Source organism: Cannabis sativa, chromosome X, assembly GCF_029168945.1.
Source record: "Cannabis sativa cultivar Pink pepper isolate KNU-18-1 chromosome X, ASM2916894v1, whole genome shotgun sequence".
In the NCBI taxonomy this organism is placed as follows: domain Eukaryota; kingdom Viridiplantae; phylum Streptophyta; class Magnoliopsida; order Rosales; family Cannabaceae; genus Cannabis; species Cannabis sativa.
This window is the reverse complement of record NC_083610.1, coordinates 66,912,580-66,984,668: the sequence shown is the minus strand read 5'-3', so window position 1 is coordinate 66,984,668 and position 72,089 is coordinate 66,912,580. Positions and strand designations below refer to the sequence as shown.

The 72,089-nt window shown below is 39.4% G+C and overlaps 3 protein-coding genes across 8 annotated transcripts; 1 reads left to right on the top strand and 2 right to left on the bottom strand.

Annotated features, from left to right (window-relative positions):
• Nucleotides 1–24,402: 24,402 nt before the first annotated feature.
• Nucleotides 24,403–25,395, bottom strand: LOC115723586 (uncharacterized). The gene is made up of 2 exons (XM_030653075.1): nt 24,907–25,395; nt 24,403–24,840 (listed from the first exon to the last, which is right to left on the bottom strand). The coding sequence occupies exons 1-2, from the start codon at nt 25,393–25,395 to the stop codon at nt 24,403–24,405; spliced, it is 927 nt and encodes a 308-aa protein (XP_030508935.1).
• Nucleotides 25,396–41,738: 16,343 nt separating this feature from the next.
• Nucleotides 41,739–43,750, top strand: LOC115713551 (uncharacterized). Its single transcript, XM_030642037.2, has 4 exons — nt 41,739–41,974; nt 42,796–42,901; nt 43,132–43,186; nt 43,587–43,750. Exons 1-3 carry the CDS (start codon nt 41,862–41,864, stop codon nt 43,150–43,152), a joined length of 240 nt encoding a protein of 79 aa, XP_030497897.1. The 5' UTR covers nt 41,739–41,861; the 3' UTR covers nt 43,153–43,186; nt 43,587–43,750.
• Nucleotides 43,751–52,542: 8,792 nt separating this feature from the next.
• Nucleotides 52,543–56,605, bottom strand: LOC115713556 (protein NPGR1). 6 transcript variants are annotated; one of them, XM_030642058.2, is made up of 6 exons: nt 56,351–56,605; nt 55,567–55,783; nt 55,182–55,440; nt 53,779–55,010; nt 53,282–53,429; nt 52,543–53,200 (listed from the first exon to the last, which is right to left on the bottom strand). In XM_030642058.2, exons 2-6 carry the CDS (start codon nt 55,756–55,758, stop codon nt 52,890–52,892), a joined length of 2,142 nt encoding a protein of 713 aa, XP_030497918.1. In that variant the 5' UTR covers nt 55,759–55,783; nt 56,351–56,605; the 3' UTR covers nt 52,543–52,889. The 6 variants fall into 6 exon arrangements, with proteins under 6 accessions (XP_030497918.1, XP_030497913.1, XP_060961189.1 ...); XM_030642053.2 differs by having other exon boundaries at nt 56,355–56,605; XM_061105206.1 differs by having other exon boundaries at nt 55,567–55,910; nt 56,351–56,604.
• Between the last annotated feature and the right edge of the window lie 15,484 nt (nt 56,606–72,089).

Sequence of the window (72,089 nt, the reverse complement as noted above, 5' to 3'; positions counted from 1 at the left end):
GGAGGACGTCGAAGAAGTATCAGTGTGCGACGTCAACTCCACCAAAGTACTCCGGCTAGGGAAGAACCTAGATCCGGAGGAAAAAGAAAAAATAATAAAAACACTGAAGGGCGCCATCGACATCTTTGCATGGCGCCAAGAAGACATGACTGGCATAAGCCCTCATGTCATCACCCACGTACTCAACGTCAATCCGGACATGCCTCCCATCCAAGAAAAGCGACGCCCGCTCGACTCGGTGAAAGCTGAAGCTCTAGAGAAAGAGGTGGACAAACTTTTGACTAACGGCATGATCCGCGACATATACTACCCGGAGTGGCTGGCCAATCCGATCCTGGTGCCCAAGCCGAACGGAACTTGGCGAGTTTGTATAGATTTCACTGATCTAAACAAAGCTTGTCCAAAGGACTGCTTCCCGCTGCCCAGGATCGACCAGATGGTAGATGCCACTTCTGGATTCAAACTGCTATCCTTCATGGACGCCTATGCTGGGTACAATCAAATAAAAATGCATACGGCAGACCAGGAGTGCACTAGCTTCAGGACCGATAAGGGGGTATACTGTTACCTAGTTATGCCCTTCGGACTGAAAAACGCCGGAGCAACCTATCAAAGAATGGTTAACTGGATGTTTAAAGGCCTCCTGGGGCGAAACATGGAGGTTTACGTGGACGACATGCTTGTCAAATCCAAAGCATGCAACAACCATGCAAGCGACTTAGAAGAATGCTTCGAAGTTGTCTGGAGATACGGCATGAAGCTCAACCTAAAGAAATGCACCTTTGGGGTCAAATCAGGAAAGTTCTTGGGCTTCATCGTCAGTCAAAGGGGGATTGAGGCAAATCCAGAAAAAATCCAGGCTCTCCTGAGCATGCCATCCCCCAAAAAACATAAAGATGTGCAGAGCCTGACCGGAAAGGTAGCTGCATTAAGCCGTTTCATCTCACGGTCCACGGACAAGTGCATACCCTTCTTCAACGTGCTAAAGAAGTGCCAAAAGTTCGAATGGTCGGACGAGTGCGAGGAGGCATTCAAAAAGCTAAAAGAACACATGGCCAAGCCTCATATCCTATCAAAACCCGTCCTCGGAGAAGACCTATTTCTTTATTTGGCCGTCTCCGAACACGCGGTCAGCGCTGCCTTGGTCCGGGAAGAAGAGAAAACTCAGCATCCTGTGTACTATGTCAGCAAGCGCATGATAGGGGCCGAAACAAGGTACCCGGTCATTGAAAAACTGGTGTTTTGCCTCCTGATGGCATCAAGGAAGTTGAGGCCATACTTCCAAGCCCATCCGATCAAAATTCTGACCAATCACCCACTCCGACAGGTCCTCCAAAAACCTGAAGCGTCTGGAAGGCTCCTCAAGTGGGCAATGGAGCTAAGTCAATTCGACTTGCACTACATACCTCGAATTTCTATAAAAGGCCAAGCCTTGGCGGACTTCATTACTGAATGTAACGAAGCCGAGGCAACCGCGAATACACCGGTACCGCCAATCCCCACATGGAGGGTATTTGTAGACGGAGCCTCCAATGAGAACGGTTCCGGAGCCGGAGTGGCTATGATATCACCAACCGGACTACGACTCCAGGCAGCCCTACGGTTTGACTTCGTAGCTTCAAACAACGAGGCCGAATATGAAGCCCTGATAGCAGGGCTGAAATTAGCAAAAGTTGTAGGAGCCAAAAGAGTGGAAGTCTATAGTGATTCCCAACTGGTCGTAAACCAGGTATCCGAAGAATGCCAAACCCGCGGCGAGCGAATGGCCGCGTACGTAACATTAGTCCGAGAGCTGCTCCATGAGTTCACGGACTACAAAATAGAAAGAATCCCCCGAGAAAAGAACGCTCACGCGGACTGTCTGGCTAAGTTAGCCTCGGATAACGAAATTGAAGAGCTGGGGGTAGTACCAGTGGAACGCTTGGCAGAGCCAAGCATCAAAATAAAAGAGACCACGCTAACGGTCGGGCAAGAACCCAGCTGGATGGTCCCCATCATAAAATACATAATAAAAGGTGAGTTGCCCCAAGAAAGGGCACTGTCTGGGAAGATTCAGTATCAGGCTCATCGTTACGTAATGATGGATCAAATTCTCTACCGAAGAGGACTCAGCATGCCTTATTTAAGGTGTGTATCGGACCCTGAAGCTAGATGCTAGAGGTCCACGAAGGGTTCTGTGGAGATCATACGGGAGGACCCAGTCTCTCAAAGAAAATATTGAGGCAAGGGTACTTCTGGCCAACAATGAAAAAAGATTGTATAGACTATGTCCAAAAGTGTGACTCGTGCCAAAGGTACGCGAACATACCGAGAGCTCCTCCAAATAAAATCACCCTGATGACTAGTCCCTGGCCCTTCGCGGTATGGGGAATAGATCTTATTGGGTCCCTGCCAACAGGAAAAGGAGGAGTAAAGTATGCAATAGTAGCAGTAGACTACTTCACCAAATGGACGGAGGCTGAGCCTATGAAGACAATAACTGCTAAGAAAGCACTGGACTTTATTATTAAAAACATAGTGAGTCGATATGGCTTGCCTCACAAAATAGTCTCTGACAATGGAAAGCAATTCGATTGTGAGGAATTTACTGACTTCTGCAACCAACACGGAGTAGTGAAAAGCTTCTCCGCGGTGGCCAGACCTCAAACAAACGGTCAGGCGGAAGCAGTCAATAAAATCCTAAAGGTCACCTTGAAGAAAAAACTGCTGGCCTGCAAAAACAACTGGCCTGAAGAGTTGCCAAGGGTGTTATGGGCCTACCGGACGACCCCCAGAACCACGACCGGTCACTCGCCTTTTTCAATGGCGTACGGGTGTGAAGCGATGGTCCCGGTAGAAATGTTATTCCCATCCCACAGGAGGACGACTTACGATCCAGCCACGAATCAAGCTTTGCTTCAAGAGGCTTTGGATCAAGTCGAAGAACTCCGGGATGAGTCTCAAATACGGATGGCAGCTTATCAGAAGAAGGTGACCAAGTATTTTAACTCTAAGGTTAAAAACAGAAAATTTGCTATTGGGGATATGGTCCTTAGAAGAGTTTTCCCAGCCACCTAGGAACCCGAAGTGGGGGTACTTGGGCCAAATTGGGAAGGACCATATGAAATCGAGGATGAAATCGGCTCCGGCACTTACAAGCTAAAAAGAATGGATGGAACCATTGTGCCAAGAGCCTGGAATGCCGATCACCTCAGAAAATATTACCAATAGCAAAAATATAACTTAGACTTTGTTCAAAGAGTTTGTACCGTCCAAATGTATACCTCCTCTACATGTTGAATAAAACTGAGTGCCTTAAAAATAAAGTTTCTATGCCACTCAGGGGGGTACTAGGGTATACCGCACGGACAGACAGAAAACAAACTAAGTAAAATATCCTGACCCAAAGGGCAGGTCAAAAAGTATGCACAAAAATAAAAAGCATAAGTATAAAAATCCTGATCCAAAGGACAGGTCAAAAAAGAGAAATATGTAGCAAAAGAGATCACATATAAATATCCTAGCCCACAGGGCAGGTCAAATATATACAAGTGGCCCGGGGACAGGCCTTAAAAAATTGTCTCCCCTTCAAATAAAAAACTGCTACCTAAATATATTGTCCCAAGGTAGCAGCAAATATATACAAAATAAAAAAAAAGATATAATAATAATAAAAGAAGTGGGTGGAATCCTGGTTGTACTGGGTTAATCTCGAAGCGGCTCAGTCAATACGCGGAGGAAGGCGAGGTCCGATACGTGCCTCTACCATGGCATCAAGCTTCTTCTTCTTCTCCCGAAATTTGGCAATCATTTCCTCAGGTTTGGGGTAGAAGGTAAGCTTTATATTTTGGTCGTTGGTAGACCAAGCCATGAAGACTCCATCGTCGAAGCGTTTTGGGCACTGGCCGCAGGAAACGGGAGAGAGAAACTCGGCTCTTTTTGCCTTCTTGGAGGCTTGTTCCTTGAAGTCCCTGAGCTCCTTCAGCTCCGCGGCTAGAGCGGCCCTGGACTCTAAGTTTGCTTGGTGAGTTTCCTCTAAGGATCTCACCTTGGCAACCATCTCGTCCAAGGCTTCCTTGGCCTCCCGGAGCTCCCGCTTGGCCTCTGCAGCGGCCTCACTTTCCGCCCTCAACTCTTCTTGATGCTGGGCCTCCAGCCTGTCCCTCCGCTGAGCCTCATCCCGGATCATGGCCTCCGCCTGGGCTTCCCTCCGCTTGGCCTCCTCCTCATTGGCCTTGGCAGCAGCCTCCCGGCGCTCAGCCGCCTCCTGGTAAAGCTGCCTCTCCGCAGTAAGATCCTGAAGGACCTTCCTGACGTCGTTCATGTCCCCAAAATCAGACAGAACGAAGCCATGGTTAATTATGTTCTTGGAGAGGCGGCCAGCCTCGCCGATAGCAGCCGAACAAAGAATACAAGTGTAAGAAAGAATCCCCAAAAAAGAAAAATAAAGGGAAAAGCAAAATTACAAAGCACTTACCACAGTGAGGGAGTGGCTGAGGTCCTGGACCTGGAAGATAGAGTTCAGGGAGGCGCAAGTTACGAACCGCTTAGGCGCGCACCGGGTAAGCTGAGAAGCAAACTCGCCAGTCATCTCCGCGGCGAAGGGAGCCAAGGTGGGCCCAAGGAAGCGACGGAACCAGTCCGACAGGGGGTCCAAGTTCAGGTCCCACGGATCCTGGTACTCCGGGTTGTTGATGGTTTCTTGCACCTCAACCCGCAGAACCCTCCTAAGGGCTTCCACCTCGGCAAACCCCCGGGAGTATTCGTCCATGGCATAGTTATGCTTGGCTATCCGGAGCTCTTGCCTCGCCTCGTCTGCAGGAACCGGAGTTAGCACAATGTTGGGAGGAGCAGGATGTTCTTCCATGGGAGAGACCCCACCATCAAGACCATGGGCCGGAGTGTCAGCTCTCCGAGGCCGCTTGGGCTCTTCCTGGGCAATCATTTTGCCCTTACGCTTGCGAATCAGAGCAATTTCTTGCTCTTCTTCACCTTCTTCAACTTCCTCAGGAAGAGCCCGGAGCCCTCCTGCACCTTCTTTAACTTCCTCAAAAAAGCCCCATTGCTTTTCTTGACCTTCTCCCGGCAGCACCTCCTCGTCATCCACTAAATCAATAGTGTCGGGGGGAGCGCTGGAAGAAATCTTTAGAGCAGGGGCCATTGGGGAAGAAGTAAAGGCAGGAGGAGCCTCAGGAGTGTGAACCCCAGCAAGCTGATCCAAGATGGCGTCCATGGAGATACCTGCTACAACAAAAATAAGCAAGTGTTAGAACATCCGTGGGAAACCACCAACACAAGATATGGCAAATAAGCTAGTCCTACCCGGACTTCCTAATTCGGCCCTAGCAAAGTTCCGAACTTTTATGCTGGCAGCATCATCTCCGAGATAGCTGTCCGAAGGCCGGAACCAGCTGGATGTAATGTAAGCTGAAGGACCTAAGGGAACAGGCTCCGGAGGACCAGAACCCATCCGGGACCGACCTAGGAAATCTCCTAAGTTTGAAAAATAAAATTCCTTCAAACGATCCCCCCACCGGGTCGAGGGCATCCTAAACCTATACAGACGCTCGTCGAACCCTACGGGCCTACGACTGGCATATTCGCCAACAGAAGGAACATAATGAATTATCAAAGGAGACTTACCGCCGGCGCCGGAAGTGCTGGCACCCGGAGCCCCAGTGTTTGGCTCTGGAACCGAAGGCTGTGGCCTGGGAGCCCTTCTCTCCGATGAATCCCCAATGTGAAGGGGCTTCCCGGCACGATGATCTCCAATCTCTTCTTGAAGAATCTTGTCAAAAAATTTAGCCTCGGACTTCCCGGCAATCGCCTGACTTCTTCTCTCCACCGGGCTCCCCACACGGAGCGCCCTCCCGGAGGCCGCCTGGGCCTTAGAGTACGCCTTCTCCTGGGCCTTCCGGTAGAGATACTCCTGGTATTTCTTCTCTGCCGTGGCGATGATCTCGTCCCGGAAGGTCTTCTCCGCGACCGGCGCCCTCACATTGGGACAGATGACCCGGGAGAGGTTAGAGTCCTCCACGGATTGATGCGGAAGGATAAGTTTGGCCTTCCTGCAGTTCTCCGTAGTGACCAAACCCCCGACGTCAAGATCGGCCCGGTCGTAAGAGGCAAAGGCCTGGGCTCTCCGAAGAAAGGCCTGGGTAGGGGCAGTCCGTTCATATGGAGGGATCCTCACCCACTCAGTGAGGAGCTCCGGGTGGTCCATTGCCCTAAATCCGGAGGAAAAGAAAAAGCGATGGCGATACTCCTTGACGTGAGTCTGCCTATTATACGGGACCACCCCTTCATTAGCAGGGTGGGCCCGAAACCCATAAAAACCGTCCTTAAGTTTATCCCCCTTCTTGGGGATGGAAACAAGTTCATAAAAGTACAAAATTTCCGCCGGGCGGGGAGATCCCCATCCTCGGGTGGCATAAAAAATAAATAAGCCTGAGAGTAGGCGGTAAGCTTGGGGAATGAGTTGATATGGCGCAAGGCCGACAAAAACAAGAAAATTGACAAAGTAATCCTGAAGAGGAAGCATGGCACCGGCCATCAGGTGCGTTTGGCTCCAGGCTCCGAAGCCGCCGTAATTGTGGTTGGGCGTCTCCGCGTCGCGAGGTGGCCGATGGTAGGTCCCTGAGGTGGAAGGCTTGATTCCAGCAACCTCCACAATGTTCTCCAATTGGTGGGGACAGGTCAAGGTGGAGTGAAGCTCAGCCGCTTCCCATCCGGTCGCCCGGGACTTATACCCCTCTTGGGCAACGGGTCCCAAGGAGACCTACTCAAGAGTAGCCATGCGCTTTCCACTTTTCTTTGAGGACTTTGAGCCAGAAGCAGACATTTTTCTATTCTGTGAAAAAAAGAAAGAGTAAAAGTCCAGCAGTTAGGCCCTGTACCAAACCCTAAATCAAGAAAAAGGGAATGGGGGTCCCCTAACCGCTGGAAAGAGGCCCCCTCCGGACACGTGTCACACAGGAAACCCTAGAAGGATTTCCTGGACAAGGGTCGGGTGCAGTAAATTCGCAGAAGAAGGCTTTGCGCGATAAAGAAAACAGAAAGAAAAGATTCTGTTCTATGCCCTAAGCAGCCACTAAACGAAGAACGTATGGCCTTCTACAAAGAAAATACACAATAACAACAGAGGCATGACAATGGCGATCCTACCGCTAGAGCAGTAAATTCAAACAGACTACATGAAGAACTTAAACACGTGCATGCCCAGAAATCTCGAATGCAAACCCAGAAAAGAACAAACAGAACAAGTAATAATACGCCATTCAATAACAGAGCAAAGGATGCAAAAAACTTACGATGAAGTGTTAAACTGGGGGTCCTGATGCAAGTCGAGTGAAGGCGAGAAAGACTGGTAGCAACGAGCAAAGAAGAACTGGGAAAATCACAAAGTGTTTGAAGGCTTCGTTCTAGGTCTGAGAATTTTCTCTCTAGGAAATTCGAGCAAAGTTGGCAAGAAATGGGAAGTAACCGAAATGAAGGAAAGATGGTGGCTTTTATAGGCAAAAATGCATGAGGACATGCGTCATCACCTACCAATCGAACGGTGAGGGAAGCGCACGATTCAAATGCCCAAAGATCAACGGACCAGATTGGTTTGCAATAAAGGCGGTGGAAACGCTTGAGTATCCGTCCGACACCATTAATGTGCCGTATCAATCAATAGGCGTGAAACGAATCGACCTCTGCAAAAAGTGAATCGCTGCATTAAATGCCATCATTAAATACACCCTCACGCGCTCTAAGCTCGTGCCAGGAAACCGAGGAGTCAACCGGAGGCACCTGAGCAAGCCTTGTTTCATTTTTCAAATAAACAAGGCTTGGGGGGTAAATGTTGCCCCTAATTTTGCCCAATATACGTGGACCAACCGGACAGGGACACGTGGATCAAGCAATTCACAATATTTGCTAAGTCTTTTATGCCATAAGGTAACGTCCCAGACGTAGGTCCCGGAGAAGGCACATGGAGCTCAAGGTGCTCCCAGAAGCTCACATAACGCTAAGGCATCTCCGCGAGGTGTCAGGTTTCTCCTGAGCAATAAAGTCGCATTAAATGCCGCATGGGAGGAAGCGTGTTGGGACTGCTACACGCAATAAAGTCTGACGGCACAACCTCCAACCAGCAGCGCCACAGTAATGATCATTTAAGTCTAGCGACGGCTACACTGTGAAGAGTCACGTCAATCAAAAGGCAATAAGGACATTCCACATAAAAACCCTACAGCACCTAGGGATTTGACCATGCATTACCCATGGTATATTCATTGGGAATACCCAACTTTCTGGATACTTATAGATACACTTGTAAGGACAATTCTAGGGATTACCCCACCAAAAACACTATAAATCCTCAAAGCTCATTAAATGGGGTCGAGAATCTTGGGCTGCATATGAGCAAGTAGAGTAAATACTCACCAAGAACATTCTCTGTATTTATAAGGGTGAAATTCTCCCAAGTATAATCTCTGTATTAAATACATCCATAAATAACAAAGACTCGTGGACTAAGGCTCATTAACGCCCCAACCACGTAAAAATCCTTCTCTCACTTTCTTACAGCTCAATAATTTTATAATATTTTATTAGTTGCCGAAAATCTCGGTCAACACTCATAATTGTGCAAAAATTACAAAGTTTAAAAGAAAAGAGAGATAGAAATAACAACCCATTTGGAGCTTGTCACAATACTCCAAGTTCCTCTTCCAAATTTCTCTTCTTCTTCCTTTGAATAATTGCCAATCTCCAAAATAAAAATGCTAGATTAAAACCCTAAATAAAACTCTCTCTTTTTTTTTTTTCTTTTTCTTCATTTCTTCACTGTGTGAGGAGCTCCACCAGCCGCCTCCTTCTTCAATTCCAGTCACTCTCTCCTTCTTTGTAATTCACGCCCACTCTCCTCCATCATATAAATATATATATATATATATAATTCTATTTAATGTTTTTTCTCATTCAAAATAAAGTCATGGGCTGCCCAAATTTTTTCTTTTGGGCCTTTTTTTTTTGTTTTGTTTTTTGTCCAACATCATGGCCCATAATACTAATGCCAATTTTATATTTAAATTCCTACAACACCACACATAATTGTATTTAATTAATTGTGAGACTAAATAAATAAATAAAAATTAAGAAAATTAATAAAAACTAATTTCAAAATACTAAAATTAATATTTATGCAAAACTAAAAAAAAAAAACAAATAAAAGTCACTAAAATAAACTAAAAATACTTGAGAACAAAGCTAATTTAATGCACAAAAAGAGTTAAATAACTCTATTTTCATAGAGTTATCAGTATACTTGCGTGTTAAAAATACCATAACAGTCACCTTAGTGGTGCGGGATAATCAATCCACGTTGTCTGCTCAAGGTAATTTTGCTTATACGCAAATTGCCCCAGACATAGAGGTGGAAGAGATGGGCAAGGACCTTGAATTACCATATCATGAAGTTGAAGATGAGGTCGATGGTGAGGGTAGCGAAATAGATTCAGTAGACAATGCTCAATTAGACGACCCATTTTCCTGAAGGACGTAGTCTCGCGAGTTAAAAAGTCTGATATGACTACATTTGAAAGGCTGGATCTAATTCATACTCCTACCTCAAAGCCCATGTCAATGCAGCAACCTCATCTTCCATTTACTAACCCCGCGATCATCTCAACTCAAAATGTTGTGGTTTCAATTCCCATTCTTCGTTGTAGGGTGATGCTTCCTTTCCACTCTTTTGTAAAGGCCATCCTAACACACTACGACATTTCTTCCTTCCAACTTACCCCCAACAATTATCGCATAATCCTTGGATTCTACACAATTGAAAATTTTAGCTATTTTTATGATTTAAAAAGCGTTAGTCATGATAATGGCTTCTACTATTTTAGTAAATAAGCCAATTTTGAGATAAATGGGGTAGAAGGCATGGTCTCCAATGTGAGAGATTAGAAGTCAAAATGATTTTATGTGTTTAAGATGTCTGGGGTCAGGATACTTCAACCGCTGACCTCGTATGTCGCATACTTTTACACTTAGCTTTTATTCTTGTTATTTTATAAACACTAATATCTATCCATGTTCGCAGGTAGACCGACTCAATTTGTATTAGACAAAAGTCGCGTGGAAATCGCTGAAGTACTGAGCAGCCTTCCAATTCAAGATCGCAATTGGTGTTTGTTGTGTACCTCTGCAAAGCTAGAGAACATAAGTTGATTCCAGCCGACGCTAAACTTCAGCGAGAACCAATATACAAAGAGCCTTTTGAGAAACAAGAGGAGAAGATAGACAAGCGTCTTTCCAAATAGACTTCGAGACAAATATTAGGTAATATGACTTGACAATTACTGATAATGTTACCTTAATTTCTCAAATTATTACTTCTGCGTATCTTTTTCTCATATATGACTTTCCTGAAGCAGGCTCCCTCTTTCAATCGCAAGCCGAAGGCCAAGATTGTGACTCCCTCTACTGCGACGCCTTAAAAGAGGAAGAGTGAAGTCACCACTACTCCTGGGGTTGATTTACCAAAGAAGCACCAGAAAGTGGCCCAGGACAAAGGGAAGAAAGTCGTGATGGATCCTACTACCAAAGCTCGTGACTTCATGGCTTTACAGGAGAAGTTCTTGAGCGACGACTTTGTTGCCAAAGTTGAAGGGGTTCCTATGAGGACCTCTAGTCTCGTTCAGCTGAACCTGCACCGCAGTTCATGATGGTGTACTCACGGGCCTTTGGTGCAAGTATCAAAGATCTTGACCTTTTGAAGAAACAAGACTCAACTCTTCAAGAAGGTCTGAAGAAAGAAAAGTTGGATATTGTTGCAAAAGAGAAGGAAGTCGAAGATCTTGGCAAGGCCAAAGATCAGGCGAAGGAGAGGGCCAAATAGTCAGAGGATAAGAATAAGAAGTTAGAGGAAGAGAATACTACCCTTACTCGCAATCTTGATACCGAGAAGGAAAACGCGAAGAAAGCTTATGATTAGGTTTTCTCTAACTACATTTATACCACACTGACCAAGCTGCCAGACTTTGACTTCGTAGTTTTCGAACCAGAGGCGGTTGAGATGGCCAATGCTTTTTGCACCATGTCGCCTACTGAGACTCAAGTGTCAGGTGGGAACCTTTTTCCTGAAGTTGTTGAAGATTCAAATGTTGTTGAACGCGGATGGCACTAGCAAAGTCGCAGAAGATCTCAATGCCCATGTTGCTTAATCCTTTCTTATTTTTCGAACTTCTTTTGAGCGGTACATGGGTACTTGCGTTTTTTACTTGGTATTTTTAAGACAATTATATTTATCTTTTTACCTTATTTTTTATGAACAATGTATCTTTCGGAGATACCCTTTTGCTTCTAAGTACCTTTGACATTTTTTGTAAAAAAATTTATGCGCATACAATTGCAACTCGATTCCTTTAAACGCTTAAACGCATATTGTGTTGGTCGCTGTTTTATTCATGTGACTATCCTTCACAGCTTGGTGTGATGAACATTTTGATGTTCATATTCAAAAGTAAAAATTTCGATCAATTTTCTAAGTATTTAAATGCAAGAAATATGAAAATTTTTAAAATTTCATAAGTTTTGAAATTGATAATTCATTGGATAATCAATAGTACAATAGTACAATGTACGGTTATATCCCCTATACTTAGGTTATTTAGAGTATAAATAAATTAACTAAGTATATACATGCGGGTACTATTAATAATAATACTTCAAGTGTTCTCCATTCCAAGCTCTATCGAAGATTGTGTCACTGAGATTAGATAACCGGTAAGTTATGTTTTTGATTTTTTTTTTCAGCAATTAGGTAAGGACCTTCCCAATTATTGTCGAATACCCCATGCGTAGAGTTACGTGCATTGGGCATGAATTTTTGCAATACCAAGTCTCCTACTCGCAAACTTCTTTCTTTAACCTTGGAGTTGAAACAACGGGTTGTGCGCTATTGATAGACTGCGTTTTTAATATGAGTCTGATTGTCCTTTTCTTCCAATAAATCAAGTTAAAGTAACTGATTTTCTTCATTGGTCTCGATGTTAAAAACATCTCTTCTCAATGATCTGGCTCCTACTTTGACTGGGACCATGGCTTCGCACCCATAAGAAAGTGAAAAAGGGGTTTCGCCAGTCGTGGAGCAAGGAGTTGTGTTGTATGACCACAAAAATTACAGTAATTCTTCTAGCCAAATGCCTTTTCGTTCCTTGAGCTTACCTTTTATGGTATGCTTGATGATTTTGTTGGCCGCTTTGGTTTGACCATTGCTTTGAGGATATACTACTGAAAAAGCTTTTTGAATCCCAAGATCATCACATAGTTTTCGCATTTCTTTACAGTCAAATTGTTTTCCATTATCAGAAATTAACTTGTAAGGAATGCCAAACTTACAAATGATCGCTCGATATACAAACTCGAGTAATTTTACCGCTACTATTATTGCTAAAGCTTCAGCCTCAACCCATTTGGTAAAGTAATCCACTACGACCACTGCGTATTTAAATCCTCCTTTTCCCTTAGGTAATTTGCCTATTAAATCTATGCCCCAGATCGCAAATGGCCACGGACTGGTGATAAAATTTAAATGGCTGGGTGGTCTATTCACATAGGTAGCAATTCACTGGCACTTGTCGCATTTTTTGGCGAAATTGATCGCATCTGCTCATAAAGTTGGCCAATAATAGCCTTGTCGCATAATCTTTAAGGTCAAGGAATTTCCACCTGTATAGTTATCGCATATGCCTCCATGTACCTCCCAGAGGATGTAGTCGCATTCATTGCCATCAATACACTTGAGGAGAGGTTGACTGAAACTCGTGCGAAATAGCTTATTGTCATATATCACATATCGAGCAGCTTGATAATGTAATCTATTGGCTTCGAGCTTATCACTTGGGAGTTTGCTAGTCTTCAAGTAGGCAATGATGGGAGTCATCCAAGTGGGTTGTTCAACAACATCAATTTGCATAATCTCTCCGCGATCAATTATTGGATGGGTGAACACATCTACAGGAATTACATCGAGTAATTTTATTTTCCTAGTTGAGGCCAATCGGGCCAAAGCATCTGCATGGGAATTGTAAGCACGAGGTATTCTACTGACAATAACTTTTTTAAATTCAAACAACAACTCACAGGTATAAGAGAGATATTCGGCCAAACGTCCTCCTTGAGCCAAATACTTGCCATTGACCTGACGCACCACGATTTGAGAATCACTAAAAGCTTCGAGATACTCGACTTTCATTTCCAGTATGAGTTTTTGTTGGGTTTTATGCCCTAAATAAAACTCTTTACAATCTGATTAGTTATCAATATAAGAAATTTGAAGTGATTGATGTTTGCAAGAATCTACATGCTAATGGTTTAATATGTTTAATATGTTTATTACATTTACACACAAAATCAGTTAAATCCAGATCATATGTTTATTCACAATTACAGTATCGTCAACACAGTGGAATGTGATTGTGATCATATGAATCAAAAGTTTTGGTCCCTGTTTCATCAGTGTTATTGGATTTACACTAATGTGATAATCAGCGATGATGTGTACTTACACTTGGAGTAAGTGTTATGTTCTTTCCAGGACATTAGTAAAGTATACTAGTTTCGAATGTATGGAGTATACATTGGACTGGACCGATATTGCAACTAAGTTAAGATATTACAAACTTACCGTTATACATATCTTCTCAAGTCAATATCAGTAGTTGATCTTAAGATTAAAAGAATCTAAATCCTGATATGCTTAGGCTCAACTCAGGAGTGCTATTCATGTTCTTTGATTTATTAGTTAAGCCTACTTTTGGGTCAGGGTGATACATATATTTTGGGAACATGATAGTATGATTGAGTGGGAGTGCTGAACATAAATATGGAATCTATAGCTTCTACTGGTGTATAGAAGTCAAGTGATGATTCCCTTCGAGCTTAGCAAATAGAAGTAAATGGATGAGCTCTTGTTTAACTGACTAATTATTAGATCACTAAACACCATTTACAGGTAGCTAAGTGTTTTAAGGGGCAAAATACATTGAGGGGTGAGAACGGTAAAGAAATCCCATCTCGATGTAGATCATCTATATAGAGGATCTTTAAATCACAATAAGATTATAACAATGGTTAAATGAGATAGTATATTGATATCGTGGAACATACAATATGCTCTATATAAGTCTGAGAGTGCAATTCTAAGTTCTAAGAGTGGATTCAACGAAGAATTAATAAGTAGGAATTTACTTGGTAAATTTGGTTCACTTATTAGAAGCTCAGCATATAGATCCATGGTCCCCATTCTAGTTGAGAACATTCTGCTTGTAAGACTCATTAATTGATTCGTGATTGATCAATTATAATTCTGAAGTTAGACTATGTCTAATTTTATGAATTTTCACTAAGCAGGGGTGAAATTGTAAAGAAAAGAGTTTCTAGGTTTATTTATTTATTAATGGACTTTATATGTCTAATTAATAATTAAATTAAATGACAATATTATTTAATAATCTATTTTAGTTATTAAATAATTAGTTTTGGCATTTAAAAGGTTAGAATTTGAAAATTGGTGTTTTTTAGAAAATAGAGATAAAATTTGATAAAACTGCAAAATCAAGTGAGGCCCAATACTACACCATGGCCGGCCACTTAATGTGGGATTTCAAATTAATATTTTCATTATTTTAATGCCAAATAATTCCTAACCTAAACCTAGTAGTTGCCTATAAATAGAAAGTGATGGCTCAGTCACAAAACATGCTTTCATATGCTTTCATTAGTAATCTGACAGAAATTTCTCTCTTCAAAAAAACTGAGCCTTCCCCACTTTCTATACTTGGCCGAAATCCCTTTCTCTTTTCTCCTTCATCAATTTCGTGACCCTAGTGAAAGAGTGAGTACCCACACACAGCAAGCAGTAACTCAATCATAGATTGGAAGACTGTGAAGGATCAAACTTGAAGAAGAAGGACATTCGGGCTCAGATCTTGATTATACTCTGCTACAGAAAGGATTCGAGGGTTAGAGATCTGAGTGGAAGGAGACATTAATTCCGCTGCATCAATGTAAGGTTTTCTTAACTTTATATGTGTTTATTTTATCGTTTTAGAAAGTTCATATTTAGGGTATTTAAACAACATACTTGTGAGTAGATCTAAGATCCTGGTAAAATATAATCCAACAACTGGCCTCAGAGCCATGGTAATTGATTTACTTACATGAAATTTGGACTTTAAAACGATTGTTTGTTTGTTTTTGGATGGTATCATGTTGTATTGAGTGTTATTTGATGATTGATTGATGTTTGTAAATATTCATGAAAAATAATTGCAATTCTGTTTCTGGAATTATTTTTATTGGATAGTATGGAAAAAATTAAGCAAGTTAGCCTTTTACAGAACTCAATTTCGATTTTATTTGAATTAGTTATGAATTTTTGAAGATTTGAAAAAATCGAGTACATCTTGAAATTTTCCTGCGATCGCGAAAACTGTCCGTACAGCTCACAATTTTTTCGTTTTTCTTCGATTTTTCATGCTTTTTCATGGAATTAACTTCTGATTTTTTGTATAGTTTTGTATATATACTATTACTATTCCTAATTCAATTCTAATTATCATTTTGAATTAATTTAATTTTTTTTAAATTTAATTCAAGATATTAGTGTAATTTGAATTTGAATAGAATTAGTATCTATCTTCTTGCTTAAAAATCTATCTTATTTTTAAATTTGATTATATCTTATCTTATTTTTAAATTTAAGGTCAGATTTTATGTATATTTTTTTTAAAATCAAATATTTTTTAGATATTTTGACCTTATTTAATTTTAAAATAAGATATTTATAATCATGTAATTTTAAATAGATGTAAGATATTTTGCTAACTTTTAAATTTTGTTATTTTATTTATTTAAATTAAATTTAAAATCTGAAAAGATATTTCATTTATCTTTTCTAATTTTTATTTAATTTTTATTTTTAAAATAACATTTAATTTTTAAAAGTAGTTAGCAAATTTTTTTTTGAAATGATATTTAGGTTGGTTGAAACCTAATTTTTCAAAAGAGTAGGTTTAATTTTAAATATTTTTTTTAAAATAATCTCGAAATTTAAATTTTTTATTTTCGAAATAAATATTTATTTTTATTTATTTTTCGAAAATTAAATTAAATTTTAATTTTTTTTAATTAATTAATTATAATTTTTGAAATTTATTTATTTAAAATTAAATAAATCCTACTTCCAACTATCCAGCTAACCTTGTTGCAGGAGTATGTGGTTTTAGCTTGTGTGTAAGTTTTTTTTAAAACCTATTATTACTTGATTGCAAATAGCCATGGTTACTTTTTGCCAGATCTAATGATCTGATGGCTCCCTTGGTCAAGTTAATAATTTGTAACAGGTAAATTTTACAATCTTCTTTCATCTGTGTATGACCTAGCAACATGATAGGATCCATCCAAAGTGTGCCTGTGTGAGTCTATGTGTTTATTTTATTATATAGATGCATATAGGTTGTTGCTAAATAAAATGTCACACCATGGTAGATTTTATTTAGGTCCATTTAGTTATTTTACCTATTCAATTAATAACAGTTATTTATTTTAAGGTTAAATTCCTCTCTTTTGGGCCTTGTGTGAGAGTTGGAAGCCATAGAAGTGGGTACGACATACTGAACCCAGCACCCCCTCACATGAACTACCCCAATTGTGAAGGCCCATTTGCTTGATTTAAATAACTGTACTAGGTTAATTATATTAGTTTGACCTAATAAAATTGAATTAGCAACATAATTAACTTTTAAAATATATGAAATTTATTTTCATTTTAATATTTTAAAGTTAATTTTAAGAAAAACACTTTTAGTTTAGATATTATTTCTAGACAAACTATTTGTATTTTTCTTGTATTTAATTAAATATAGAATTTTAACTAACTAAGATTCTTTCTGGAGCTTATTTAATTAAATATTCCTATTTAAGTTATAAATTAGTTGTATCAACTGATTTTTCTTATCTAACTTAAATTTGAATATTTGATTTAAATTTTTAAATCAAGTTGAGGAATCCTAGGCATTAGTTATTAAAGATTCTTAAGATATTTTTTAAGTTAATATTTTTTCAAATATTAACTTAAAATGGAATATTTTAGATATTTTTTAGGTTAATATCTTTTCAAATATTAACTTAAAAAGATATCTTCAAATTAAGTGGTTACAACTTAATTTTTGATATTTAATTAAATCTAAATTTGAAATTATTTAAGTTTTAGATTTTTTCTATCTAACTTAAATTAGATATTCTTCAAATTTTTGAAAAGATACTTAGTCAAATAAGATATTTTCTAGATAGTAATTTCTAAACTACTTATTATTTCTAATATTTAATAGGAAAATATTATACTTTGTGAAATTAATTATTTAAATAATTAATTTTGGTACAATTTTATTAAGTATATTTTTCCTAGTATTAAACTAGAAATAAATAATTAAGCCTTCTCTACACTTAATTATTATTTCTTGAATTTAATACATTTAATTAACTTGAAGAATCTAAATATCTAAGTTGATTTTCATCATGATACTTAAATATTTATTGATTTTTCATGACACTTAATTAAATAGAAAATTATTTTTAGGTTGAAATTTAATTTTTCAACTTAAATTTAAATAATTTTCAATATATATATATTTCTTTATTTTATTAATCAATTTCGAAATTTGCATTTTAATTATGCAATATTTTCGAATTTTTTATTTTTTGAAAAATAGATTGAGTTGTAAATTAATTATTTATTTTAATTAATTCTTGGGCCAACTTCAATCAATGATTTTTTCATTTAATTGATTAATTTAAAATAAATGAATTTAAAATATATATATAATATTAGAAATTGAATTAATTAGTCAAAAGAAAATCTAGATAGGTGATATTTTTGCTTGAAGTATTTCTTTTTTTATTTCGAAAATTGTATTTTTTATATACTTTAAATTTTCGAACTCAATAAATACATTCTCAAAGGAAATTTTTAAGTTGCTAATTATTTAATTTAATTCAACTTAAATTAATTTCCTTAATATTTATATTTAAGATTATTACTAAGATGGAAATAATTAATTTTATTTCAATCACCATCTAAGTATAATTTTATAAATATTATATTAAATTCTTATTTTTGAATTTTTCAATTCTAAATTTCGAATTTAATGAGAATTTATTTATTAGAATAATAAAGAAAATACATTTTAAAGAATGAGCTTTATTATTATTAAGATATTCGATCTCCATTGTGGGTTTTACACCACGTTTGTTTTAGTGAGTAATCCTCCCTAATGGAGGAACGTTCATTAGCAATTTCGCACCGTTTAATCTCGCATGATAAGTGGTTTGTAAGTGTTTTATATGGTATAGATCACCCTAATGGTGCCGACCATATTTGACTTGCAAATTGCGAAACAATGGTAGAAGCTCATGAGATAGAATAGCCTTGACTCTCGCCTAAACGGGACAACGCTGGATTCCAATCTTGATCGAATAAAAGGTTGCTAGAATGTTTAACATTTTAGATGAGCTGACAACTCTATTCAATGGATGGTAGCTTTGACTCTCGCCTAAACGGGACACTGATATCAGTTTGTTGAAAACCTTGGAAATTATTTAGGATTGAATTTTTTAAGTATTTTCTCATATCATTCCTACTTGCTATGTGCTTATAATTTCTGAATTGATTTTGTGTTAAACCATTATTTAATTTCTATTTATTGATTTCTATTATTTTGTAGTATCCTGTATTATCAAAATGAATCTCATGTTATCACTGTTGACTGAAGACAAGCTGAATGGATCTAACTTTAATAAGTGGAATGAGAACATTAATATTGCTCTCATAGGAGAAAGTGCCTTGTTTGTTTTAACTGAGCCGTCACCTGAAGTGCCTGGGGATAATGCATCCAAAGCTGTGAAAGAAAAGTATGAGCGTTGGCAGAAAGCAAATGACAAAGCTCTATACTTTATGCTTTCTAGCATGGTTGACACCCTCAAAACTCGATTTTCTAAAACTAAGAAGGCTGCTGAAGTAATGACGAAGTTAAATGAGCTATTCGGTAAGGCATCACTTCAGTCACGCTTTGACGCGACTAAGAAGTACATTAATGCACGGATGGAACCTCATCAAAACGTGCGTGACCATGTTCTCCTCATGTCCAGTTATTTCCAAGAAGCCCAGGATCATGGTGCTGAAATGGACAGTGCTACTCGAGTTAGTCTTATCTTGAATAGCCTGACACCAGCATTTCTACCATATACATCAAATTATGTCATGAATAAGAAGGAAATTGACTTTCATGAACTAGTCAATGACCTTCAAACTTATGAAAATTTGATTGGAGGACCCAAGAAGAAAGGGAGTAAACCTCACAATCCTGGAAATGGTAATGGGACGATAAAACCTGAAGCAAATGTTGCCTCTGCTTCAAAGCCCAAATCGAAGAGGAAGTGGCACAACACCAAGAAGCGAACAAAAGCCAATAAAAAGGCTGCTCCTTCTGATGATGCTACACTTAAAGGAAAGTGTTTCTATTGCAATGAAAAAGGTCATTGGAAACCCCAATGTCCTAAACTTCTTGCAAAGAAACAAGGTATTTCCATTAATAAACTTTAAGAGTTTAGTGAATTGTTATCCAATTGGATTTATGATTCTGGACTAAACTTTGTTTATTTGTTTTCTTCTTCTTATAGGCCAAGCTACTTGAACTCAATTGAGTTGGATCAGAAAGCTGGACCAAGGGTGAAATCGTCCAGATGAAGATGAAGCTCTTCGATTTTTTGAATTAATTGTTTTAGTTTAAAGACAATTTGGATTTCAAATTTTAGTCAGGGATATTTATCCCTGTTTCTCTCATATTGTTGCAATACATTTTTTTTAATAAAGTTTCTAATTTTCGAAATTTACTATTGCAATTTATGAGATTGAGCTTCATTTAATTTATCTTGATCAATTATTACCACATTATATTTGTATGTTTGTATGTGGAAGTGTTTTTATTATTGATGCAAATTCTATAATATTTATAACTCTTCATAGAGTTATATTATATAAACACTAGAAATTATTTCTATGTTTATCAATAATTGTTAATTCTCATACAATTATTAAGAATTTGTTTAATAAAAGGATCTTATGATCTGATAGGGGTGGAGAAAAGTTAAGAAAACTATGCAGTTCAACGATCTTTTATATCTAATGAACTCTGGATAGTATTCAACTCCACATAAACTCTATCACACTAAGAGAATCATGATCTTTACTACCTTTAGGGGTGGATCATAATCTCTATATACTTAGGGGTGGAGGTTATCCACAAGTACCCTATATGTATATTCTTAGGGGTGGAGTCCATTCCACAATTCCCTATGAAACACATATCTTGTTTAAACGTGGAAGTAATATAATGAGTCAGCTATTGTCAATATAAATTCTTGTTCTTGATTGTATGTTCCATTACGATTTTACTGTTGTAAGAAAAAGTTTGATACCTTTTAAAAGTTCTTTGTTAAAGTTTCACACTACCTTAATTGAGTGGGAGAATTTTAAAGTTCTATACCCATCTTCATTAGGTTGATACTTGTGATAGGTACTTAAGAACAATACTGAAAAGCAAATCTAACGATTCACATGGATAGGAATAGCTTATCAAAATTATGAGAATAAGATAAAGAACTCTAGTTCAGTCTATTCAAATGACTTGAACCAAGAATTCTTAATCCTCATAAAATTTGATGGTATCTTAATTTTGATTACTTTATCTCTGGCATGTATTTTTCACTTCAAATACTAGTCTGCTATGTTGATGACTTAGTCTTAACTTAAAGTTTCAGACTAATACAAAAGTCACAACTAGGTAACTCTCTAAACAATCAGAGGTTAAAAGTATTATTTAACCAGACATCTGCTATTGAGTGGGAGCTATCTGAGATGTAATCAAATAGGGAACATTAGAAGATATTCAAGAAAGATTTATGAAAGTGATCTATATGTCAGATATTAAGGAACTGTGTATCAGTTGTCTTTGTATCTCACCATCTAATTTTGAAATTCTGTAAGACGATGCTTACTTTGGGGGTGGAGGAATTATTGTATAATAATTCAAGCTCTACCAGAGAAGAACTATAACTTGGTCTATTCGAAAATACCAGAAAGTTATATCACTGAAGAAAAGTCTACACTGTATTATCTCAATTACATATTTTAAAATATGAGAGATATGTCTTCTGTTAATTCAGATGTACTTTTAAAACAGTAAAGATTTCAGTATCCCTTGATGAGTAAAGCATATAGTAAAGGATGTTTCATAAGTGTATTTATGAACTAGTTTCCAGAAGTTTGGGTGGATTCAAATATACTACACTTGATCTGAAGATCAAGACATCAGATTGACCTATTTGCACAGTTTGTTTTATATTAGTGCAAGTGGGAGTTTGTTGGGTTTTATGCCCTAAATAAAACTCTTTACAATCTGATTAGTTATCAATATAAGAAATTTGAAGTGATTGATGTTTGCATGAATTCTACATGCTAATGGTTTAATATGTTTAATATGTTTATTACATTTACACACAAAATCAGTTAAATCCAGATCATATGTTTATTCACAATTACAGTATCGTCAACACAGTGGAATGTGATTGTGATCATATGAATCAAAAGTTTTGGTCCCTGTTTCATCAGTGTTATTGGATTTACACTAATGTGATAATCAGCGATGATGTGTACTTACACTTGGAGTAAGTGTTATGTTCTTTCCAGGACATTAGTAAAGTATACTAGTTTCGAATGTATGGAGTATACATTGGACTGGACAGATATTGCAACTAAGTTAAGATATTACAAACTTACCGTTATACATATCTTTCCAAGTCAATATCAGTAGTTGATCTTAAGATTAAAAGAATCTAAATCCTGATATGCTTAGACTCAACTCAGGAGTGCTATTCATGTTCTTTGATTTATTAGTTAAGCCTACTTTTGGGTCAGGGTGATACATATATTTTGGGAACATGATAGTATGATTGAGTGGGAGTGCTGAACATAAATATGGAATCTATAGCTTCTACTGGTGTATAGAAGTCAAGTGATGATTCCCTTCGAGCTTAGCAAATAGAAGTAAATGGATGAGCTCTTGTTTAACTGACTAATTATTAGATCACTAAACACCATTTACAGGTAGCTAAGTGTTTTAAGGGGCAAAATACATTGAGGGGTGAGAACGGTAAAGAAATCCCATCTCGATGTAGATCATCTATATAGAGGATCTTTAAATCACAATAAGATTATAACAATGGTTAAATGAGATAGTATATTGATATCGTGGAACATACAATATGCTCTGTATAAGTCTGAGAGTGCAATTCTAAGTTCTAAGAGTGGATTCAACGAAGAATTAATAAGTAGGAATTTACTTGGTAAATTTGGTTCACTTATTGGAAGCTCAGCATATAGATCCATGGTCCCCATTCTAGTTGAGAACATTCTGCTTGTAAGACTCATTAATTGATTCGTGATTGATCAATTATAATTATGAAGTTAGACTATGTCTAATTTTATGAATTTTCACTAAGCAGGGGTGAAATTGTAAAGAAAAGAGTTTCTAGGTTTATTTATTTATTAATGGACTTTATATGTCTAATTAATAATTAAATTAAATGACAATATTATTTAATAATCTATTTTAGTTATTAAATAATTAGTTTTGGCATTTAAAAGGTTAGAATTGGAAAAATGGCATTTTTGAGAAAATAGAGATAAAATTTGATAAAACTGCAAAATCAAGTGAGGCCCAATACTACACCATGGCCGGCCACTTAATGTGGGATTTCAAATTAATATTTTCATTATTTTAATGCCAAATAATTCCTAACCTAAACCTAGTAGTTGCCTATAAATAGAAAGTGATGGCTCAGTCACAAAACATGCTTTCATATGCTTTCATTAGTAATCTGACAGAAATTTCTCTCTTCAAAAAAACTGAGCCTTCCCCACTTTCTATACTTGGCCGAAATCCCTTTCTCTTTTCTCCTTCATCAATTTCGTGACCCTAGTGAAAGAGTGAGTGCCCACACACAGCAAGCAGTAACTCAATCATAGATTGGAAGACTGTGAAGGATCAAACTTGAAGAAGAAGGACATTCGGGCTCAGATCTTGATTATACTCTGCTACAAAAAGGATTCGAGGGTTAGAGATCTGAGTGGAAGGAGACATTAATTCCGCTGCATCAATGTAAGGTTTTCTTAACTTTATATGTGTTTATTTTATCGTTTTAGAAAGTTCATATTTAGGGTGTTTAAACAACATACTTGTGAGTAGATCTAAGATCCTGGTAAAATATAATCCAACAGTTTTAATCCAATGATTAGAGCTTTGTATTCAGCTTCATTATTGGAGGTGGTGAATTCAAACCTTAAAGCTACATGGACTTTGAATTCGTTGGGACTTGTCAATATAATCCCACCACTTGAGCCCTCACTGTTTGATGCTCCATATACGTACAAGGTCCAACCTGCACCTGACAGTACCTCTGGATCAATTCGATCTTCTGTTATAACAGCCAGCTGTTCATCTAGAAACTCAAGAATAAAATTAGTAAGGGCTTGGCGTTTGATAACTGATCGTGGTTTGTATCTTATGTAAAATTGAATTAATTCAATTGACCATTTGAGTAGTCTCCCTGATGCATTGGGCTTGGCCAATACTTGTCGTAAAGGATAATTTGTCAGTACTTTAATGTTGTGTGCTTGAAAATATGGTCGCAACTTCCGAGAAGTGACCACTAGTGCAAATGCAAGTCGCTCCATTTGTGGATAGCGAGTCTCGACATGCAAGTAAGTGTTTGCTTACATAGTATACTGGATGTTGTCTACCTTGGTCTTCACAGATTAACACCGAGCTAATCGCGTATTCGGACACTGTTAGGTAGATTGACAGTACTTCTCTAGGCATCGGCTTGGAAAGTATCGGGAGTTGCCCAAGGTGCGTTTTCAATGCTTGTTAGGCTTTGAACTTCTTTGGGCTTGGTAAGAGATTGCATCTCCACCAAGGCTTTTATTTTTGCTGGGTTTGCCTCGATTCCTCGTTAGTTTACCATAAAACTAAGAAATTTTCCTAACCCCACTCTAAAAAAGCATTTTAACGGATTAAGTCGCATTTTATTATGGCGCAGGATTCTAAACATAGAATCTAAGTGAGCGACATAGTCTTTCGCATGTTGAGATTTTACGAGCATATCGCAACATACATTTCCATTGTCTTCCCTAGTAAATCTGTAATCATCATGTTAACCAATCTTTGGTACGTCGCACTTGCATTTATCAATCCAAAAGGCATTACTTTATAATAGTTCAAACTTTGATCAGTGATGAAGGAGTATGCTCCTGGTCTAGTTCGTACATCGGAATTTGATTGTATCTCGAGTACGCATCCATAAAACTAAGGAGTTCATGACCTGCGGTGGCATCAACAAGCTGGTCAATGCTAGGTAAAGGAAAGTTGTCCTTGGACAAGCTTTATTCAAATCTGTAAAGTCGATGCACGTGTGCCATGAGCCATTGGGCTTTAGTACAAGAACAGGATTAGCTAACCAGTTTGGATAAAATGACTCCTTTATGAAGTCGCATGCCAGTAAGCGATCTACTTCCTCCTTAAGCACTTGGTACCTCACGGGATCCATCTTACGGCGCTTCTGTCGTACTCTTCGCGCATCAAGGTTGATGTTCAAGCGATGACACATGACCTCAGGCGGTATTTTGACCATGTCTGAATGTTTCCCCGCAAAAACATCCAGATTTTGTTTGAGAAAAGTGACAAGCCTTTCTTGCTACTGAAAAGTCAATTTAGAACTAATTTTGAATACTTTTGAATTATAAGAAGAATCGATAGGTACATCGATTGTTTCTTCTGCGGCTTGCGCAATGTTGGTGTAGTCAAGGATCCTAGGATCTAGGTCTGGTTTCTCAGTATGCGGTATTTCTTCGATTCTAAAAAATTCATGTCGAAGGAGAGGAGCCTTGAGCAAATAAATAACATTTACTGACTTCTTCTTTTCTGCGATTTTTAACGCAGTATTATAACATTCTCTTGAATCCTCCTCGACTCCTCGCACTGATCCCACACCCGTGGGGGTGGGGAATTTCATGGTGAGATGGTAGATTGAAGTAACTATCTTCATCTCTTTCAGAATTGGATGACCTATCACTGCATTATAGGCCGAATGTTGATTGATTACTACAAAATCAGCCATGGATTTGGCAGTAACGGGTGTTGTTTCTAAAGTTATTGGTAACTTTATCATTCCCTTCAGTTCGATTGTATCTCTAGTGAGGCCATAGATGCTCGACATCACTAGTCGCAAGTCTTTTTCATTCAACCCCATCTATTTAAAAGCCCGTAAATTTAAGAGATTGACTTGACTCCCATTATCGACCAGAATGCGGTGTACATTATCCCCTCCAATGTTAGCGACTACCACTAAGGTATCGGCATGTGGGTGATGCACCCACCTTGCATCGCTCTCCATGAAGGTAATGTCATCGTATTCTTTTTAAAATAACTTTTCTAGTCGTTCACTCAGGTTAGTTACATTTAGGAGGGGTTTTTCTTTAGCTTCCTTTATGTAGCGCTCATGCACTTTCCTAAAGTCTCCACCAACATGTGGTCTTCCTATGATAGTTAAAATATTGTAAGGGGCTTGAGAACCAGTCGCATCATTTGTTTTGTTGTTATCATCCGCTCAGGGATGATTCTCTCCATTCTTCTTATATTGACCAAATTTTTCTTGTTTGATGAACTCCTCAATTTCGTCCTAAAGGAACCAACACTCTAGAGTTGTATGACCAATATCTTTGTGATACTTACAAAATTTCTTAGGGTCCCTCTTATGACGATTACCCCGGATCAAAGGCAATTTCCTAAAAATGCCATTTTATTCCTCAATGGCATAGATATGGTCGCGAGGAATAGAAAACTCGGTGTAATTGACAAAACGTGGGCCCCTTTTCCTTTTTGGGGATGTTTCTTTTTTAGTGGGGGATTTGGCGTGCTTTGGACTTCGTCGACTAGATGGACTGCGTCTTCTGGGGTTTCGACCGCTGGAATTCTTTCCTTTGGGGCTTCAGGAACGCAATCTTGGCACAGGAGACTCGCGCTTCTCCTTTCCTCTTTCCAACTCGGCCAAGAATTCTCAATTCTTTTATGTGGTTCTTCCATAGCGAAGAATTCCACCAACGACTCGGGTCTTCGCCCTTGCAATTCTTTCCAAAAGTTGGTTCTTGGTAGGACACCTGTAATCAACATACAGACCAACAAAGACTCGGGGGCCTTCTCGACCTTTGTTATCTCAGCATTAAAACGTTTAAAATAATCTTATAAAGACTCATCGACTTCCTGTTTAATATTGGCCAACATTGTGTATGACAGTTTGTATGTCAACATGGCTTGGAACTGCGTTAATAATAGGTCTACAAAGGTTTCCCAGGTTGATATCGATGCCTCAGGTAATTGGCTAAACCAATCATGAGCATTATCCTGTAGAGTCATAGCGAGTATTCAACATTTTGATAATTGTGGTACCTGGCCTATTTTGATAATCATGTTCAATTTATCTAAATAATCGATTGGGTTAGTAGTACCTTTGTATTTGAGGGATTTAGATAGTCTAAAGCCTTTTGGGAGCCTTGCTTATCGCACTTATTTTGTAAAGGGCGACGTCCCATGAAGTTTGTAAATGGGCTTTCTCTACTGCTCGATCATCCTTAGTGCCCACAAGAGGCTTTCTTGGTCAATACTTCCTAGTAACATGTGATTGGCTTGAGTCACTACTGGTATGGCAGCAACTACTGCTATATTGGTAGGGATCACTACTTCGGTGGTCGCAACTAGTGCGATCGACAGGTTGACTAGATTAGTCAGGTGGTTTATATTCTGCGTGCCTTGATTGACCATATGGGGATCACGGGGCTCCTTGTTATCATCGCAATTCCTTGGGTTTGAGATCTCGCTCTGAAAATCTCATTGAGATGATCGCGAAGATCACCCCTGGGCACATGGTACCTACCCCCTCATTGAGTCTCGACGGATCCTGACCTGGTATAGATACTAGGAGAGCGACTATTAGTAGAAGAAGAATGAGATTCGACTTTGTTTACCTCTACTCGCAGTTGGGCCCGACTTAGCGGGTTCCATCGTTTAGGATCCTCCTCTTGTGGTCTCTCTCTTCTTTCAGTGTGACGACTGGCGTTAGGGGCAACTAGCTTTCTATTTCACGCGAGTCGCGTGTAGGTTGATTCAGATCAAGGCTTCCCTGTCCAGTTACATGTTCCCTACTAGTACGAGCATTATTAGGACGTTCAGTACGACATCTAGCTGTAGTGGTTACCTAAGGATTGCCTAAACGTGGGTTAGAGACCCGGGGTGGACGTCGGGTCCTGACTTGGCCTCTCCCATCGACCTCGCCTTGCAGAGCCCGCTTCTGTTCCTGCACGGCAATGTACTATGGTGTTGTAAGTTGGACAATGCCTTCAGAGACTACTACCCGCGTGGTAGGTGGGAAGTGACCCACTGTCGCTGTTGGTGTCAATGTTTCCCCAATATGACCGGCAGTTTCTAGGAATAGGTTGAGGGGTGACATTAGTTCGTCCCACACCTCCCATGATTGTGTCAGTTAGATTTGTTCCATCCCCCGGGAGTGGAACATTCATGGTTCCAACATTAAAGGATCCCGTGGTGCTGTTTCCATTCGTCTAGTTGGTAGCTATGATGATTTTCCTCCAAAATCGCTAAGATGGTTCTCACAAACGGCACCAATATTGTTGGAGGAATTTGGACAATACCAAATAATATAAAAATGATAAATATTTAATAGAAAAAATAACGAGTACTCAACTTAGAACAGCGAGTATTCGAACGAGACTACCCACACAATAGAACAAAAATGGAAAAATATAATGAACACAAAGATGTATAGTGGTTAGTCAGATCACGGTCTGCTTAGTCCACTGTTACAAAGAATTTTCTGTTTAGTTTATCGATGTTGGATCACTCCTTTATATACAAAGCAAATGTCCTTTATGTTACACAGAGCTAATCGGTTATAGAACCGTTTTACAATTAATATCAACATTAAATGAGAATAAACGAAAAAGAATAAATGAAGAACAATTTAAATCTATTTTAATAAATATAGCAACGTAAGTGACCTCTAGGGTATCAGTTGCCTATTCATATTCTCACACAAACTCCCAGGCCTTGGGTGCGTTCTATCTTTCTAAGGAGGACTAATGAGCCTCATGTTAAGGCGTCTACGTTCTGACTGAGTCGCATATATGGACACCTCATATGCGTCGACAACATGGGACATGCGAGTCCCTATCGAGTCATCGAATACGCTTTGTCATTCGGACTAATTCATTATATAAAGAAGCGATCTTTACTTGGTCACAGGAGAAGGCTACTTAGTCATTGCATATATCTCAGTATATGCACGACTTGTATAAACCCTTCTTGATCCTGCTAATTTTATATTACACGAAGTGTAATGATGAGACTAGACTCTGTCTTGGTCACATCATCTCGCGAGTTTAGTTTAGGTAAGGTTAATTTTCGAGGAGTCCCTTCTTGAGAGCTCATCAATCCTCTAGGGATGTGATTCCACGTGTTAATTTTTATAGGAGCACGATCTCGAGTTTCTAGGCAAAAAATTCACACTATAACACTATATATAAATAGATTTCCTATTAAGCTCTTTTATATATTTAAGAAATGTTCCTCTTCTAGTGGTAGGAAAAATAATTAGAGCAACTAAAAACTTTTATTGACATATATATAGTTGTTGTTGTTTTTATTTTTTGCATGCACATCAACTATTTGATGAGAATGAATATTTGTTTGAAGTGTAGAGGTATTCAGTAGTAGAAACAGAATATTTTGTGTAAGCATTGTTCATAAAAAGATAAATTATTAGTTTACATGTATGTATAAGTTTATAATGTTCAAAATATATCTTGATTTGATTAAAAAAATATATATAAATAGAAAAAAATATTCTTTTTTCTTATTTTAGCATATTTAAAATAAAATATGTTTTGATTTTTTTTTCTTATTTTGGTATATTTTTGTTGCCCCTAATTTCACCCAATATACGTGGGCCAATCGAACAGGGACACGTAGATCAGATAACTTGTAAGAATATTTGCTAAGTCTTTGTATGCCACACGGAAGCATCCTGGGCATAGGTCCCGGAGGAGGCACCCGGAGTGCAAGGTGCTCCTGGAAGCTCGCATAACATAAAGCCTCTCCGCGAGGTGTCAGGCTTCTCCTGAGCAATCAAGTCGCATTTAATGCTGCATGGGAGGAAGCGTGTTGGGACTACAACAAGCAATAAAGTCTGACGGCACAACCTCCAAACAGCAGCGCTACAGTAATGATCATTTAAGTCTAGCGACGGCTACTCTGCGAAGAGTCACATCAATCACAAGGCAAAAAGGGCATTCCTCATAAAAACCCTACAGCACCTAGGGATTTGACCATGCATTGCTCATGGTATATTCATTGGGAATACCCAACTTTATGGATACTTACAGATACGTTTGTAAGAACAATTCTAGGGATTACCCCACCAAAACACTATAAATACCCCCTCAAATCTCATTAAATGGGATCGAGAATCTTGGGTTGCATATGAGCAAGAAGAGTAAATACTCACCAAGAACATTCTCTGTATTTATAAGGGTAACATTCCCTCAAGTGTGGGATCTGTATTAAATACATCCATTAATAACAAAGACTCGTGGACTAAGGCTCATTAACGCCCCAACCACGTAAAAATCCTTCTCTCGTTTTCTTACAGCTCAATATTATAATCATATTTTAGTAGTTGCCAAAAATCTCGGTCAACATTTTGGTGCTTTCATTGAGAGCTGAAGAAAGCTGCTACACAACAAGCATTTGACTTCACAAATATGGTGGAGACAAGAAGTACACGTCAGCCTCGCCCTCTAGAAGATGCTCAAGACCCAAACGAGGAAGATGTAGCCTCAAGAGCAGCAGAGGAGTCCGAGGAAGAAGAAATAGTCCCCGATGAGGACTACGAGGGAAACCTCGACGAGTATGCCTATGACGAAGGAAGTTACTCAGAGCTGGTGCTTCTCAGACAAAAAGCTATCGATCACGAAGCCGAGATCGAAGCTCAGAAAGCGCAAAACCAGAAAATGCAGGAAGTGATGCTAGCCATGCAGAAAGCCATGGAAGCAGCTGGCATTCACGTGCACCCCAAGGCAATGACCGCTGGACTCAACAGGGAGCCAGCGACATCTTCGCCTAATTCCCAGCAGCAGAAATCTAGGGAACCTAGCCCTATAAGATATCCTGCTGAGGGAAATCAGACAAAAAACCCTACTTCTACCCCTGGGCGAAAGAAAAAGGTGCAGGATCCGCGAAAGGTCCGCTCAGATTTCCCTAAAGGGAAAGGTCCGCAGAGGGGCAAGCCCCAAAAAGGGAGTCTTGGCCCTCAGGATCGAGGGGACCGAAAAAGCGTTTCTGTGCACCAGAAACCAGGGGGTAGAGGGAGAAGAGGACAGAGATGTCCTCCCATTGATCTGAGAAATCAAATCAATGGGAATCAAGGTGACCTCCGGGATCACCTTGACCAAAAAAGATACGGGCCCGCAGTTTTCTCGGGTACGATAAATGAGGGAATTATGGCGGAGCTCGCCATACTTCGAAAAGACATTGCTCGAGTCTCCCGGAGGCAGAAGGGAGACGACTCCGATTCAGACAGCGAGGATCGGGAGCCGTGTGCCAAGCACATCCTGGAGGCGGAGCTCCCTAAAAACTTCAAGATGCCCGAAATGGCGGCATATACCGGGAACTCCGATCCCAGTGACCACCTGTCGCGGTTCAACCGTGTCATGACGGTCATGCGGGTCAGCAATGATGCCAAATGTCTGTGCTTCCCACTCACTCTGAGTGGGTCCGCGGAGGAATGGTTCAAAAAGCTGGAACCAGGATCCGTGGGCTGTTGGAACAAGCTCCAGACCAACTTTCGGAGACAGTTTGTCGCCGCAAGAAAGGTCAACTTGGAAGTCAGTGCCTTGACTAATATCAAGCAACTGCCCACTGAGACCTTGAAGAATTACATCAAGAGGTTCCGAGAGGAAGCCTCGAAGACCAAGAAGGTTGATGACGGACAACAGCTTGCACTTCTCCAAGCAGGAATCCGTACTGGGACTCCCTTCTGGAATGAGTTGCAGCAAGAAGGGGCTGCTAGCCTCCAGGACTTCCAGAAAAGAGTCCAAAAATATATCAACCTCGAAGAAGCCCAAATCGTGGCCTATGGAGGCTATTATCCCACCGGGATAGCAGGGTACATGCCCGGAGTATCACCCTCGGGTACTGCCCCGACTGCAACTCCACAAGTGAGTGGCATACAGTTCTCTGCTACCCCCGGGTATAGCCAAGGCCAAGCTTTGGCGCCAGCATCTTCTCATTTTGGCAACCCGTCTGGGGTGAATGGGCAAGCTCCTTCACAGGCTGCCCCGACTGCTAGCTTAACAGGCCCTACCCAGGGATCGAGGAGTAAAAGGTCCTCCAAAGGCAGCACCCGAACGGGAGAGAAGCGCCAGAAAAAGGGGTACACCCCCCAATATACTCAGTACACGGAGCTATCGGACTCCCAGGAACGTGTGTACTTCGCCACTAGGTAGAATACGCACTACCGGAGACCACAGCCGTTGTACAAAGACAGCTCCCAGAGAGATCCGAGCAAAAGATGCGAGTACCACAACGACATTGGTCATAGCACCAATGAATGTAAGAATCTCAAGGACGAGATCGAAAATCTAATCCGATTGGGCCACCTCTATGAGTGGATCAAGAATAGGCTGCCCCACCTTAATCCGGGTCAGGTGGCTGGGGGTATGCCTCCGGGAGCACCAGGGGGTACAGCAGGAGTATTGGCTCCAGCTGCTCCCGCAGGTGACGCCCAGCATATTCCCGGGCTACCGCCCCGGCCTAACGGGCGGGTAGCCATGATCTCCGGAGGTCCCCATATCGGAGGGAACACTCGCAAGGAGCGAAAGCGATACGCCGAGGCCGCAAAACACAATGAGATATGGGAAGTTACTCAACTCCCAGCTCAAAGGCCTCGGCTGATGGACCAACCCATCACGTTCACGGAAGAAGACGCCAAGACGGTGCGCTTCCCTCATCACGACCCGTTGGTCATAGAGACCCCCATCGCGAATAAGGTGGTGGCCAGAGTCTTGATTGACAATGGGAGTTCCGTGAACTTGCTCTTCAAAGAAGCCTTCACCGCGATAGGCTTGACCGACCGTGACCTCTCGCCTAGTGGGTCCCAGCTCGCAGGGTTTAACGGGGCGACGCTTATCCCAATGGGAAAAGTAAGGCTCCCAGTTACTCTGTGCCCGGATACTCCCCAAAGCACATTTAAATATTGCACCTTCGTGGTGGTGGACTGTCCGACAGCCTACAACGCGATCCTCGGCCGACCGGCCCTAGTGGACTTTGGTGCAATCACTTCGATCCGACATCTGTGCCTAAAATTCCCTACCCAGGAGGCCGGAGTAGGGACTGTGAGGGGGAATCAGGGGGAAGCAAGGCAATGTTATAATGTTGCCACCCACCTACCCGTACTTATGGTCCGGGAATCCGCTGAGCCAGAGATGGCTGAAGAGGATGAGTTGGATCCTCGTGTAGGATCCGAAAGGGTCGTGGAACCAATGGAGGACGTCGAAGAAATACCAGTGTGCGACATCGACTCCACCAAAGTACTCCGGTTAGGGAAGAACCTAGACCCGGAGGAAAAGGACAAAATAATAAAAACACTGAAGGGCGCCATCGACATCTTTGCGTGGCGCTAAGAAGACATGACCGGCATAAGCCCTCATGTCATCACCCATGTACTCAATGTCAACCCGAACATGCCTCCTGTACAGCAAAAGAGACGCCCGCTCGACTCGGTGAAAGCCGAAGCTCTAGAGAAAGAGGTGGACAAACTTTTGACCAACGGCATGATTCGCGACGTGTACTATCCGGAATGGCTGGCCAATCCGGTCCTGGTGCCCAAGCCGAACGGGACTTGGCGAGTTTGTATAGACTTCACTAATCTAAACAAAGCTTGTCCAAAGGACTGCTTCCCGCTGCCCAGGATCGACCAAATGGTAGACGCCACTTCCGGATTCAAGCTGTTATCCTTCATGGATGCCTATGCTGGATACAACCAAATAAAAATGCATACGGCAGACCAGGAGTGCACTAGCTTCAGGACCGATAAGGGGGTATACTGCTACCTAGTTATGCCTTTCGGACTGAAAAACGCCGGAGCAACCTATCAAAGAATGGTTAACCGGATGTTTAAAGGCCTCTTAGGGCGAAACATGGAGGTGTACGTGGACGACATGCTCGTCAAATCCAAAACATGCAACAGCCACGCAAGCGACTTAGAAGAATGCTTTGAAGTTGTCCGGAGATACGGTATGAAACTCAACCCAAAGAAGTGCACCTTCGGGGTCAAATCAGGAAAGTTCCTGGGCTTCATAGTCAGCCAAAGGGGGATTGAAGAAAACCCGGAAAAAATCCAGGCTCTCCTGGATATGCCATCCCCCAAGAAGCATAAAGACGTGCAGAGCTTGACCGGAAAGGTAGCTGCATTAAGCCGCTTTATCTCACGATCCACGGACAAGTGCATACCCTTCTTCAACGTACTAAAGAAATGCCAAAAGTTCGAATGGTCGGACGAATGCGAGGAGGCATTCAAAAGGCTAAAAGATCACATGGCCAAGCCTCCTATCCTATCAAAGCCCGTCCTTGGAGAAGACTTGTTTCTTTACTTGGCCGTCTCTGAGCACGCGGTCAGCGCTGCCCTGGTCCGGGAGGAAGAAAAAACTCAGCATCCCGTGTACTATGTCAGTAAGCGCATGATAGGAGCCGAGACAAGGTACCCGGTCATTGAAAAATTAGTATTTTGCCTCCTGATGGCGTCAAGGAAGTTAAGGCCATATTTCCAAGCCCATCCGATCAAGATTCTGACCAACCATCCGCTCCGGCAAGTTCTCCAAAAGCCTGAAGCGTCCGGAAGACTCCTCAAGTGGGCGATGGAGCTAAGTCAGTTCGACTTGCACTACGTCCCCCGGATCTCTATAAAAGGCTAAGCCTTGGCAGACTTCATTACTGAATGCAACGAAGCCGAGGCAACAGCAAAGACGCCGGTACCACCAATCCCCACCTGGAGGGTATTTGTAGACGAAGCTTCTAATGAGAACGGTTCAGGAGCCGGAGTGGCTATGATATCACCAACTGGACTGCGACTCCAGGCGGCCCTCCGATTCGACTTCACAGCTTCAAACAATGAGGCCGAATATGAAGCCCTGATAGCAGGGCTGAAGTTGGCAAAAGCTGTAGGAGCCAAAGGAGTGGAAGTCTACAGTGACTCCCAACTAGTCGTAAACCAGGTATCTGGAGAATACCAAACACGTGGCGAGCGGATGGCCGCGTACGTAACAATAGTCCGAAAGCTGCTCCACGAGTTCGCGGACTACAAAATAGAAAGAATCCCCCGAGAAAAGAACGCTCACGCGGACTGTCTGGCTAAGTTAGCCTCGGACAGCGAAATCGAAGAGCTGGGGGTAGTACCAGTGGAACGCTTGGCAGAACCAAGCATCAAAATAAAAGAGACCACACTAACGGTTGGGCAAGAACCCAGCTGGATGGTCCCCATCATAAAATACATAACAACAGGTGAGTTGCCCCAAGAGAGGGCACTGTCTCGAAAGATTCAGTATCAGGCTCATCGTTATGTAATGATGGACCAAATTCTCTACCGGAGAGGACTCAGCATGCCTTATTTAAGGTGTGTATCGGACCCTGAAGCTAGACAAATCATGCTAGAGGTCCACGAAGGGTTCTGTGGAGATCATACGGGAGGACCCAGCCTCTCAAAGAAAATATTGAGGCAAGGGTACTTCTGGCCAACAATGAAAAAAGATTGTATAGACTATGTCCAAAAGTGTGACTCGTGCCAAAGGTACGCTAACATACCGAGAGCCCCTCCAAATGAGATCACCCTGATGACCAGTCCCTGGCCCTTCGCGGTCTGGGGAATAGATCTCATCGGGTCTCTACCAACAGGAAAAGGAGGGGTAAAGTATGCAATAGTAGCAGTAGACTACTTCACCAAATGGACAGAGGCTGAGCCTATGAAGACAATAACTGCCAAGAAGGCATTGGACTTTGTTATCAAAAACATAGTGTGTCGATACGGCTTGCCTCACAAAATAGTCTCCGACAATGGAAAGCAATTTGATTGCGAGGAATTTACTGACTTCTGCAACCAACACGGAGTAGTGAAGAGCTTCTCCGCGGTAGCCAGGCCTCAAACAAATGGCCAGGCGGAAGCGGTCAATAAAATCCTAAAGGTCACCCTGAAGAAGAAGCTGCTGGCCTGCAAAAACAGCTGGCCTGAAGAATTGCCAAGGGTATTATGGGCCTACCGGACGACCCCCAGAACCACGACCGGTCACTCGCCTTTTTCAATGGCGTACGGTTGTGAAGCAATGGTCCCGGTAGAAACATTATTCCCATCCCACAGGAGGACGACTTATGATCCTGCCACGAATCAGGCACTGCTTCAAGAGGCTTTGGATCAAGTCGAAGAACTCCGGGATGAGTCTCAAATACGGATGGCTGCTTATCAAAAGAAGGTGACCAAGTATTTTAACTCTAAGGTTAAAAACAGAAAATTCGCTATTGGGGATATGGTCCTAAGAAGGGTTTTCCCAGCCACCCAGGAACCCGGAGTGGGGGTACTTGGGCCAAATTGGGAAGGACCATATGAGATCGAGGACGAGATCGGTTCCGGCACTTACAAACTAAAAAGAATGGACGGAACCACCGTGCCAAGAGCCTGGAATGCCGATCACCTCAGAAGATATTACCAGTAGCGAAATAAAACTTAGACTTTGTTCAAAGGGTTTGTACCGTCCAAATGTATACCTCCTCTACATGTTAAATAAAACTGAGTGCCTTAAAAACAAAGTTTCTATGCCACTCAGGGGGGTACTAGGGTATACCGCACGGACAGACAGAAAAACAAACTAAGTAAAATATCCTGACCCAAAGGGCAGGTCAAAAAGTATGCGCAAAAATAAAAAGCATAAGTATAAAAACCCTGATCCAAAGGACAGGTCAAAAAGAGAAATATGTGGCAAAAGAAAGATCACATATAAAATATCCTGACCCAAAGGGCAGGCCATATACATATAAACGGCCCGGGGATAGGCCTTAAAAAATATTGTCTCCCCTTTGAATAAAAACTGCTACCTATATATATTGTTCCAAGGCAGCAGCAAATATGTACAAAGAAAAAAAAAGAGAATAATAAAAGAAGCGGGTGGAATCTTGGTTATACTGGGTCAATCATACAGCAGCTCAGTCAATGCGCGGAGGAAGGCGAGGTCCAATACGTGCCTCTACCATGGCATCAAGCTTCTTCTTCTTTTCCCGGAATTTGGCAATCATTTCCTCAGGTTTAGGATAGAAGGTAAGCTTGATATTTTGGTCGTTGGTGGACCAAGCCATGTAGACCCCATCATCGAAGCACTTCGGACACCGGGCGCAGGAAACAGGAGAAAGGAGCTCGGCTCTTTTTGCCTTCTTGATAGATTGCTCCTTGAAGTCCCTAAGCTCCTTCAGCTCCGCAGCTAGAGCGGCCTTGGACTCTATGTTCGCCTGGTGAGTTTCCTCTAAGGATCTCACCTTGGCAACCATCTCGTCCAAAGCCTCCCTGGCCTCCCGGAGTTCTCGCCTGGCCTTATCAGCAGCCTCGCTTTGTGCCCTCAGCTCCTCCTGGTGTTGGGCCTCCAACCTGTCCCTCCGCTGGGCCTCGTCCCGGATAATGGCTTCCGCCTGAGCCTCCGTCCGTTTGGCCTCCTCCTCTTTGGCCTTGGCAGCCGCCTCCTGGCGCTCAGTAGCCTCTTGGCAGATCTGCCTCTCCACAGTAAGGTCCTGAAGAACCTTCCTGACGTCGTTCATGTCCCCAAAGTCAGACAGAACGAAGCCATGGTTTATGATGTTCTTGGAGAGGCGGCCAGCCTCAGCAGCAAGTTGAACAATAACACAAGTGTAAGAGAAAAATTCCCAAGAAAAATAAAGGGAAAAGCAAAATTGCAAAGTACTTACCACGGTGAGGGAATGGCTGAGGTCCTGGACCTGGAAGATGGAGTTCAGGGAGGCACAAGTGGCGAACCGCTTAGGCGCGCATCGGGTAAGCTGAGAAGCAAACTCGCCGGTCATCTCCGCGGCAAAGGGAGCCAAGGTGGGCCCAAGGAAGCGACGGAACCAGTCCGATAGGGGGTCCAAGTTAAGGTCCCACGGATCCTGGTACTCCGGGTTGTTGATACTCGCCTCTACCTCAACCCGCAAAACCCTCCTAAGGGCTTCCACCTCGGCATACCCTCGGGAATACTCGTCCATGGCATAGTTATGCTTGGCTATCCGAAGCTCTTGCCTCACCTCGTCCCCCGGGACCGGAGTTAGCACGATGTTGGGAGGAGCAGGATTTTCTTCCATGGGGGAAACCCCGCCATCGAGACCATGGGCGGGAGTGTCGGCTCTCCGAGGCTTCTTGGGCTCGTCCTGGGCAATCATCTTGCCCTTGCGCTTACGAATCAGAGCCACCTCAGGCTCCTCTTCGCCTTCTTCAGCCTCCTCCGGAAGGGCTCGGAGCTCTCCCGCACCCTCGGCGACTTCCTCAGAGAAGCCCCACTGCTTTCCTTGGCTTTCTCCCGGAAGCACCTCCTCGTCGTCCACTAAATCAATAGTGTCAGGGGGAGCGCTAGAAGAGACCTTCAGGGAAGGGGCTATGGGGGAAGAGGCAAAGGCCGGAGGAGCCACGGGAGTGTGAACTCCGGCAAGCTGTTCCAAGATGGCATCCATGGAAACACCTGTTTCACAAAAATAAGAAAGTGTTAGATATCCATGGGAAACCACTTACATAAGATACAGCGAATAAGCTACTCCTACCCGGACTTCCTAATTCGGTCCTAGCAAAGTCCTGAACCTTAATGCTGGCAGCATCATCTCCGAGATAGCTGTCCGAAGGCCGGAACCAGCTGGACGTAATATAAGCTGAAGGACCTAAGGGAATAGGTTTCGGAGGGCCAGAGCCCATCCGGGACCGACCTAGAAAATCTCCTAAGTTCGAAAAGTAAAATTCCTTCAAATGATCCCCCCCACCGGGTCGATGGCATCCTAAACCTATGAAGACGCTCGTCGAACCCTACAGGCCTATGACTAGCGTACTCGCCAACGGAAGGAACATAACGAATTATCAAAGGAGACTTACCGCCGGCACCGGAGGTGCTAGCACCAGGAGCCCCTGAATTTGGCTCTGGGACCGAAGGCTGTGGCCTGGGGGTTTTCCTCTCCGAAGAATCCTCAATGCGGAGGGGCCTCCCGGCACGACGATCCCCAATCTCTTCTTGAAGAATCTTGTCAAAAAATTTAGCCTCGAACTTCCCGGCGATCGCCTGGCTCCTTCGCACCACCGGGCTCCCCACGCGAAGTCCCCTCCCAGAGGCCGCTTGGGCCTGAGAGTATGCCTTCTCCTGGGCCTTCCGGTAGAGATAGTCTTGGTATTTTTTCTCTGCCGTGGCGATAAGCTCGTCCCGGAAGGTCTTCTCCGTGACCGGCGCCCTTACATTGGGACAGATGACCCGTGAGAGGTTAGAGTCCTCCACGGATTGATGCGGAAGGATGAGTTTGGCCTTCCTGCAGTTTTCCGTGGTGACCAAACCCCCGACATCGAGATCGGCGCGGTCGTAAGAGGCAAAGGCTTGGGCCCTCCGGAGGAAGGTCTGTGTAGGGGCCGTCCGCTGATAGGGTGGGATCCTCACCCACTCAGTAAGGAGCTCCGGGTGATCCATTGCCCTGAACCCGGAGGAAAAGAAAAAGCGATGGCGATACTCCTTGACGTGAGTCTGCCTATTATACGGAACCATCCCTTCGTTAGCGAGATGGATCCGGAACCCATAGAAACCGTCCTTAAGTTTGTCCCCTTTCTTGGGGATGGATACAAGTTCATAAAAATACAAAATTTCCGCCGGGCGGGGAGATCCCCATCCGCGGGCGGCATAAAAAATAAATAAGCCTGAAAGCAGGCGATAAGCTTGAGGAATGAGTTGGTATGGCGCAAGGCCGAAAAAAACAAGAAAATTAACAAAATAGTCCTGAAGTGGGAGCATGGAACCGGCCATCAGGTGCGTCTGGCTCCAGGCTCCGAAGCCGCCGTAATTATGGTTAGGCGTCTCCGAGTCGCGAGGTGGCCGGTGATAGGTCCCCGAAGTGGAAGGTTTGATCCCGGCAACGTCCACAATATTCTCCAGTTGATGAGAACAGGTTAAGGTGGAATGAAGCTCAGCCGCTTCCCACCCGGTTGCTCGGGACTTATACCCCTCCTGGGCAACAGGTCCCAGGGAACCCTCCTCCAAAGTGGCCATGCGTTTCCCGCTCTTCTTCGAGGACTTCGAACCAGAGGCAGACATTTTCTATTCTGTGAAAAATAAAAAAGAAAGAGAAAATTCCAGCAGTTAGGTCCCATACCAAACCCTAAGTCAAGAAAAAGGGAATGGGGGTCCCCTAACCGCTGGAAAGAGGCCCCCTCCGGACACGTGTCACATGGAAAACCTTAGAAAGATTCCCTGAACAAGTGTCGGGTGCAGTAAACTCGCAGAAGGTGGTTTTACACAGTAAGGGGAACAGGAAGAAAAAGACCCCATTCTATGCCCTAAGCAACCGTTGAACGAAGAACATATGGTTCTCTTCAACGAAAATGCACGATAATAACAGAGGCATGATAATGGCGATCCTACAACTAAAGCAGTAGACACAAAACAGAATACATGAAGAACCTAAACACTTGCATGCCCAGAAATCTCAAAATGCGAACCCAGAAAAAATGAACAAAGCAAGTAAAAGCATGTCATTACCAAAGGATGCAAGAAACTTACAGTGAAGTGTTGAACTGGGGGTCCTGATTTTAGTCGAGTAAAGACGAGAAGGACTGATAACAGCAAATAAGGAAAAACTGGGAAAAATGGCAAAGTGTTCAGAAGGTTCGTGCTGTTTTTGAAGAACTTTCTCTCTGGGAAATTCGAGCAAAAATGGCAAGGAATGGAAAGTAACCGAAATGAAGGAAAGATGGTGGCTTTTATAGGCAAAACTGCATGAGGAACAGGCGTCACCACCTACCAATCGAACGGTGGGGGAAACACACGATTCAAATACCCAAAGATCAACGGGCCAGATTGAGTTGAAATAAAGGCGGTGGGAACGTTTGAGTATCCGTCTGACACCATTAATGCGCCGCATCAATCAATGGGCATGAAACGAATCGACCTCTGCAAAAAGCGAATCGCTGCATTTAATGCCATCATTAGACGCACCCTCACGCGCCCCAAGCTCGTGCCGGGAAACCGAGGAGTCGGCCGGAGACACCTCTGCAAAAAGCGAATCGCTGCATTAAATGCTATCATTAAATATGCCCCCACGCGCTCTGAGCTTGAGCCAGGGAACCGAGGAGTCAACCGGAGGCACCTAAACAAGCCTTGGTTTATTTTCCAAGTAAACAAGGCTTGGGGGGTAAATGTTGCCCCTAATTTCACCCAATATACGTGGGCCAATCGAACAGGGACACATAGATCAGATAACCTGTAAGAATATTTGCTAAGTCTTTGTATGCCACACGGAAGCACCCTGGGCATAGGTCCCGGAGGAGGCACCCGGAGTGCAAGGTGCTCCCGGAAGCTCGCATAACATAAAGCCTCTCCGCGAGGTGTCAGGCTTCTCCTGAGCAATCAAGTCGCATTTAATGCTGCATGGGAGGAAGCGTGTTGGGACTACAACACGCAATAAAGTCTGACGGCACAACCTCCAAACAGCAGCGCTACAGTAATGATCATTTAAGTCTAGCGACGGCTACTCTGCGAAGAGTCACATCAATCACAAGGCAAAAAGGACATTCTTCATAAAAACCCTACAGCACCTAGGGATTTGACCATGCATTGCTCATGGTATATTCATTGGGAATACCCAACTTTATGGATACTTACAGATACGTTTGTAAGAACAATTCTAGGGATTACCCCACCAAAACACTATAAATACCCCCTCAAAGCTCATTAAATGGGATCGAGAATCTTGGGTTGCATATGAGCAAGAAGAGTAAATACTCACCAAGAACATTCTCTGTATTTATAAGGGTAACATTCCCTCAAGTGTGGGATCTGTATTAAATACATCCATTAATAACAAAGACTCGTGGACTAAGGCTCATTAACGCCCCAACCACGTAAAAATCCTTCTCTCGTTTTCTTACAGCTCAATATTATAATCATATTTTAGTAGTTGCCGAAAATCTCGGTCAACAATTTTAAAAAAATACATAAAAATATTTTTATTAATATAATAATGTAAATCAATATAAAAATATTTAAAATTAATGAAAAACTAAATAAATAAATAAATATTGTTATTTAAGAGTAAAGATTTTATGTTTTCATAAAAATAAAACTTTAGGGATAAATTTGTTAAAAAATAAAGTTTGAGAATTAATTTACTAAAATTTATATAATTTAAGGATTACTTTATCAAAAGATAAATTTAGGGACCTGTCAAAATTTATATAATTCAAGAACCTGAATACAAATAAGCAGAAATAACTTTTGTGACGTCGTATACGTAAGCCCAAAGTCAAACAAGAGCAGGGTAAGAAGTAGAAGAAGAAGAAGGAGGTGAAGGAAAAGGGATACCCAGGGAGTTTGAGAGAGAGTTATGGGGCAGTGCGTGTCTTGCTTAGACGAAGAGAAGAAGCAACAAAGGAAAGAAGAGGAAAGGTTAGCCGCTGCCGAAGTTCGTGCCAGAGCTGCCGAAGCTGCTGAAAAACGGTTTCTTTCCCTCTAATTCTACTCCTATCTTTATTAATCAAATTTTTTTAATTTGATATCAGTTTTTTAAAACCATTAAATTCAGAACTTTTTTCTGTAGTCTCACCGTTTGCGTTAACCAAAAGGGTCTATGACTTTCCCCAATTTAGGGATTTTAATATTTATAATAGACATATACATATACGTGTATGTATATATGTACTGCTGATATATGAGTTTTGTTAGAACACATTATTTTTATTAGCCATTGATCATCCATGTTTAATTATTTCGTAAATGGATTCACTAAAATAATTTAGTAAATGAAATTATTTCCTACAATCCCAATTATCTGTCTTTAGGGTAAATTATTAAGATAGTAATTGTTTCAAAAAAATACCGAGCTTCTTTATAAGTAATGGATCATTGTTTGGCTTGTTGAATTTGGTGTTGACCCTTTTTAGCAAGCCTTCCCAAACACTATATTCCTTAATTGCTCAAATTTTCATTTGTTCTATAATATCTTTGTCTTAATTTATTTGATTCATGATGGATTATGGATACATCATTTAAGTACAGTTTAATATGCTCTGGCTCGAATTCTGCCTACTTTAAATTCAGGACTTGCTCCATTTTGCAACTCTTTTGTGGATTAGTCTAGAAACAAAAACTACCACATAAAAGTGCTAACGCTTAGTATCTTAGATGCAAATATATAGTCATCATGTGGCTTTGACTGGAATTTTCTCTAAGCATTTTCTTTTAATGGCGGAGTAGATGTTATTCTATTTTATTTATTTTACGAATTTTTACCTTTAATTTTCTTAAAATCATAACTTCAGGCAGGAGCAGTTTGAAAAATCTGCAGCAGGAAGAGCTGCACGTGCACAGCAGCAGAGTCTTGCAAAGCAAGCTTTAAACAGTAACAAAGGGGAACCAGTGTTAAAGGTTTTATTACTTCTTGCACTAATATGTCTAATGTTTTAGCTCTGAAGGTCCTTAGTACTTTCCAACTCTGTTATATTGTTATCTTAAGTAAGATCTTGACATTGATATAGAACAAAAAAAGCTATGATTTTGATATGCTTAACAGTACTTGCAACTATATATTGTTTGAGGAAAACAGATGCTCTCGGTTTTGACTATTTTGTTCGTTTGTCTTGCGTTGTAAAATGCAGTGGCAGATGGGTGGTTCTTAAGTATCGTTTCTGTCCAGTTCAACAACGGCTTATTGTAAGTTCTTGAATATTTTTTCTACCTTATTGAATCTAATTACTCAGTGATTAGACATTTAGTTATGTAAATGTTTGTCTTAAATGATTTCATGATATATTTATAGAGTATTATATCATAGGTTGAGATTGTAAATTGATCTACTGAATGAACAAATAGATTTGCTGTATTATGACTTTTAGGAATTGGTTGTTTAGTTTTTTCAAAAAAATAGAAAAAAAAAAAAAGAACAAGAAAAAGAAAATGGTTGTTTAGTTTTTTCAAAAAAATAGAAAAAAAAAAGAACAAGAAAAAGAAAATGGTTGTTTAGTTTTTCAGGGGTTCTCTCAGCGCAGAAAGAATTTGTATACAGGATAAAGCACCTTTAAAAGCGAAAATTTGATGTGTTGTGTGCTTGCAGTGTTTCAATCATGTTCTCTGCACTGCCGGCCGGCTCAGCAATTCATACCTCTATCTAACATCCAGCCAAGGGCGATAAACATTTAATTTGTAAATTAACAAAAGATGTTTGTAATTATATTTCTTTATTAAGATCAATGGTAAGGCTGCAATGTACTTTGTGCATCTTTTCTGCGTCTCCAATATGTTTTTACGTTTTATTTTTCTCTGTATCTCTCTAAATATTCATTGGTGCTCAGCCACCCTAACAAAAGCCAATCTGATTCATCCTACCATGCCACCACCTTCCATCACCATTGACACATTGTCGAAGCACTCGTGATTTTTTTTTTCTTTTAATGTTTGAAAACCCAATCCTTTTAGTATTCTCCTCTTGTACAAGATTTATTTTGGTTTTGTTTGTGTTAATTTTCAAATTTGAAAAATTAATATATTTTTTTTTTAATAAAACGCTTTTGCAATATTACAAAGATTGTCTCATCGAGAACTTTATTTTTAGGCAATTAAAGATACTCCAGCAATGTTTCCATGAGAACTTGTTTTTTTTTTTTTTGAGGTCACAAGGATGCTTTAGCGATGTTCCTATAAAATAAATTTGGGCGAAAAATATGCTCTTGCGATGCTATAACAATACTCTCATGACACTATTTTTGAGATCAAAATAATGCACATGTGATGCTATTTTGTGAGACCATTGTTGTGATTTATTTTTTTTTTAAGTAAAAATTAAGTTTTTAATGGATATCGTTGTATCATCGTTTTGTTCAAAATCTGCAAATTTTTAGTTAGGAAAAGAAACGTGAACACTTGGGCAATGAGGCCTACCAAAATACCTTAAAATAGCTTGGTGTTCCAATGAGGCCTACTAAATAGAAAAAGGAAGATTGCGGTGTTATTGTCAAAAAAGATAAAGTTGAGATTGCACACTTAGGCAAGTAGGCATCTCTCTTTTGTAGGGAGAATTCAACTTATTCATTCGGTGTTACTTAGTCTTCGTAACTACTGGATGAGGATATTTGTCCTTCAAAGTGTGATTAAAGAGGTTGAAAAACTTTGTCGGGGTTTTCTTTACGGTGTGAAGGATAATAGAAGTAAAATCCATGTGGCCTCGTGGGAAAGAGTTTGCCTTCCAAAAATGTTTGGTGGTCTCGGGTTTAGGGAGGGGCCTAAATGTAATAAAGCGATCCTTGCTAACTTCGTTTGGGCTCTCTCGGAGAAGCATGGAATCCTTTGGGTTACATAGATTCATTCTATCTACTTAAAAGGTAAATCCTTTTGGGAGTACTCCTTGAAATCAGATTCGAGTTGGTATGGGAAGAAGTTATGTAGACTTCATTTGATTTTCAGCAAATATCAAATTGTGGGTGCTGGTGCTAAAGGTAATTTCAAAGCTTCCATTCTTTATAACGGTACCCATTCTCACCGCCAACCTATTCTTTATGACAAAACTGTTTGGAGCAAGTTTAGTCTCCCAAAATACAGATTCTTGTTGTGGTAAGCTATTAACAATCAACTTCTTGTTAATTTTCCATGATTATGAGCTAACCAAAAACACATTAAATGCTAATCTTCATTACTCATAATCATCAACCAAGATCTATATTTTATTTAGAGCATCACAAAACAAAAATAAATATACATACCTCACATACCATCCATGAGAGTGATAATTGTCAAAGAAATCGCCACCAAATTCCTAACCTTGAGCAAAAGCCTAGAGAACACTTTGTGGAGCTAACCCTCTCTCACTCATTACCATTAACACACACACCCAAATCTTCACATAAGACATATATATATATATATCATGCCCCTCTAACCCTAAAGGGTTATTTTCCAATTGGGCTTAAGTGGTCCAATAATGGTAGACTATAATTTAATGGGCCAATTATAGTTTTAAGGGTGCTCTCATGTGCCTCTAACATAATATATGATTATTAACCATCCCATTATGGTAATGAACAAATATGGGGCACATAGTTAATGATTGTGTTTATGGTATTAAGCTCATGATTATATTAGTCCACAATAATAATTCTAACATTCTCCCATTTGGACAATATAATCAACCACCATAACATTGTCTATCACACGTAAGGTAACCAATTAAGACGTACATAATATCATATCGACAGGATACATGTATTATGTATGAATTGACCTTGAAGACATTTATCCATTAACAATCAAACTAAACATGCATGAGGTACGACAAAATTGAGATTATGCGCATTCATCTCGTTTTGTACCTGTCACTTCCTTGAACAACAACATATATGTATAAGCATACATATGTAACAACAATAAAGAAGTGACTTCAGTATCATAATGCATGTTCTTAACAAAACACAAGCCATAAGCAATCCGTACAAAATACTAGCATGTTCAATACATAAATAACAAACTCCAACTGAGCTTAACAAGCTAGGCTTCCAACAATCCCATTCGGGCAACATGCTCCAAAAATACACATATGGGTAAGCCTTTCGTTAGTGGGTCTGCTAACATGCCAGTGCTAGGCGTGTACTCAATGGAGATAAGAGACTCTGTAACTTTCTCTTTAACAAAATAGTACTTTATGTCAATATGCTTTGAGCGAGAAGTACTGCTAGTGTTCTTAGAGAAAGATACTGCTGCAGAATTATCACAATATAATTTCAGCGGCCTCGCGATAAAGGCTACAACATCTAGTGCTGAAATGAAATTCCGCAGCCATATTACTTGACAAGTAGCCTCATAACACGCCATATACTCTGCCTCTATCGTGGATGAAGCTGTGAGTGTCTGCTTGACACTTTTCCATGATACAGCTCCCCCAGCCATCATATGAATGTAGCCTGAAGTGGACCTTATTATTGTCCACGCATCCCACACAATCGACGTCACTGAACCCAACTATATCCAGAGTGTCAGCTCGCCGATAGGTCAACATATGATCCTTGGTACCCTAAAGATATTGCATGACCTTCTTAGCCACTTTCTAATGGCTAAGTCCGGGATCACTCAAGTACCTACACAACACGCCAACAACAACAGCAATATGAGGGCGTGTGCATACTTGAGCATACGTAAGGCTACCAACCAGTGACGCATAAGGAACACTCTTCATTTCATCTCTCTCTTTATCATTTTGTGGACATGGGGCCTTTGAGAACTTGTCACCCTTCACTATCGGTGCCTTCCCAGAAGAACATGAATGCATGTTGAATCTTTTCAAGATCCGATCAATGTGATCAATGTAAGTTTTCTGAGACAAACGAAGAATACCATTGGCCCTATCTTGAAGGATTTGAATCCCAAGCACATAAGAAGCATTGCCAAGGTCTTTCATGTCAAAATGGTCAAACAAGAGTTGTTTTGTCTCAGCCAACAGATCAGAATTATTAGATGCAAGCAGGATGTCATCAATATGTAGTACCAAGATAATGGAACTGCTCCCACTAACCTTCATGTATATACATTGATCCACCATATTCTCCCTGAAAACATTTTGAGTGACAATCATATCAACCTTGAGATACCACTGCCTTGATGCTTGTTTAAGCCCATATATCGACTTCTTGAGTTTGCAAACCATGTGTTCTTCGCCAAGCTTCTCAAAACCTACAGGTTGAGTCATGTACACATCCTCAGATAGGTCACCATTCAAGAAGGCAGTCCTTACATCCGTTTGTATGAGTTCTAGATCAAAATGGGCAACTATAGTCACAATGATTTGTAGCGAATCTTTGGTGGAATTAGGCGAAAAAGTTTCTTGGAAATCAATGCCCTTTCTCTGACTATAACCTTTAGCCACAAGTCGAGCCTTGCACCTCTCTATTTGCCCATTTGAGTCATGTTTGATCTTATACACCCATTTGCACCCGATGGGTCTACAACCTTTGGGTAGTTCAACCAACTCCCAAACTTCATTTTGTGACATAGAACTCAATTCTTCTTTCATTGCATCCACCCATAATGCAGATTTAGGACTATTCACTGCTTCTTGGTAACTGGCTGGCTCAGAATCATCTCCCACATTAAACTCATGTTCCTGCATATAGACAAGATAGTCATCAGGAATAGCAGGCCTACAGGCTCTTTGTGATCTTTCACCACAACCTCAGCTTCCCCCTAAATCAAGATTTTCATCTTGTACTGGATCTTAAGGTTCACCATGAGCTTCTATTGGAACTTGTTCAATCACAGGGTCATTAGTAGGATTAGAAGCGGAAGCAGAAGCAACAGGTACAGGGACATAGACACACTCTTCCCTGAATACAATTTCCTGACCCTTGATTTGAACCAAATTCATCCTCAAAATAGACAGCTTGGTTTGATTCCATCACCCTGGTGGTGTGAGAGGGACAATAGAACTTAGAACCTCTTGAACCAATAGTGTAGCCTACAAAACTCCCACTGATTGCATTCGGATCCAACTTCTTAGATTTAGGGTTATAAGGCCTTACCTCAGCTTTGCATCCCCAAACGTGAAAAATAACGCAAAATCGATTTCTTGCCAGACCACAACTCGTATGGCGTCTTTGGAACCGACTTGCTAGGCACTTGATTCAAGATATAAGCAGCAGTCCTTAATGCCTCACCCCATAAAAACTCTGGTAAGCTAGAATGAATTAACATACAACGTACCATATCAAGAAGTGTGTGATTTCTTCTTTCAGCAATTTCATTCTGCTGGGGTGTACCTGGCATTATATATATCTTGCATCAATGCCACGTTCGTGCAAGTATCTGGCAAACGGTCCGGGGTTCCTTCTAGTTTCATCATAACGCCCATAATACTCTTCACCTCTATCAGAATTGACAACTTTAATCTTCTTTCCCTTTTGAAGTTCAACATTCGTCTTGAAAATTTTAAGGCATTTAAAGATTCAGACTTATCACGAATGAGCTCAATATGACCATATCGACAAAAATCATCAATGAAGGTAATGAAGTATTTATAGCCGCTCATACCAGTTGGAACAAAGGACCCACAAATGTCAGTGTGAATAAGCTCCAATACATCTGTGCACTTATCTGACTTACTCTTTCTAACCTTATCAATTAACTTTCCTTTTTATATAATCAACACAGGCAGTGAATTCAGAGAAATCGAGATCTTGAAGTACACCATCTTTCACCAATCTCTCCATTCTATCTCTAGAAATATGGCCCAAACGTTTTTGCCAAAGCATGGAAGATTTCAATTCTAATCTTGCACGTTTGGAACCATCAACAACATTAAGAGAACAAGAAGAAAAGCAACAGGGAGAAGTAGCAGAAATAGCATCATATAAATCAAGCTTATATATAAAGTTCCACATAAACTTCCATTACCAACCCTCATAGAGTCACGATACAAAATCAGATTTCCAATTCCAAAAGAAGACTATAACCTAGTTTATCCAAAATAGATACAAAAATCAAGTTCCTCCTAATAGAGGGCAAGTAAGCAACAACTTGCAAAATTCCAAGAAAATATCTTGTATTTAATTGTAGTCAAACAATCCCAAAACTCTATTCTGACTTTAGTGTCGTCTTCCATGTACTCTTCCGAACTATTCGGCCTTCTTCGAGTTGTCACTGCCTTTCTTCACTAAGTGGACTATTGGTCACTAGAGTTGTTGGAAGTGGACTCTCTCTTCTGAGAATTGCTTGGGTTCGTTACCATGGAGATGTTTCTTGCTTTTCCCTTTTTCAAGTCCTCCTCTTCATTAGCAAGAATGGCAGTCATCTCCTCAACGGTCCATTGCTCCTTTTGAGCATTATAGCTTGATCTGATCGAATCAAACTGAGAGGGAATGGTTTCCATCACAAATCACACCATGTAATCCTCACCAAGATCCAATCCCATGCTCTCGAGCTTTTGGTAACAACCCATCAACTTGTTAATGTGAGATCTAATGTCACCTGAATCAGCAAAATTAGTCCAATGGAACAAAGTCAAGCATTCATTTTTCTCATTCTTTGAGAATTTCTTGTACTTCTCCTTGATTGCATTGAGATAATCTTTTGCAATCTCAATTTGGGGAATACTATCACGAATGGACTCATCCATGTGATACCTCATAAGCATCAGACAACAACGATTGGAATGCTCCCAATCCTCATAGGACTTTCTATCCTTTTCAGTGGTATCATCAGTAGGTTTCGGAGGTGCATCAGTTCTCAAGGCCAAATCCACTCTCATAAGAGTCAAATTCATCATGAGAGATTCTACCCACTGCTTGTGGTTAGTTCCGTTCAGCGTCAACATGGCAGAGGTTCTTGGATTGCTTAAAGCTAATGAGAAATAAGAGCAATAACCATTAAATGCATGTTATAACATAATCATGCCATTTGTGCTCTCTTCTCATAAATAAATGATCGCAAAATAACACATGATCATTATGCATGCTAGAGTTCTCACACAACTTAACAAGATGGAACTCATACACAGGTAAGAAAAATCTATTAAATATTATAATCAAATGCATTAATTCACTATCGAAAGGATAGATAAATTGTGATTTATAATATTTAATAATTTTCTTCACCATATTACGCATCTTTAATAAGCAACCATCATCGATAAGATAATTAATTACTCATAAAGATCTCAATGTTATTTGGAGGAAAATACAATACTTAAATAAATTAATATTTAAGTGTTCCTCATCACCAAACAATTTTCCATGCTTAATCTTACGATAGGCAAGAAAATAAGCACTAATTGTTGAAATAAATCACAAAATTTATGTCACAATACTAAAATTATTAACCAAATATAAATAAAGTTCATGCAATTAGTATTGTGCATACCAAAAATAATAGAGAATTAAAAACATGAAAATGGTGGACAAATGGCTCAAAAATCACCCCTGCACGCGCCCCCACGCGCCCATTTTCTTCCTTTTTTTATAGGTCCGTACGACATGTCGTTTGACAGAAACGACGTGTCGTTTGGACAAAACGACTAGCGCAGGGGTCACGAAACGACCCGTCGTTTTGCGCTGGAAGGGGGCTGGACTTATTCTCATACGACATGTTGTTTTTGGAAAACGACATGTCGTTTGCTCCGAACGACATCCCAAAGGGTCAGCAAAACGACCCGTCGTTTTTCTCGGTGGGGACTGAACTACATGCGCGTACGACATGTCGTTTTTGCCTGACAGAGGCAAACGACATGTCGTTTTTCTCGTCCCTGTCACCCAAAAAACCCAGCTCGCGGGTCCGCGGGTCTGCTATTCAGATCGGCGCGACCCGCTTCGTGACCCGATCGGATGTATCATCTCCGACCACCAAATCCGACGCCATTTGAGGGGTTTTGTTCCATTTTCAACACTCTATCACTCCCAATACCCATTTAATTCAAAAACACAAAATAATATACCAAAAAAATGGTAAATCCGAAATGGGTATCCTCCATTGTTAAACTCTAACCAAAATTTTCAATCTCACAATGAAACCATACAATAATCATTCAAAGAACAAGATAAACCCATTCTATAACATTTAATCTCATAATATCTATTAACAACACATTAATCCGAAAAAAAAAAATCAGATTTTAAAAGTAAAAAAAAATGGGTTAAGTTCAAATATTATGGAGCTCTAAAATTAAATATATTAGCTTTTGATACCAATTGTTAATTTTTCATGATTATGAGCTAACCAAAAACACATTAAATGCTAATCTTCATTACTCATAATCATCAACCAAGATCTATATTTTATTAAGAGCATCACAAAACAAAAATCCTCACATACCATCCATGAGAGTGATTATTGTCAAAGAAATCGCCACCAAATTCCTAACCTTGAGCAAAAGCCTAGAGAACACTTTGTGGAGCTAACCCTCTCTCACTCATTACCATTAACACACACACCCACTTCTTCACATAAGACATATATATATATCATGCCCCTCTAACCCTAAAGGGTTATTTTCCAATTGGGCTTAAGTGGTCCAATAATGGTAGACTATAATTTAATGGGCCAATTATAGTTTTAAGGGTGCTCTCATGTGCCTCTAACATAATATATGATTATTAACCATCCCATTATGGTAATGAACAAATATGGGGCACATAGTTAATGATTGTGTTTATGGTATTAAGCTCATGATTATATTAGTACACAATAATAATTCTAACACTTCTCACAAGAGATCTTTTTACAAAGTTTGCTATCCATTTGGAAATTACTCTTTGTCCTGTGTGTGGCCTCTTTAATGAATGCCATATGCATCTCTTTTTTGACTGCTTATTCTCCTAAAATGTTGCTGATTTAGTGTTTCAACGGGTGGGTTTTAAAGTCTGGCCGTTGGAGATTGAAGGCTGGACTATTTGGCTTTCTTTGAGAAAAACAGGCTTCATTCCCACTGTTTCATATGCTCTACTTGCTGTCTGTATTCACAGCATATGGATGAACCGAAACATGTGTGTGTTTTTGAAGGTTTTTCGAGAAGAGAAAATTATCTTGTCAAAGAAATTAAAAATGTGATTATTCAAAGATTATACATTGTAAAAAAATAGAAAACATTCTATACAGGTTGAGAGATTTATTGAGAAAATGTGTAACTAGGTTGTTGGTTTTGGTTTTGGTTTTGGGGCAATTTTGTAGTGCCCTTTGTTTTGTTCTGTAAAATTTGGTTGTATTTTACTTGTGATTAATGAAATCATTTTCTTCTTGATAAAAAAATAAAGAAAAACCTGAATAAAAACTAAAAGAATATTAAAAATTATAGGCATATTTTGCTTTAAAGTTTAAGGTTGGCATGTTTTGTCAATATGCTCTATAAGAAAGAATGCATAACTAAAGTTTTCCAAAAGGAATAATGTACATGTTAGTGTTTTTGACGCAACATTGTTATAACACGTGGCATGCATTTCTTTTTTCGTTTTGCTGTTGAAATATATGATCATCTTCCTTTTGTATGCATCGAAGAGAAAAAGGAAAAGGAAAAATCAATTCAATTTTATGGTCAAGCTAAATAACCAGAAAGAATGATGCAATTAAAATGGCTACTAAAAGGAGCCCCCACAAACTAAAAGCTACAGAAAAGCATCCAGGACTGAATAAAAGCTATACATTTAACCAAAATGAATTAAATGGCAAGCAAAGGTGTGCGTAACATCCAAGTAAATTGCTACTCAAAAGCTACTGAGCAGTAGCAGGGCTACTATACATTTTTTTTTTCTTTCAAAAGCAAAGGAATGAATGACACTCCTTGCAAGAGTGCATGGAGCAAGAAAAAATTTCTTCTTTCATAAAATCCAATCTGATGAACTCTCTCTTAGTTGTAACATTTAATGCTCAAAGATAGTTTGGAAAGCCATCATCATGCAATGCTTTGTACTGGAGCTGACATTTTTAGCTCATGGGCAGCTTGAAAGAATTCCGCTGCTTGTTGCAATAATCCTTCGGATTTTGAAAGCAATCCAAGGTTCAACCATGCTTCATGGTTTGTCGGTTCTAATCGTAGAGCATTCATCAGAAAGCTTCTTGCAATTGGGAGTGATTGGCCACCGAGTTTCATCAACACTTTGGCAGTCGAAACTATACTTGGAACATAATCCGGTTGAATTGACAAGGAGAATGAGAATGAAATAAGAGCCTCCTTGTATTGTGATTGTGTCTCAAACAACATTCCTGAAATTTGAGATGCACAATTATTACAATTAGTGTATTACTAATAGTTGAAAGGACTAGATAACAGGGACAGAATCCTACCCATTGTATGCCAACTACTAGGAGAATAAAACTCGATTAGCTTGGCTTTGTCAACGCATATTTTTGCATCAGGCCACAAACCGAGATTTGTATAAATTGCAGCTAAATCCTGCCAGGCTTCACTTTCCAACTTTCTTTCTGCTAATACCTGAAGAGATGATGATTTTAAGTTTGAGAAGGTTTTTCAGGTAAAATAATGTCACATTTCCATATGGAGTATGGAAATACTCTAACTTTGCTCAGAGCATAGTATAACGTAATTTTCCAAATATTCTCACTCCTACTTGAAGAAAAAATGACTTTAGCAACTCATTATCTAGTACCAAAGACTATTGAGTACGAGCTGCTTCTTTTGAAGGAAAAGTAAACATTGACAAATATAAGAATGGACAGGAAAGTTTTACTATTTACAGAAAAATGGTTTGCTGAAACCATGTCTATACTTCATTTATGTTACTTGGCTTTATAAATACATAAGATAAATATGAGATACACACCTCGGAATCTAAGTTCTGCACTTGCTGAAACTTCTTAGTTTGAAGCTCCCTTTGTGCTTGAACCAGAGCTAGCAAAAGTCTGTAGGTTTCTATTGCTTGTTTGGGTTGCTCCTGAGCAACTTGAAGCACAGCTTTCAACCTGAGAAGTTCTAGTTGGTCCATTTTTACAGCCTCGTCCAAAGCGAAATCAACTATGTTTTCAGCATCCTTGAACTGCTGCTTTGCAGAAACAATGAGAGCTAATAGCTTCCACCCGCGTCCAGTGCTGCCAACCACTATATCAGCATAAGCCATTGCATTATCGAAAGCAGCCTCCAGATTCCTTTGCACCGCATTTTCCAGGCTAAGGTTAAACAACACTTCAGGATCATTCTTCTGATTAAGGACTGCAAGGTTTAAAGAGTTCAAAGACTCCCTTTGAAGAACAAGTCTTTCGGAATCTGACACACAAGCTCGGGCTGCAATGCCATAACAAACACCGAGGAAGTTATGGGCTTGACCCCTGAAATGTTCATATTGATTATTGACCGCATTGATTGCTTTACGAGAAAACTCAATCCCTTCTTTTGCATGAATTGGATCTCGAGAACACAGCTTTGCACCTAAGAGGAAAGCAGGAAAGTGGGGCATTTGCTTTGCTTCAGAATTGCCCGCAACCTTTTTCAAAAGGTTTATAGCAGCTTCATCTTGGCCTGCGGCACTATAACATAGAGCAAGAAAGTACCATCTCTCGGCTCGGCTATAGACTCCAGGAAGAATCTGTTCAACATGATCTGCTAATAGTTCGAATTGTCCAGAAACAGAAAGGGCATATGTCAGGTGATCCATGATTTCTTGATCCCAATTTATTTCAAGAGATGACACCTTTCTCATGAGTATCAATAACAAAATGATTGCTTCCTCTACACTGTTTTTAGGTGTAGTTGGACCCCATACTTGATACTGAAGAGGAAGGTTTGTTTCAACACCGCCATAGAGTAATGTAGATGCCAAGTTTTTCTGTACAGCAGCTAACCTTTCAGGATCCAAGTTCCATGGCTTGACCAGAGCCCTGCGATATGCTGTAATAGCATTGTCAAGAAAACCCGCCTTTGTCCAGAGATATGGAAGCAACTCTAAAGCTTTATGAAACATCTCCTGCAATTTGCAGTCTTCACCAATACCCTCAGGCATTCCAATAGGCATTGCCGATTCAACTGTGTCAAGAATTATTTTACACTCCTTTGCAGCATCTGATGATTGAGAAAAACAAATCAGAGCCAATTTTAGACACACTCATTGTTATAAGACATGGTTTTGCCTTGAAAAATTCCAAGCAACCTAAATAATCTCCTTAACTCAGAACATATAATTTTGTGTTGGAAAGGCCTAAAAGAAAACCATCCCCAGAGAAATGTTCATACCTACATATCTTCCGAGTTCCTCCAACGACCGTGCCTTAAGTAATATTGCTTCAACAAGGAGGCTAACGGAGTGCATTGACATTATACCAGCAGGCACAACATCACCTTTAGAACGTGGCTTTCTCTGCCTAGTTCTTTCAACAACAGCCTTGGTCATCCTTGGAGTTAAATTTTTTATGTCAATGCCCTGAAATACTTGAAGGGCAGCATCAAAATTTCCTCTCTGATATTCAAGCCTCCCTAACAAAGCCCTGGCTTCCTGTAATGCGTTCACATAATGTAAGATCAATATTTCAAGCCAACAGTTCATCAAAAAACACCAAACTCAACAAAAGCTGGTTAGTTTCACTGCAGTAATTAGAACATCAGAATGTTTAGGACCCACCTCGTAATTTAGTGAAAGAGCTTCTTTTAGAGTTGATTCAGCTTCATCCACTTGGATGTCTTCAAATTTTGATTCCCAGTCTCCAGTTCTTGAGGAAAGACCACTCGCCGAGAAGTCTCTTGTGGCGAGTGACTCCGGTGACTGTGGTGGCTCTTCCAATTTAAATTGCTCCCCAGAACAAGCACACAACATCTTGTCTCAAAAACTTGGTTCTTGGCTATAGGAATTTTTATTTTTATTTTTTCCCCAGAAATGAAATCACTTATCAGCTATGTCTTTCACATGGGGCACCTGGTATTCAGTTGATACAAGTCCTTTAAAGAAAACCACATTTCTTTTACAGACTATAATGCAATAAAAAAGTAATATTATAAGTTTTCCCAATGATGCAAAGCAAGTAAAAGCTATAATTATCCCACATGTAGTTAACTTGCAGGGATGGAATACTCAAATGTCACACGTGACAATAATATCTTCTTATAAAAAGATGGAAGGACCCAGAAAGACTTTGCTCTTAAAAAACTAGTTTAAAATTAGTAGAACAAACTCTTTTAGAAAATCAATTTTATAGCATGAAGCAACAAATGAGATCCAAAAACGAAAGAGACCATAAAATACAATAAGAATACAATTACTATCACGAACTTTCTTTTTCATTAAGCATACTGAAAAGAAAATGAGAACAACATAAAGACAATAAACTACTGCAGAGTTGAAAATGACGAAGAAACAAGGGTAAATGATAACGGCGAGACAAACAAGGAGAAGAGAGCTTTGGACTTACCCACCTGAAAAGGAAAGAAGAAAAAGAACCCGAAATCCAAAAACGCGATTTGTACGAAGAAGTCGTCGTGACCATGAAAGCTACCTCTCGTTTATAGCCTCTGTTGTCTGGGTTTTGGGTTTTTTAAATTTTGGAATCTTTCTTCTAAGCTCAACAAATATATGATGCCATTACAAGGAAAAGAAAAAAAATATATATATTTATATATTTTATAGATAGTGCGGCATTTGATGATGGGAACATAAATGTAATGTATTACAATTTTTTTTTTTTTTTTTTTGGATAAAATTATAGTACTTAAAAATTACTCTTAAAAAAATAAAAACAAAATGACTTTTGTTAGGGCCATTTCATCTGTAAATTTGTTTGTTTTTCCTTTTCTTTTTCTTTTTTGGGCTTAGTGGGGATAGGTCTGGTCTAGTGGTCTGTGTAGGGGTAAAGTTGGGGTGTGCACTTTGCAGGGTCAGATTCTCTGTTCTTTATTCTGTTTTCTGGTTTGAAATTGAAATTTTTGTTGTATACAATTATAGTTTGTGAAATTGATTTGGGCACCCTCTGGTTTGTTCTATAATCCACATTTAAGTTCCCCGTATTAACATTTTTATAATATTAAATTTTGTTCATAAGTCATTTAATCTAGAATTAATCATTATTGTTATTTACTTTCTAACACCCTTTTTTTAATTGAATTGTTTATTTATTATTGAACAGAGTCCTTCAATCAAGCTGTTAAGTGAGTTAGGTGATTTGTCACAAGTACAACAACTCTATGTATAACCATTGAAAAACAAAAAACTCCTCTATTGGAGACGGGTTAGATTGGGTAAATTTTGTATTATCATTATCATAAAATATAGACGCAGCAAAATATGTTAGACACGATAACACGATTATACGACTCAAAATAACTTGCATAAAATAATGAGTTTGGATCTTCCTTAAATAGGTATGGGTCGTTTTCAATTGACACACTTTATTAAACGGATAATTTTCGGATTAAATAATAACATGTATCTTATCCAATTTTTTTCCACAGTGACGTGGTAGAAGAATCAGGTGACACATATCCTGCATTTCTTGTGTCTGGGCGGAGGAGAATGTCCTGGACAGACTCTATATGGTACATCGACATGTATAACCTTTGATTACTCGAGCGGGATGAAAGATAGATCATCCGGACAGGTATAAGTCTGGCTTGCCAAACTACTTATCAGGAGCTAATTACTTCAGAATGATCTTGTGAAGCTCAGACACGAAGGCAATCCCTACGATCGTGGGATTGAATCAGAGAAATATGGCAACCTGTTCTAATTTCCTATTTCGTGTCTCATAATTATGTAATAAATGTAATTTCCTATTTTATACATTGTAAGCAAAAGGGAAACCTTTCCTCATGCATTAAGGCCCTATAAATAGTGACTTTCCCTCACTGTGAAGGGGATCGAAAGAATTGCTTCAGAAAGAGAGATCTAAGAGAATTACTCAGAGATTTATTCTAAGAATCTTTAAGAGAGAAAAACACTTTATTATTTCTCTCAAGTTAATACAATTCAAGGAGAGTAGGCTATTACCACACTCACAAGACCGAACCTCTTTAAAATCTGGTGTTCCTTATTATTTTGTTATTTTTGCTCTATTTTAATTACATTCTTAATCGCTTATTAATTACTCACTGTTATTAGCTAAAAGCGAGGTCAACAATATAAATTATATAATGCATCTTTACTTAGTCTTACATTGCATGTTGTTATTACCATTCAAATAATAATAATAAAACAATCTAATTCAATTCTATCATATTTTTTAAATATATTAAATTTAAATTTAGACTTATATATATATATATATATGAAAAAAAAAAATATCTACCTAATTTTATTAACACTTTCAAATAATTATATAAATTATATTCTAGTAATCAATAAAATAAATAATAAAATTTAGACATTTTATCTAAGTTAATTAATAAATAATGTTCAAAAAAAAATAATTAATTAATAATTTAACGTTTAATTTAAATTTTAAGTTTAGACTTATATAAAAAATATCTATCTAATTTTATTAACACTTTTATATAATTATATAAGTTATTTTTGATAAATAATAAAATAAAGAATTACATTTAGATATTTTAAGAAAAATAATTAATTAATTGATTTAATGATGTTAGTTGTAATTATTAATTTTCATAAAAAACATAGCAAATTCTTTTAAATAAAAAGGTCTTTATTATATGTAAATTATATTTTGTTAGTTAAATAGAATAAATTGCTAACTTTCCTTTTAAATTTTATGTTATTTAATAACTTAAATATTCAATAAAATAGAAAATAGTAAATACATACCCTTTTTTTATTTTACAATTTAATTTAAGTAAGAATAACAAAATTTAAAAGTTAACAAAAATATATTATTTCCTCTTTTAAAATATCATGATTATTTTGATCTTATTTTAAATAAAGTAAGTTACCAAAAAAAATTAATATCTGACCTTAAAAAAAAATAAAATAATCAAATTTTAAGGGAAATAAGAAAAGAGGTAAGCAAAAATTGATTTTAACTTATTTTCAAATTCAAATTACACTAATATCTAAAATTAATTTTGAAAAATCAAATTAATTTATTTCTGATAATTAGATTTGAAATTTGAAAAACAAAAATCAACATACAAAACTATACAAAAAATCAGAAGTTAATTCCATGAAACAGCATGAAAAATCGAAAAAAATGGAAAAATTGATGAACAGTATGGATGGTGTGCATAGCATACCCATTCGCGCGCGCCCCAGGGATGCATGCCGAGATCTCACGGCGCAGGGAGGCTGCATGCAGCCATTCCGCGCGCGTGGGAAGGTGTTCATCATTCTGATTTTTCCAATTTTCAAAAATTCATAACTAATTCAAATCGAGTTCTGTAAAAAAGTAAATTGCTTAGAATTTTCCAAACTATCCAATAAAAATAATTACAGAGATAGAAAAGTAACTATTTTTCCCAGAATTCACAAACAACAATCAAACATCAATATGACACACAAAGCAACATGATACCATCCAAAACACAAACAAATCGTTTAAAGTCTAAATTTCTTGCAAGCAAATCAATTACCATGGCTCTAGTGCCAGTTGTTGGAATTTATTTTACCAGGATCTTAGATCTACTCACAAGTATGTTGATTTAACAACCTAAATATGAACTTCTAAAACGATAGAAAGTTAAACACATAAAAGTAAGAGAAATCTTACATTGGGTGCAGCGGAATATATGTCTCCACCCACTCAGATCTCTAACCCTTGATTCCTTTCTGTCGCAGAGTATAATCAAGATCTGAGCCCGAATGTCCTTCTTTGTTGAATCTGAATTCTACACAGCATTCCTCACTATGATTAAGGTATTACTTAATGTGTGTGGGCACTACTCTATCACTCATAGAATTTCGAAACAGAGAAGGTAGAGAGAGAGAGAGAGAAGGCGGCGGCTTGAGAGAGTTTTTATGTGAGAGAAAATTCTGTCAAAAGTCTTACAAAAACTGAAGCCTTTACCTTCTATTTATAGAAGACCACCTAGGGCTATGGTTGAATTACTTGGCATTAAAAAATTGAAAAATCAATGTGGAAAGGGAAGCAAAGTGGCCGGCCTAGGCATTGTGGAAACAAGGCTTGCCACTTTTCCAACTTTCATTTTCCTACATTGCTAGTTTTCTATTTTGTCAAAAACTGCCAATTCCTTTATTCAACCACATAAATGTCAAATCTAATTATTTAATAAGTAAAATTAATTATCAAATAATATTTTGTCAATTATTTATTAATAATAAAACTAATTAAAGTTTCTCAATTAATAAATATGCCCTGCAAAATCTCTATTTACTGTTTTACCCTTAATAAGTGATAAATTCTCAAATAGACACAGTCTAACTTGAGAATTATAATTGATTAATTAAAATCAATTAAATGAGTCTTACAAGTAATATTGTCTCAACTAGTGGGGGGACCATGGGTCTATATATCCGAGCTTCCAATAAGCAGATCAAGAATTTACTACTTAAATTCACTGACTTATTAATTCTTCGTTGAATCCACGCATAGAACTTAGAATTGCACTCTCAGTATATAGAATGCTCTATATGTTCCACCATATAGACACATCATTAGTTATCCATTGTTATAATCCTAATTTGATCAATGATCCTCTATATGGATGATTTACATTGTAAAGGGACTTAATTACCGTAACACCCTACAATGTATTTTATCCTTAAAACACTTAACCCTATATAAATGATATTTCAGCTAAGTGAAATGAGTACTCCACCATTTATCTTCGTTTGGTTAAGCTCGAAGGAAATCATCCTGTGCTTCCTATTCGCCAGATAGAAGCTATAGATTCCATATTTATGTTAGCGCTCCCACTCAATTGCACTACCGTGTTTCCAAAATGTACGTATCACCCTGACCCAAAAGTAAGCTTAACTAACAAATCAAAGAACACGAATAATACTCTTGAGATTGAACCTAACCATATCAGGATTTAGATCATTTGATCTAGGATCAACTTAGTGATATTGAATTGAATAGATATTACGGTAAATTTTATAAATCTATTTCAAAGTTCAATATCGGTCCATTCCAATGCATACTCCATGCATCCAACCTGAGCTTTACTTTAACCAATGTTCTGGAAAGAACATAGCATTTCTCCAAATGCAAGTAAACTCTGTTGTAGATTGTCATATCAGTAAAACCCAGTGTTCTGATAAATCATTGAATCCTTTATTCACATAGTCATGTTTATTTTCCACTGTGTTGACAACACAATAAACATGATCAAGTATGTGAAAAGGGTTTGAATGATTTTATAAATTAAATAGATAAACAATTGATAAAGTGAACCAAAACATACACAAATGAATGAAAAATACTTCTGTTACTTTATTAATATTGAATAATCTGGATTACATTGAAATAGAGTTTTATTTAGGGCATAAAACCCAATAAACTCTCCCTCCTCAAGTTTCCCAGCCCTATAAATAGTGAGGAATGTTTACTGGGCAAAGGACCGAGAAATTATAAGCCGATACGCCGCTAAGCTAAGGCTATACTATTATCTAAGAATTATATATTCAGAGATACTGTTGTAAGAACTATAAGAAAAAGAAACTTCTTCCTTGTTCTTAAGTCAATACAAATAACGAGGATTAGGCTATTACTGAACTGCTCGGGGCTGAACCTCTATAAAATTCCTGTGTCTTATTATTGCTTTCCTATATATATTCTCATTACGACATATCGTTTATCGCTTATCAAAAAGACTCAGTGTCGTTAGCTAAAAGCGAAGTCAATAGTAGTATTAGTGTACATAAAGTTACGCTGAATACCGACGGATATATGTTTGGCATAATACATATTGACTCTATCACATCAGTACGACTAGAGTATCAAGTATAGGCTGATATTATGGTCAATAGTACTGTCGTATGAATGTTCTAGACTCGGTACGCGTGGGACGCGAGATAGGATTATAATTGGGTGTATGGGCGCCTAGTTATAATTCAGTTTATGTTTATGTTATGATTATACTTTTCTTACTGTGTGTGGTGACTCATAGATAATATTTACATGTGTAGGTAAGGATAAGACAAAGGCTAAACAACAGTGAGCTCGAGCTAATGAAGATTGTACATATCGGGGCAGTTAGACCAAGAGTGTTCGATCTTTGGGGCAGCAGGCTTTTTTTGTACTCGCTAGGTGACAACTTCTGTAATTAAATATTTTGTTATACAGTTGTAAATTTTAAAGACGGAATCTCGGATTATATAAAGTTTTAATTAGTTAAGTTTAAAGGTTAATCACGAAAATTTTAAATTATCCACATTTTTTTATAAACTCTTTGATTAGTAAAGGAGTGGACAACATTAAGAAATCTCGATAATACGCCTAATTTAGTAGGGTGTTAGAAACATATTCTTCAAAAAGCATCATTATAAAATTAAATTTTTGATAAAACTTTTTTAATACATCAAAAACTGAATAAGATTAAACAGTTATAAATTAATCTAATCAAATAACAAATCGAAATAACAAATTGAAAACAAGACTAACCAATTTAACTTTACAAAAGTCAAAAAATAAAGCAAACTGGTAATACAAAATCAAAATGAACCATAGAACTAAAAAAATTTATATATATAATGCAAATTATTAATTACGTAAAACCAAATGAGAAAAATGAATGAAACTTCTAATAATCATATCAATCAAAAAGAAAATGACAATAAATAATAATTATTATATATATAATTATAATAATATGAATTCAGAATAAGATTTATAAAATATGAAAATTATGAAAAACAATAATAATTATTCAAAAAAAAGTCCACTTCTTATGATAATTATTAATAACTTTATATATCAGTATGTAATTAATATAAAATTATAATATTAAAACATAAATAAATGACATTAATTTAAAAGAAATATAAAATAATATATATATACTATAAATAAAAATACATAATTTAAGCTAATAAACTCTCAATATAACGGCTAAAATCACGCATGGTCATAAAAACTATTAATAATTTCAATCGGCTCGTATTTCCGACTCTTCACGGTGATTTGAATTGCCTCCTGCACCATTGGTAACCCAAATCGGAAGTAGAGATCAGACAAGCTTTCTAGAGAGCCACACCATGGATGAAAATATTATCATAGTAGAACTTACCATGACTGTGTGAGATTATTTCTCGCGACAAAGTCAGCGTCCAAAATCTTTAGAATTTATATAATATAATATAGATATCCAAAATATACCAATAATTAGAAAGATCAAACCTATAAACAAATGAGTTTCTGTTTGGTTTCTGGCTTGGTTTCTGTTTGTTCTGCTTGTTTGGTTTCTGGCTTGGTTTCTGTTTGTTCAGCTTGTTTGGCTCTCATTGAGGTGTATTAAAGGCCTAAATATCTCACAGTTATTTTCTGTTATAAACAGTATTAGGAAGTTTGTTAGGTTCTGTTATTTCTGTTTTCTTTTCCCTTATTTTCTGGATAATATTGTTGCATAAATACCCTGTTTTTGGGTCAATCAATACAATTCAGTTCATTCTTTCCTAATATGGTATCAGTCGCTTAAAACAATCTCTCTCACGATCGCTGCCATGGCAAGAACTCGCGCAACTGGTTCTAGGAATTCCGGCCAAACTCCATTGCCGAATACTTCATCCTCAATACCTGCTGTTCCTCCTAACCCTCCGATCATTCCTCCGGCCTCTGCTGTCACAGGAGACATAGCTCCTCCTCCGCCCAACGCGACACATCGTCCTGTCCATGAAGATAGTTCCAGTCCCTACTTTCTGAATTCTGGTGATAACCCCGGTCTCACCTTAGCCACTCCTCTTCTCTCTGACAAGAACTTTCAATCATGGCGTCGAGACTTCGAACTTTCCGTTGGTGCGCGAAACAAGACCGTCTTCCTCAAAGGAACTCTACCTCAACCTCCTATCGATAATCCTCTGCATCACCATTGGCTTCGTTGTAATCAGATGGTAATGTCCTGGATATTACACTCAGTTTCGCCTGACATTAAGAGCAGTATTATGTTCTTGGATACGGCTGCTGAGATGTGGCAGGAGCTCAACTCAAGGTATGATCAAGGAAACGGTCCTCGGATCTTCGAACTCAGGGAAACGCTCATTACTCTCCATCAAGGCGATGACTCTGTAAGTTCTTACTTCACTAAACTTAAGTGCATGTGGGATGAGATTCAAGAACTCCGTCCAAGAATTCCCTGCACTTGTTCTGCTTCCATAGATAACCTTGCTTTCTTGAATCAAGAACAGGTTCTTCAGTTTTTAACAGGTTTAAACGAATCTTTTTACCCTGTTAGAGCTCAGATTTTACTCATTGATCCATTCCCTACTCTGTCCAAAGTTTTCTCTATGGTCATCCATGAAGAAAGACAGAGAAAACTCAAAACCCCTCAGATCCCATCTCTTGTTGCATCTACTCGAGATTCTACTACCAATTCAGCTCTTGCACAAACTCCATCTGCATCTGCTGCTAATGCGAATCAAAATCGCAACAAGAGAATGCGACCTTACTGTACAAACTGCCATAAACCTGGCCATTTGAAAGAAAAGTGCTTCTTCCTTATCGGATTCCCACCAGGTTATGGTGACAAGAAGAAAGAAACAACAGCAGTAGCAAATCAAGCATCTACTTCTACTGATCCTCTCTCCTTTGTATCCAATTTAACCAAACCAGAAGACATCCAGAATCTCATTTCACTTCTGTCTCAGAAGCTACAGCCAACCACTTCAGATGTTCAACCTTTTGCCTCACACATTTCTGGTAATACAAAACATAACTCTAACTCTTTATGGATTGTCGACAGTGGTGCTACTCACCACATTTGTTGTAATATTTCTCTATTCTCTCAATTACATGACATTCCAGTTCCCACATCCATCAAATTACCAAATGGTTCGAGTATTAAGGTTCAAAAATCAGGCACTATAAAATTTTTCCATAATCTATATTTGTCTAATGTTTTTTATGTACCTGATTTTCAATTCAACCTTTTTAGTGTCCCTTCTTTCCTCGACAATCTTTCTAACAGCATCTTTTTTACAAAAACCTCCTGCATTTTACAGGGTTCCCTGAACAGGAAGATTGGGATTGCTAAACGTGTAGGCCATCTCTATTTCTTGATGCATGATTTCCCTACTGATTTACATCCTACTGTCTGCAACATTTCCTGTAACAATTTCTCATGGCATGCCCGTTTTGGACATCCATCCATGTACACTACCAACATAATCAATAAAATGTTGCATTCTAAACATACTACTGTTTCTTCTCCTTGTTCAATTTGTCATCTTGCAAAGCAAAAAAGATTGCCTTTCATTTCAAACAATAATATTGCTGCCTCTAAATTTGATCTTATACATATGGACATTTGGGGTCCTTTCCATGTCCAAAGTACTGAAGGTTTTCGATATTTCCTTACCATTGTAGATGATCACAGTCGTTTCACTTGGGTATATATGTTAAAAACAAAGGCTGAGGCACAACTCTATATCCCTCAGTTTTACACTTTCATTCACACACAATATGCTACAAACGTTAAAGCTATTCGTTGTGATAATGCTAAAGAACTAAATATGACATCCTTCTATGCTCAAAAGGGTATCCAAATCAATAATTCTTGTGTTGAAACACCTCAACAAAACTCTGTAGTTAAGCAAAAACACCAACATATTTTGAATGTTGCTCGAGCTTTGGCTTTTCAGTCCTCTCTTCCATTAGCATACTGGCCATATTTTATTAACACTGTTGTTTATCTAATTAATAGGACTCCTATCCCCCTATTACAACACAAAACAGCATACCAACTCTTGCATAATAAACAACCTACATACAGCCACTTAAGAGCTTTCGGTTGCCTCGCATATGCATCCTCTTTACCAAGCAAGAGACACAAGTTTTCTCCTCGTGCTCGTGCTTGCATGTTCATTGGTTATCCCAATGGCATGAAAGCATACACGCTTATTGATCTAGCCAGAAATGCCATTTTTCATTCTCGAGATGTGGTTTTTTATGAAACAATTTTTCCACTAACAGGTTCTTCCAAACCTGATCTCGATACCTTTTTTGCCAAACCTACTGCAACTATTCCCTCTGCATTATTTCATCCAATCCCTTCTCAGCATACTGAGACAAGTTCTCATGATGAACCTCCAATAGATATTCCTCCAGTTGCATCTAATGACACAACCAAAATAACAAAATCTGGCAGAATTACCTCCAAACCTGCCCATTTAAACGATTTCATATGCACCTCTTCCACTGCATATCCCCTTGACAGATATCTCAAATATGATAGGCTTCACAAATCTTTTCGAAATGCTATACTCCAAGCATACCTCGAACTTGAGCCAACCTCATATAGTCAAGCTTCCAAATTTGCTCATTGGCTCAAAGCCATGGACCATGAATTATTTGCTCTAAAACAAAATAACACCTGGACTATTATCTCTCTCCCTCCTGGTTGTCACGTTATTGGCAATAAATGGGTCTTCAAGATCAAGTATAATTCTAAAGGTGAAGTTGTACGATATAAAGCACGCCTTGTTGCAAAAGGATACAATCAACAACATGGTATTGACTATGTTGAAACCTTTGCCCCAGTTGCTAAATTCAATACACTTAAACTTTTCCTTGCTCTTGCTGCCCTCAACAACTGGTCCCTTCATCAAATGGACATTAACAACGCTTTCTTACATGGCGACCTTGAAGAAAATGTCTACATGACAATACCTAAAGGTTATATACATGAGGGGGAGCTACCCCCCAATGCTGTCTGTAAACTAAATAAGAGTTTATATGGCTTAAAACAATCTTCTAGGCAATGGTTTGCTAAGTTAAGTTCTACATTACTTAGCACTGGTTTCACTCAATCACCAAATGACCATTCCCTCTTTATCAGATCTTCCAATAATTCTTTCCTTGCACTTCTTGTCTATGTCGATGACATAGTCATCGCAAGTAACAATGATTCGGATGTATCTGCTTTTAAAGCCTTCCTAAACTCCAAATTCCAACTAAAAGATCTCGGACCTTTACGTTTCTTCCTTGGATTAGAAATAGCTCGATCCAAAGCAGGCATCGCTGTCTCTCAACGACCTTTTATTCTGCAAATCCTCACAGAAACTGGATCTCTTGGAGTCAAAACAGTATCTACTCCCATGGAGGCTAACCTATCACTTAGCAAAGATGTTGGCCCCCCTGTTTCTGACCCTACTTCATACCGGAGTCTAATTGGCAAACTCCTATACTTAACCTTAACTCGACCAGACATCACTTACGCTGTTAATCGCCTCAGCCAATTTCTCAGTGACCCTCGACAACCACACATGAAAGCTGCTACACGAATACTACAGTATTTAAAAGCTGCCTCTGGCCAAGGCCTCTTCTTCAGCTCCTCTGCATCAACAACGAATCCGTTTCAATTACATGCATTCTCTGATGCTGACTGGGGTACTTGTCCCGACACCAGAAGATCGATAACCGGTTTCTGCATATTCCTTGGTCCTTCTTTAATTTCCTGGAAATCAAAAAAGCAAACTACAGTGTCCAAATCATCTGCAGAAGCCGAATATAGGTCCATGGCCAGCACCACATGTGAACTCCTTTGGTTATTTAGCATCCTCAAAGATTTCGGCATAACACACTCCACTCCTGCAACACTCTATTATGACAACCAGGCTGCATTGCATGTAACACCCTAACTATCTTAGGCGTATTACGTGATTTTTAAACGTACTGTGCAGCTCGTTGCTAATCAACGAGGTTTATGGAAAAACGTGATTAATTAAAATTTTGCTTTTTCATTAAACTTATAAACCATTTTACCAAAAAGTCTCGGGATCCCGATTTATAAAAATATTTACAAACTTTTTAACTGTTCAACTTTTACATCGAAATGAAAGTCGTCTAACGACAGTTACAAAAATCTCAGCCCTGCTGTCCCGAGGATCGTACGCTCCAGGCCTAACCGCCCCGACATGTACAATCCCATAAGCTCGCTCACGGTCCATCAGCAACTGCCTTGCCTTTACCTACACATGAACGTAAACTGTGAGTCGACGTACCCGCAAGAAAAGCATAATAATATCATACATAAAACTGACTGCCGTGTCCAACACGATACTGAGTCCCGCTACTGCCATGTCCAACATGGTACTGAGCACTACTGCCATGTCCAACATGGTACTGAGTTTTGAACGTTCAGGGGACGGTACTATTGACAAGTATCCTCCTGATCGGTCGAACCGGTCATACTCCGGCTGCTGGTCATACTCCACTCGTACCGACGGATAGGTCAATAGCACTGAACCACCAACCAGTTGTCGACTGACGGCCGAACCGGTCATACTCCGGGCTTGGTCATACTCCAAATTTCGTACCGACGTGACGGGGTTGGGTGGTTCGAAGCCTAAATACATATCTAATGTAAACTAACAGCTTCCTACATGCACGCTAAACATGTAAACTACATATGCATACCGTTATACTAATCTTACCCGGATTCCGATTTCGTGTGTGCGCCAACTGACCGGAACCGAAGCCGAACGGATTGGACATCGGCTCCTAAACCATAAAAATCACAACGCTATAAGTGACACGCTAAATCACTTCCCGGGGACTAAAACTTGAAACTAAAAGTTTCCCTATCGATAAAAAGCATGGCACTACCCCTAAAACCCAAAAACGAGGAAAACTAGGGTTCGAAAAATCCCCAACCGGAAGACCGGTTGCCTAACCGAATTCGGTTCTGGGAAAATCTGAACCCCCATCCGGAATTCCGGATGCTCAACCGGAATTCCGGTTCCTCGCAGGCAGCAACCAAAAATTCACATATCTTGACCAATTCGAACCCAATTGATCTCAAACTTTCCAGACCTGCTCTATAGGTCCCAAATGACAATTCTAGAGCATCAAACCTACCCAGAAATCCCACATGCAAAATTCACCATTAAAGACCAAGCTTTGAGTTCAAGAACTCAAACTTGGTTAAACCCACTAGCATGCACCCTAGCCTAGTTAATTCTACTTAACTAAGCATAGAAATACCTCTGCAAACTAACAAAAACATCCAGCAATTATACAGAAACAAAACATGGCATTTTCTCACAAAAATCATCAATTTTCACATATAAATTAAAAGCTTGAACAACCTAGCTACTCATGCTTCAAACAACTCATTTAACATCAAAAATCATGCTTTGAACAACTTAAATCAACAACAAAACACAGCAGAAACATCTCTCAAAAATCACATGCATTATAATCCAATTTCATCATTTTTCTTCAAGAATTTAAGGAAAAAGGGACTAGGAAACACATACCACACAAGAGATCAATAAAGTTTGCAAACCCAAGCTTGAATCACCACAAAATCCAGCTCTTGAACCCCAAAGTTCTCAGCCGAAAAAGAGAGAGAGAAAAGAGAGAAAAAGCTTCCAATTTTTCTATTTTTTTCCAAACTTAATGATTTTTGATAAAAAGGGAAAAATAACATTTAACATATACACTTAATCATTTCAGCCAAATAATCACTTAAACAATTAATTATTTTCCATTTAATAAATCATAAAAGACAAAACACTAATGGGGCAAAAAGACCATTTTGCCCCTCCACCATAAAATCACATAATTCATTCAAAAGGGGTATTTTTGGGACATTCTAAATTCCTGGCCATTCCCGACATTCCCAATGTCTAAAACCCGTCCCCAAAATACTAACATACTAAGTTGTGATTCTACTGAGCCAAACGCCGCGTTCCAAAATACCGGACACCGGAAATACGAAACATAAAAGCTACTGATGACATAATTATGCATATCTGAATTCCATAAATAACAATGATAAATTATTTAAATAGCTATAAATAATTTCCTGATTAACATAAATAACTGCTAATTTCCAAATTAACTAAGCGGGCTTTACAACTATTCCCCCCTTAAAAGGATTTCGTCCCCGAAATCTAACTCGAATAACTCGGGATATCGAGCTCGCATATCCGATTCTAGCTCCCTGTGTGGCTTCTTCCACCTTACTGTTTCTCCAGAGAACCTTGTCCAACGCTATGGTCTTATTCCGAATGACTTTATCCTTTCTATCCAGGATCCGCACCGTCGTTCCTCATAAGACATATCTGACTGAAGCTGAAGGCTCTCATAACTGAGTATATGAGAGGGGTCTGAAACGTATTTTCTCAACATTGAGACATGAAATACGTTGTGCACAGTGGATAAAGCTGGAGGCAATGCTAACCGATATGCCACTTGACCTATCTTCTCGAGAATCTCGAAAGGTCCTGTAAATCTAGGGCATAACTTGCCTCTTTTCCCGAAACGTTTAATCCCCTTCATCGGAGATACTCGCAAAAACACATGGTCCCCTACTCGGAACTCAACATCTCTACGTTTCGGATCTGCGTAACTCTTCTGTCTGCTCTGGGAGGCAAGCATTCTAGCTTTAATCTTCTCTATTGCCTCATTGGTCCGCTGAACTGACTCTGGACCTAGGTATTTCCTCTCCCCTGTCTCATCCCAGTGGATCGGGGATCTACATTTCCTACCGTACAACAGTTCGTAGGGTGCCATCCCTATCGTACTCTGGTAACTGTTGTTGTATGAAAATTCCACTAACGGTAGGTATTTATTCCATGAGCCCTCAAAGTCCATAACACAGGCTCTCAGCATATCCTCCAATATCTGAATTGTCCTTTCGGACTGACCATCTGTCTGAGGATGGAATGCTGTACTGAATTTTAGCTTCGTACCCATTGCCCGTTGCAAACTTTGCCAAAATTTGGAGGTGAATTTCGGATCCCTGTCCGAAACTATAGACTTCGGTACCCCGTGAAGTCTCACTATTTCCCTGACGTATAATTCTGCCAACTGATCCACTGTAAACGTTGTTCTGACCGCGTAAAATGAGCAAGATTTCGTAAATCGGTCTACCACTACCCGCATGGAGTCATACATACCCGTGGTCCTAGGTAACCCGACCACAAAATCCATCGTAATATCCTCCCATTTCCATTACCGGTAGGGTTAGAGGCTGCAACAACCCCGTCGGGTCTCGATGTTCAGCCTTGATCTGCTGACACGTGAGGCATCTCGACATGAATTCTACCAAATTCTTCTTCATACCGCTCCACCAGAAGTACGGTTTCAAATCTTGGTACATCTTGGTGGTGCCGGGATGTAGAGAATATGGAGTAGAATGAGCCTCCTCAAAGATCTCGTTCCTCAAGTCCACACTGTTCGGGACACAAACCCTGGCTTTATACAAAAGCATCCCACTGTCTGTCACTGAAAAGTCTTTGGCTTGACCAGCCAATACCTCATCTCGGATCTTCACTAACTCCGGATCTGTTGTCTGAGCAACCTTTATTCTTTCTAACAGATCAGATTGCAGCGTTAAGTTGTGAAGCTGACCTACCACCAACTCAATGCTGGATCTAACCATATCCTCTGCTAGCTGAGGTGAGATCTGAACCATGCTAGCCACTTGCCCGGGACCCTTTCTGCTCAGGGCATCGGCCACTACATTGGCTTTCCCGGGATGGTAAAGGATCTCACAATCATAGTCCTTCACTAACTCCAACCAACGCCTTTGTCTCATGTTCAAATCTTTACCGAGTAAAGAAATACTTGAGACTTTTATAGTCGGTATAGATCTCGCACTTCTCACCATACAAGTAATGCCGCCAAATCTTCAGTGCAAAAACCACTGCGGCCAATTCTAAATCATGAGTCGGGTATCGCTGCTCATAATCCTTTAACTGACGGGAGGCATAAGCGATAACCCGATCGGCTTGCATCAATACGCACCCCAAACCCTGTTTGGATGCGTCACAATAGACCACGAACTTCTCCCCGTCCGAAGGCAAAGCTAGTACCGGAGCAGTAATCAATCTCTGTTTCAGCTCTTGAAAACTAGCTTCGCATTTATCTGACCAGATAAATCGCTGATTCTTCTTTGTAAGCTCGGTTAGGGGCATTGAAATTTTGGAGAACCCCTCCACGAACCTACGGTAGTACCCAGCTAATCCCAAGAAGCTTCTGATCTCTGTCACTGTCTTCGGTCTCGGCCAATCCCTGACGGATTCGATCTTCCCGGGATCCACCTTGATCCCATCTTTACTCACTATGTGCCCTAGGAAGG

Coding starts and splice junctions, on each gene's coding strand:
- LOC115723586 (XM_030653075.1), bottom strand. CDS start 25,395: ATGGGGTTGAATGAAAAAGACTTGCGACTAGTGATGTCGAGCATCTAT. Junction 24,841..24,906: donor CCGCAGAAGAAACAATCGAT/GTACCTATCGAT, acceptor ACTTTTCAGTAG/CAAGAAAGGCTTGTCACTTT.
- LOC115713551 (XM_030642037.2), top strand. CDS start 41,862: ATGGGGCAGTGCGTGTCTTGCTTAGACGAAGAGAAGAAGCAACAAAGG. Junction 41,975..42,795: donor GCCGAAGCTGCTGAAAAACG/GTTTCTTTCCCT, acceptor TCATAACTTCAG/GCAGGAGCAGTTTGAAAAAT. Junction 42,902..43,131: donor AAGGGGAACCAGTGTTAAAG/GTTTTATTACTT, acceptor TGTAAAATGCAG/TGGCAGATGGGTGGTTCTTA.
- LOC115713556 (XM_030642058.2), bottom strand. CDS start 55,758: ATGTTGTGTGCTTGTTCTGGGGAGCAATTTAAATTGGAAGAGCCACCA. Junction 53,430..53,778: donor TGCAGAACTTAGATTCCGAG/GTGTGTATCTCA, acceptor TCATCTCTTCAG/GTATTAGCAGAAAGAAAGTT. Junction 53,201..53,281: donor TAGTAGTTGGCATACAATGG/GTAGGATTCTGT, acceptor CTCAAATTTCAG/GAATGTTGTTTGAGACACAA.